The sequence below is a fragment of the Lethenteron reissneri genome, chromosome 7 (assembly GCF_015708825.2).
Source record: "Lethenteron reissneri isolate LAM-NWPU_2019-01 chromosome 7, ASM1570882v1, whole genome shotgun sequence".
Classification (NCBI taxonomy): Eukaryota; Metazoa; Chordata; class Hyperoartia; order Petromyzontiformes; family Petromyzontidae; genus Lethenteron; species Lethenteron reissneri.
Genome location: NC_083785.1, coordinates 1 through 63,946, shown reverse-complemented (window position 1 = coordinate 63,946; position 63,946 = coordinate 1). Strand labels below are relative to the sequence as shown.

The 63,946-nt window shown below is 46.0% G+C and overlaps 2 protein-coding genes across 4 annotated transcripts in view; one reads left to right on the top strand and one right to left on the bottom strand.

The window, feature by feature from the left end:
- LOC133358510 (receptor tyrosine-protein kinase erbB-4-like) overlaps window positions 1–13,634 on the top strand; it is a 14,505-nt gene extending 871 nt beyond the window's left edge. The window contains 7 exon segments of the mRNA XM_061576872.1: window positions 136–234; window positions 236–335; window positions 2,884–2,981; window positions 3,140–3,322; window positions 5,596–5,646; window positions 7,873–8,209; window positions 10,003–13,634. Of these exon segments, the coding sequence (XP_061432856.1) occupies window positions 136–234; window positions 236–335; window positions 2,884–2,981; window positions 3,140–3,322; window positions 5,596–5,646; window positions 7,873–8,209; window positions 10,003–10,562 (1,428 nt within the window). The 3' untranslated portion in view covers window positions 10,563–13,634.
- A 3,638-nt stretch (window positions 13,635–17,272) lies between these two features.
- Window positions 17,273–44,610, bottom strand: LOC133358533 (uncharacterized). 3 transcript variants are annotated; one of them, XM_061576914.1, is made up of 13 exons: window positions 44,405–44,610; window positions 38,663–38,684; window positions 38,448–38,519; window positions 33,251–33,381; window positions 30,443–30,545; window positions 28,279–28,397; window positions 27,537–27,615; window positions 25,626–25,784; window positions 22,837–22,899; window positions 21,143–21,373; window positions 20,373–20,474; window positions 19,206–19,293; window positions 17,273–17,691 (listed from the first exon to the last, which is right to left on the bottom strand). In XM_061576914.1, the coding sequence occupies exons 1-13, from the start codon at window positions 44,455–44,457 to the stop codon at window positions 17,603–17,605; spliced, it is 1,311 nt and encodes a 436-aa protein (XP_061432898.1). In that variant the 5' UTR covers window positions 44,458–44,610; the 3' UTR covers window positions 17,273–17,602. The 3 variants fall into 3 exon arrangements, with proteins under 3 accessions (XP_061432898.1, XP_061432883.1, XP_061432890.1); XM_061576899.1 differs by lacking the exon at window positions 38,663–38,684 and having other exon boundaries at window positions 33,251–33,418; XM_061576906.1 differs by lacking the exon at window positions 38,663–38,684 and having other exon boundaries at window positions 21,146–21,373; window positions 33,251–33,418.
- Between the last annotated feature and the right edge of the window lie 19,336 nt (window positions 44,611–63,946).

Here is a 63,946-nt window from a genome sequence, read left to right as displayed (position 1 = left end):
CATTAACGAATCCCTGCTTAGAACTGTGTTTCCATCATTGCTCGTAACTAGTTGTTGATAGATATTTTTGTTGTTGTAATATGATCGGTTTGGTCCTCCGTGCCCATCCTATTCTACGGTGGGCAACTGCATCAGAATCGAGTTGACGATGACGACGACAACAACGGCGGTGGTTCTCGTGTCACAGGCGTGACCGTGTGGGAGCTCATGACGTTCGGAGGCAAGCCGTACGATGGGAATCTCTGCGCGGGACATCCCCGGGCTCCTGGAGAAGGGGGAGCGGCTCCCCCAGCCCCCGGTGTGCACCATCGACGTCTACATGATCATGGTGAAATGTACGTCGCAGCCCGCGGCCCGCTCCGCCGCCCCCTTCCCCCTCCACGACGAGCAGCAGGGTACGGCGCAATGGAAGCCAACGTCTCCGCGCTGGCGATCGCCGTCATCGGAAACTGACTCGTGACGTCGACCCGTCGGTAACGCGCGACGCGGCCCAGGCTCATGGGCCCCCAGACCACGGATGTGCCGTAAGGTCAGCATGTCACCTGCAGCCCACCCTGAGTTGAGGGCTGACCGCGGCGGCTCCGTGTTCACGAGCGCTGGCACGATGAGCCTGGCTGTTCTAGGACTGATCCCACGAACGGCAACAACGAGGACCTGAGTTCCCATCCTCCATGGGCCGCTTGGCTTCATGAACCCAGCTGCTCACATATTCCTTCCCCCTCTTTACCCCTCATAAGATTAATAATTACTTTAATTTGGTATCTGCACCATTCTATAGCACAAGTCCTATCGCAAAGGCACTGTGTTTCACAGATGAGCACGTCAGCCAGTTGGGGACGATGTTGCTACATTGAAAACGAATGTTTTTGGAACTGCTGTTGTGTCTAGTTTGTTATCGTTCACCCACACCTCCAATAAGCACGGTTGGCTACGTACGTGCGAAAGAAGTTGAACATACAAACAGTATATATACTCTCCACCTCACGTGATTCATTCCTCAAGATTGGCTCTGGTACCCCAAAGGACGGAGCTGGTGATGGCGGATTGCACGCAAGAGAGGACACAGTGCTCATGGTTATAATGGTGGCCATATGAAAATAATATCAAGCGCATGTGCACAGAGCCATGGACAAATGGCTGTCAGAAAAGAAGAGATAAAGGCTGGCAGATGGTCACGTTTTAAATTGTGGCATTGAGTTAGGCATGGACGCCACGGTGGCGAGATGTTAACTACCTCGCCTGGTATGCAGGAAGTCGTGGGTATGCTCCCGACCCTGTCGCCTGCTGTATATTTGGAGTTCGTGTGTCTCTCTCCCCGTGGTCGTGTTGGATTTTCTCTGGGTTCTCCAGTTTTTCCCTTAACATTTGGAAGGGATAATAAATACCAAATGCATTTATTTAACTTTTTACAATCCTGATCCTCCGCTTCAGATAGCTTCTTGGTTGAGGGCGTGATCGCAATGCTGTCTGCTGGATATATCACTGCAACATGCGCACTTGCTGAGTATCCGTATGCTTATTTTATGCTGATCGGTCAATCATTCGATGTTTGTTATACATTTGTGTCATGCATTTGTTTGACATTCTTCAGCCCTTTGGAGTGCAAATATATGCATTTTATATTCATATGCATTGATTGGCTGGTGGTGGCAAGGTATGAACCAGTTTAATGTTGTTCACAACATGTTCATGTGAATGGATGGCAGGGTGACATCGTGGTAACACGTATGCCTCACTCAAAGAATGTCCTGGGTTTTGATTCCAAACTCTGCGTGGAGTTGCAATGTTCTCCCCCTGTTCTGCAGAGTGTGAGTGAATGTGAATGGGCGTGGTGCTGGCCTTCATAGGTGCTCACTGACAGCACTTTCCCCAAGAGCCTATTAAGGCTATACGGGGGGATCTTTTTTTCTTTGTGAGTGCATTTTGTATGCCCCCCCTCTTCTGCATGGGTTATATCAGGGTTTTCTGGTGTCCTGTCATAGCTAACATTAAAACGACAAAATGTATCTGGTATTGGCCAAAACATCCCAATGCTGAAATTGCTCATTTGGGATTACACCCAGCAGCAACATCGCCTCCCTACCACGGAAACTTGACAGGACCTGGCGAGACTCTTCTGGGTAAAGGAGCATAACTAATATTTATAGAAAAACTGTTGCCCGTATCAGAAATGATGAAAAACAAGAAGAAAGCGTGACTCTCTCTGGCAAGAAAACTTAGTTGTTATACGCAGCCACTTTTGGAGGCTTGCCCCTCTTTTCTCTCCACCTTGTGTTTGCGATCGTAACGGTCGTGGGCTTTTTGCTTTACATTTTTTTTCTATCTCCGTGACTTTACCGAAAGAACCAAGAATATTAGGATTTTCACATCCAAATAATACATTTTGCAAGGCATCAAGTCTGCATTAACACACATTCTCTGATAATATAGGCATTGGCTTGCACCAGAGACATCAGCCTTCTGTATGTCGTTGTCTCACCAATGTGAGACGAGAAAACGCACACGAGGCGCGTAGTAAACAAGACGATGCCACGTATCGGACGCTTCGAGCTCGGGTCGAGCAGTTATATCAAGCGGGATCTTTTGCCAGTCTTGGTGTGCTCTGAGACTGTTTCGCTGATGTTTGTCTGCCTTGCCCAAGCTTGGAAATTGATGTACTTATGCAATTCTTACTTATATACTTAATGTATTAGTAATTACAATTTTATTTTAGTGGATTAGCTTACCTTTTCTATACATTGCACTGTTATTGTTTTTTAATATTTTTATTGTAACTTTCTAACCTGCCCCTATTGGACATTTGTGAAAAATAGCTTCATAGCTCATCGGATTTCACCAGGATAAATACAAATTCAGAAATCTGGTCACGGTTTCTCCATTCAGGTTGGATGATCGATGCTGAGTCCCGGCCCCGGTTTAGCGAGCTGGCTACCGACTTTTCCAAGATGGCTCGTGATCCTTCCAGATACCTGGTCATTCAGGTGATTACACACACACACACATACACACACATACACACACACATACATACACACATACACATACAACACATATCTTGTGGTAAATCAGACTGTTGCTTCAAGCATTAATGTTCACATTCCTTAAAATGCCGTTATCGCTGCCTCTGCTGCTGCTATAGGGAGATGAGCCTATGGCTTTGCCAAGCCCCACGGACAGCAAATTCTACAAGAGCTTCCTGCAGGATAGCAACGAGGAGCTGGGAGTCGTCTCCATGCAGGAGGAGACCTTCCTGAACTCCTCCACGCGCCCGTTCCACCTCATGCCTCCGCCTTCGGGCCGACGGCATGGCACCGCCACACTGGTGAGCAGAATGGCTCCCAGCTTCACCTACGCTGATGGGGCCGGGGAAAGCTCTGATGTGGCAACGCCGGCTCTTCTCCGTTGACAAATGAATCACAGTCGTGATTGGTGGCTTTGTTTTTTACCGAGCATCTAATGCGGTAAATGCCTCGTTTCTATTAGTGTTGCAATATGCATTGAGGGGTATTGACGTTGTTGTTCATGTGCTCACACGCCACCTATCCTCCCTTTGTATAACAGCCTAGAGCTGTTATATGATACATAATATCGTATATTTCTTCCTGCCTCAGCAGTCCGCCTGCTGTACTTTTTCACCTGAAGACGATTGCTTGTGTTGCGATCGAAACGTCGTGATTTTTAATTACTTTATTATTTTTCTATCTACGTGACTTTACCGAAAGACCCAAACAGTATGAATTCCTGCAGTCACGATAGCTTTAAGTCATGCATAGAGCTGGCTAAATTGGACCATCCATGTAACGAATCAATTAATACTCAAAACTCAGGTAAATCTTACAGCTCTGTTTAATGCAAGACCTACAGCCCCAAAGTGACTTTGCGACTGTAGGGAGCTAACAACAGCCACTTAAATCATCAGAAAATCACGTTCAAATAACACACAAAAAACTAAACACGTTAATCAATTTATAACACTGCGGTCTTAAAATGAAAAATAGGCGATATTTCGGGAAATGGCCCTTCTGCAGAGAGGCCAGAGAGGAAGGTCATCGAGCCCCACTCTGGCCGATATACGAGGGCCAATTGGCTGAAATGTTTTCATATGATCTAAAATTACGTTCAAACTGTAGATATAGAATTTGAACTGGGAAGAGGCTGTCACAGCAGCCTGGTTATGAAATAATGACACGCAAATCGCGGGGTCTTGTTCACGAGATAGTGCAGCTGTCTTTTTTCTGCCTTGTGGTGTAAATACAAGAGTGTTTGAATAAATACAGCAGCAGAAACATTTCCCTGCCCACCCTAATGGTTTCCGCCCACACGTAAACACTCGTGAATTTTCCAATAACAATTTCGTATCTCATCCTGCCTAATGGCCATCCAAGCATTGATAACACGAAATTTCCTCTCCCTTAACCCATTTAGAACCACCGTGCTCTACTTCCCCACCTTCCGCTCTCCTCCACCTTCTCCTCCCCCCTCCATATCTTCCCCACGCTCAGTCTAACTTCGATCGCTTCAGTCCGAATTCTTGGCGTCACCTTTGAATCTTAATTTTCCTTCACTTCCGACATCGCCAACACCGCTCGCACATTGCCGCTTCCATCTTTTTAAATATCAGGAAATTCACCATCACCGCTGCCAAACGTCTTGTGCACTCCGTAGACTTCACTCCTCTGGATTATTGCAACTCGCTCCTGGTCAGTCTCCCTGCTACACCCTTGCCCCTCTACAATAAATAAAAAATTCGGCTGCATGCACAGTCCTTAACCTCCCATTCCACCACTCATTGCTCCCCACTCCTTCAACAACTTCACTGGCTTCCTATCTGTCACCGCTGCCTCTTTATATCGCTCACCTTCGTTTTCAAAGCTTTTGCATGGACTGCCCCCTCTCTTACCTATTCTTCTCTCATTTCCTTATATGTCCCATCACATCCGCTGCGGTTACAAGCTGCTTATCTTCTGGCTGTCCCTCCTCCACCCTGTGCCCATCCCGCTTTCACTCCTTATCTCAGCTTGCCCCCTTACACTGGAACAAACTCCCTCTCCACATCCGACTCTCACCCCCCACCCCTTGCTTTCCTCTCTTCGCAATGCCCTCAGCTCCTGTCTCTTTTCTCTTCTCGCCTCTTCCCGTCCTCTCCCGCCACCCCTACCAGCACCACCTAACACCCCTAACGCCCCACCGCCGCAGCCTCCACCTCGCTCCCTCCACTCTTTGTCACTACCCAATCCCCATCCCATATCTTGCCATTTTGTACCGTAGTCGGTAGGCATTGTGAAGCGCCTTGGTGAAGGGTGCTTTATAAATCCAAACAGAATAGCATATATAAAGGACCGGCAGAGCTTGGCGGGCGGGGGGGGGGGGATTTGGTACCTGCTTACCGCGTCCCCTCCTTTCCCACGTTTCTTCTCCTGGCGAGTCGGGGTATGGCTCTTTGACTCCCACAGGAAGAGAGTTTCACACCGTTGGTGTGATCCTCTAATGTTGTGCTGGATTCCGAGCCACGTGCGTAACCACCGCCGCCCGGCTATCACAGAACGTCTCGCGTTCATCCAAGGTGATGTTTTACAAACGGCTTGTTGTTTGCAGGGCAGCAAAGATGGGACTTCACCTCCGCCACCCTACACGCCAATGTCTGGGGTATGCGCTTTCACCGAACCCTTTTCCAAGTCCTCAAAACGCATCATTTTCCACTTTCGAGCGCGGCGCAGATTATTATCTGTGTCGCGTACCGCATGCAAATATTTGCGAAAGAATGGGGTTGTGATCGACAACACATGGACATTTTTCATAGAATCCGGAACACATTGTGCCCTTGATGCAAACCACATTGTGTTTTTTATTGAAACCTTTTAAACGAAATTGCGAAGCCGGACAATCGATGTTTTATTGGCTCGCGTCCTCTAGCAGGAGCCAAGAGATGCGACAGTGGAGATAATTGCACCGTTAAGGTATCACATCGTTATGTCAGAACACGGTTGAATGTATCGCGATTAAATTACAGCCTGTTCTCCTACAACGCGGTAGTGGTTGCGTTCCTGAAGAGCACCGTGTTATGGAAAAATCGCGTTAGAATAAATAATAGATAATGTGGGCTAAAGCACAGTCCGCGATAACACGTGAGATGCGTACGCAGGCTGAACAAAGACTGAGGCACGTGGGTAGCATCTAGAAGCATCCAGCAGTATCCCAATGCCACGTGCGATGCTTCGCCGAGGCAGCCGTACGACCGCTGATTCCTACTCGAGCGAAATTCACTCAATCGCGTTATATCCAATTTGCATCCGCATTGTAAAAAATGTGTTCCCTCATACATTCATCGCGTTATATCCAATTCACGTGATGAAAACAACACGTGGCGTTATCGGAGAACGGACTGTATTCAGGTTTAACACGTAGGCTTTCGCGACCAATATTATTCATAATAAAGCTTTTTGGTTAGATCGCGTTATTTATAAATGTGTCGTAACCCTCCACCACACGACAAGGCCAGTACGACGTTTCGCTGATAATTGCATCCAGCATCATCGGGCAATTCGCCAGAATTCTGGTGGGCTAAAGTAGTGAACTATTTGTCTTTTGTCAACGTGACACTTTTTTTTGCTGATTGGCCATGTCGGTGGTGGAGGGTTACACACATTTATAAATAACGCGATCTATCCCAAAAACGTTATTATGTATTCAGGTTACACTCAGTTAACACGTAGGCGTTTGCGACCAATATTATCCATTATTATCCAGGTTAAACTCTGCAGGATGGGGATATTCTGAGTTCGGCAGTAGGAACCATGGAGCATGCAGGTCTTGGAGTGGAAGAGTGCAGGTGTGCATTATTAATGCTCACATTAGTTCAGTGGAAACTTCTCAGAGGAAATGCAAGCATTGGCTGGTACACAACCTGTGGTGTTTTACAACACGAGAAAATGCCCGCGTTCGAACGACTAACATCAGCCTTTCCCCCGCGCGGCATTGCCCACGATGCACCGGCAGCGTTAGCGTCTGGCACCGCCAGCAGGTGGAGATTGTTTGCCAGACACGCGCACAAATACACGCGTGGAGACTCATATTGAAACCACCAAGTTGAACTCGGGGTATGGTGGAATGCGGGGCATGCTGGGAAGGCTCACAGAAATTATTAAATAATGTGAAAAATAGTTTGGCTGTAAGATGTTCATGCACCAATGGAGCGGTACGCAATGGGATGCGACATTCCGCTGTCAATCAACGTGCATCCAGCCCCACCACGTGGTCTGCTTATCGTTACTCTTATCAATTCATTTTGTGGTTAATATTCATTTCTTATATTTTTTTATACATTTTATTAATTTAAGTGTTATTTTATTTACTGGAAAATGAATGTGAAAGAACGAGGGTGCAAGATCGTCACTATAAGGACGGATCGGAAACGTGGGAGATGGACAAATAACTTTGCATAAACAGCTGAAAAGTATTGGAAAGAAGCACAGAAATGCATGCTGGGAATGATATTGAAAGATGGAAAGAGGAACAAGTGGGTCAGAGAATATGTGCACGTTAACATCACATTGACTGTTAAGAAAAGTATGGGGCGCCATGGTGGCGAGATGTTAACTACCTCGCCTGGTATGGGGGAGGTTGTAGGTCCGATCCCGACCTTCACGCCTGTATATTTGGAGCTTACATGTGCTCCCCGCGGTCGCATGGATTTTTCTCTGGGTCCTCTGGTTTTTCCCTCCGCTATGCTGAGCACGTGGATTTCCACATGCTGAGTATAGTTTAGCCACGTCGCTCCGCAGAGTGTTTTTGGAGCGTTTTGACTTTTTGCGAAACAACCTGGAGGGGGGGGGGGTTCTGACGAAGCGACCGTGACGTGGTGCAATCCCACAGAGCGTTGACTTCGAGCCGGATTGCGGGACGCCTGCGGCGTGCGACCGGAGCATCAGGCGCAGTCTGTCGCGCCGCTCGGAGACGTTGACGGCGCCGGGCCCCGCGGCGGCGGCGGCGGCCACGGGGGGCGCGGGACGCGCCGACCCCGCGGCGCTCGGCAAGTGGCCGGCTTCCCGCGGCCTCCTGGAGCGTGGCCGCCGGGACGGCGCGGAAGACGCGGAGGGCGGCAGCCTGCGCTACAGCCGGGACCCGACGGATGCCTTCGCTGAGGTGGAGTCCCCCGACTGCGATGGCTACGTGTCGCCCTTGCCGTGCGGCCAGACGCCCCGCGAGACAGGTCTGCACCCGCTGCACTCGGTCCTGCACCCCTTCACGTGTGTCCACGGCTCTATGCGTCAACCAACTGAAGCCCTCCCCTTACATCACCTGACTCTTGTGCGGCCACCCCTGTCATCTGTGTGAGAGGGGGAGGGATGCTGTTTGTTGTCCTTCACCCACACCTCCGATTAGTGCGGTTGACTACATGCGGTGCGAAAGAAGTTCAACATACTTATCTCTCTATCTAGATCTTCTCAAGCCTCCCGTACATCACGTGACTTCTATGTGACCACCCCCACCCTGGATCCCTCCCCTCTCATCTATATATCTCTCTATCGATCTAAATCTGCTCACGCCTCCCCGTACACCACATTACTTCTGTGTGGCCACCCCCACTCTGAATCCCTCCACTGCTCCCCGCCACCCCCTGTGAGGAGAGACGCTGCTCAATGCAACGACGCCGAGGGCCTCCTCCTCTCGCCTCTGCCTCCATATTTTCTTCTTTCCTGATCCTTTGTACACTTTTTATGTTACTTTTCCATCCCTTTCCTCTTATTTCCCGTTCTTTCTCTTCTCTCTTCCCTATTCCTTTAATGTTTTTTTTCCCGTTCATTATACCGCTGCCTCTACTCCCCTTCCCGTCGTGCCCCATGGGTACACGTTTAATGTTTATTTTATTTTGTTGAACGAGGTAAGAACTCATGAGACCAGGATAAGGTCTCGTTGTTTCATGAGGCTATCTGTTTTTGATATATGTTTAGTTTTATGAACAATAGCTATTTTAGTTAACAAAAATACATCAACAAAATAAGCTATTTTTGCAGATTGTTTCAAATTTTGATTTAAAGCTTTCGTGACTGCAGGGATTCATAGTCTTGGTTCTTTCGGTAAAGTCACGTAGAAGGGAAATACGAGACTTTACCGAAAGAACCAAGAATATGTTTCAACTTTGTTTCAAATTGATGGAATAACCATTCCCGGTAATTTTTGACGTTAATTGGATGAACCCCAAAGTCATCAGAGTTAATGTCTGTGAGCTCCTCACCGTTACCCTACGAGCACATCACCGTTTCTCTGCGTGCTTCTCCCATGTTGAACGGTCTGCGCTTTAATTGGCCGGGGCCACACCTGGGTATGGCTCACTGAAGGCAAACTGTGTCTGCGTCTCTCGCACTGTGGGCTGCCTTGATCCTCTTCTGGAAGGATGTTGGCCGAATGGTGAAGCTGCAGTTGTCAGCTGGAGGGAGCGAACTCGTCCTCATAACTGTCACACATGCGCCGTAACCTTTACGACGGGCTTTCGCAAGATGATTTTGATCGGCATCAGTAAATATGTCTGACATTTTAAAACTTTTAAGTTCACTGGTCATGACGTCGTGTTCTGGGGTAGGGTGCACTAATTGAACCGTGCAGCCACATTTCACATGCTCCACTTGCATCCACAGCCAACGTGAACATTCAAACAGCAGTTTCAATAAATCGGTATTTGATGCAATAGAGCTGCCTTGGTGTAAGAGTTAACGCACCGAACTTACCATCCAGAGGCCAATGGTTCACTGCTATCGCCCCCCCCCCCACGGCCTTTGTTCACCCAGCAGCGTAACGTCGAACACCACAGGCAGTAGAGTGGCAGGTCACGTGAGGTGAGGCAAATGGTCAACGTGGAAGAGTAGACCAAATACCCCCCGAGCGTTCGCTCTGGGCGAAGCCCCTTTTACCAGCAGCAGCAGCAGCGGCGGCGGCATGGGCTAGCACTTGCAGGTTTGCACCCTTCACGCCTCTCGTTGACCAATTTGTGCCTTTGTCCCCCAGAAACTTCCTGGCCTCTGCCGGCAGGGCCTCCGCCGGGCCAGCGATGGATGCTGGGAGACGGCCCGTCGGAGTACTCCGTGCCTCCGCTGCGTGAACCAGCTCTGCCGCCCTCCCGCGCCGTGCCCGGCAGCCCCGGGGGGGACGCCCGTTCGGACGTCGGCCCCGAGGGCCGGGGCGACGGAGAGGCGGAAGACGGCGCAAAGGGCGACGCTTCGCCGTTGGACGGCGCCGCCGGGGGAGTGGGTGGGCACCCGGATGAAGCGCGCGCGCTCAGGGGGGCGGAGTACATGGAAATGGACGGATCGCCGGACGAGAGCGCCGAGTACCTGTCGCCGCCCGTGCCGCAGCCCGCCTTCAGGGTGGCAGACGCCCCCGGCGCCAATGAGAATGGGCACGCGGTTAGCAGGAGCCACGACAGCCTTCCCACGGAGGCGAACAGGGACAGCTTGGGCACTCCAAGCTATCTGCAGACGGCGCTCGCCCTGCCGCTGTTCAAGCCCGGCCGACATGTCAAGTTTTCCGCCGCGGAGAACTTGGAGTACCTGTCGGATTTCGCGTGATCGCGACGGCTTCAGACGTTTGTGAAGGGGACGCGCAGGCTACCCTTTGCAGTTTACGTGGGGGCAGTCGTCGCGATTGGGAAGGGTTGGAAGAAAAAAAAATACGTACAGTTTTAATGCCGCTGTCATTGGCTCCGTTTCACACACAGATGTCGTACAGATGCCTTTTAACACAAACTTACTGCGGTATATGGTAATATTTGAATATAACAGCAGGAAAATGTTATATTCGCCACACCTGGTCACATAACAAAAGCCAATATTGTAACCTGAAACTGTGAAACCTTGTCACTTGGATTAACACAGACATTACATCACCGCTTGCATAAATATGCGAATGTCTATGTGTAAGTGGTAGCGATGCATACAAATGCATACGTAGTTCAGTCATGCTGTTTATTATTATCATTAGATTACTCACATAGACAACTGCTCTCATTAAAGAAAATGCAACCAGAGAGCCACGGGGTCATTAAGATTAACACCCCCCCACACACTCGAGGGTGAATTGCGAACAGCATAGCTGCATGGCTCGGAAGCAATATGAAGTGTTGTGTGTCATGTGCTGTGTGGCACTGCGATTTGAAGCACCCGAGCTTGCAACCAGTGGGGGTATTAACTCACCCTATCTTGCCTCCAGAGTGAGTACAATATGAACCATTTTACTGATGTAGGCAGCAATGGTCATCCGGTGGAGAGAATAGCCCCCTAAGTCAGGAATGGGGAAAGGCCGCCGCTGGCTCAGGACTGCCCCATGTCTCCTCGGACACGTGGAAATGCTTCTTCTGGTGTCTGCCTGGAATTATCTGTGAAAAGCTAAACTTGAATGTCAAGGTGCCATGAGCCACGCCACGGCTTCGGGTGGCGGTGCCGTTGATGAAATTGAGGTTTTATTGAAGTGTCGCTGTGGGCGACTGATGATGATGGGTTCCATTATTTTATTACCGTCTCCCCAGTGTTTGGGAGACAGCAGCACTAATTGTAAGAGGGGTCGCAACCACCGCCGTTGGGAAGATTGAGTCGGCGAGTGGATAGGTTGGGGCATCGCCTTGTGCTCGCTAATCACCACGATGAGAGGATTGCACTAGAATAGAAGTGATTACATTATATCGCAATCTGTTATGGACAACATTGCCCACACTCTAAAGCAGAGTTTTGTAAATCCCAGAGCTGAGTGATGCATGAGAACTTGTACCAGCCAAAATGAGAGGTTAGCCTTCCCCTCCAGTTCCGATGACGTCTTTTTGACCTCTCTGTTTGCCTACCAAGTTCTGCCCACCGTTGGCAGGGGTCGTGACGACTGTGTAGCGGACTCTGGGTTTCCGTGTACTGATTCACAGCCACTCGTTTAAATCAAAGTCCCCAATCGCCAACCGAGTTCTTGTCGAGCGGTGACCAGAATCGTAGGCCACGACCGAGTTCGGTGAGCAGTCAGTGTTTAAGAGCCATTCGGCTCTTAAATCGGGTGCAACCGCAACAAACAAAAACATGAACAAGAAAACATCTTAAAGTGACCACGCAAACAGAAGAATCCAGGAAAAAACAGCAAAGTCTTCCAGAAAAAGCACCGCATATCAACGCTATGTGCAAAAATCCCAGTGGGATGCAAGTCAAACAATAACAACCATAAGACAATTTAGATTCAAAGTCACGGAACGTGGTGGGGGAATTGTATTTGTTCGTCGCTGTTCGTGTGAGAGGGAGCTCGACCACGGCGATGACCCTGACTGGGCTTTGAAGGTCACCGGACCTGCAGCGACGAAGATCGGCAAAGTGATGCTCTGACGGCAATGCTGCGGTGTTTGATATCGACGAGTTGAACGGATCATCTGGTGACGCTGCTGCATTGGCGAGCGGTGCACGCGCACAAGCAACATATAGATACTGACAGTAGCCTTTAAGGCAGCGTTGTTGACGAGTGTGTTGAGCTATTTGATATTAACACGGGGGGGGGGGGGGCGGTTATATGTAGCATATTCTCCATCACAGTTGACTCGCGACGGCCTGGTTGTAAACTAAACGTAGCTGCTAAGCCACAAGCAATGTCTTGTCATTCTCCACCGAGTTCGTCGTTTTATTATTATGCTCTTATACAAAGTAAGCGAAGAAGGGAAAACACCTCGCCGTTTAAGTTATTTTCCAGGAAACATTGCAGTATTTAGTGTTTGTGTGTACAGCGTTTATGGGTATTATCAAGCATTAATTTTGCTCGCGTTCAGGCTTAGAGTTGGTGCACTTCTGATTTTGGCATATTTGATCAATGTGCTTGACTGAAGATATATGATCTAATCCCTGTTTAGCTCCTCCGTTGTAATTAATTATCATGATCATAAACTATGTGGAAATGCCTCTACGTTAAATAATAATAATGCAAAAAGCAAGTGGAGTATTGTGGTGACATTTAGTTCTGGAAAGTGCGTTACTTTTAAATAATATATCAGAGTGTGGGCAGATAATGTATGGTACGCCAAATAATATCGTTGTTTTAACACAAATATAATATAGCTGGATTATATTCTCGTTTCAGTTTTAATATGCTAGTGTCTAAACGTGAATGATTTTCGGATTGTAAAATGTTGTAGCATTGCTCATATGTGTTGTTTTGTATAGCGACTATTTAAAATTGACGCGTAGTAGAATTTTTACGATAACAGGTACAGTTGTATAAATTAATTATGTTTTTTTGTGTGTACAATTTTCTTTTTTCCCGTGATGTAGAATTAAGAATGTTTTTTAACTGCACCGGTGAATGGGGGACAGGGGTTGACTGAGGGGGGGGCCGTCTTCTCTTGAGAGAAATCCGCTTTTATCGTCACGGTACTTTACATCAACAATGGCAGCGCCGTGCGTCTGCGAGCACTATTGGGAAGGACGGGGAGTTATATACTCGTGAAAGTAATAATGACAGTGTTGAAATATCACCGGTGGATACTTTTTGGGAAAGAGCACTCCTCCCGCATTGCAATGTAGCAGCATCACGCTCGCGATCTTAAAATAGAGGCCATTAGAGTGACCCAAAACTGATGTATCATCTATTATTCAGAAACGTAATAAAACTTACACATGACTGTGTGAACTGTTGCGCTCTGCTTTTTTCCCCTCCCCGCGTTCGCTGTCACGAAGCACTCCTCTTTGTTGACGGGGCCAGCGCAAGGCTGCAGAGCAGAGAACATTGTTTTTCCTGAGTCCAAAGCAAAATCATCTCGAGCCAGGGTTTGCGACTCAAGTCAGTCGCCTGCACAACTCAAAGCTCTTAAACCCAAAATGACCACACGCACATCAATGAATGGCTGCTGTGGAATCTTTGACCCGTGGCACACTATGGAAAGGTGGAGTTAAGACCGATAAAGAAGTCGTTGCTTCTAGATTTGAAGCTTTCGTGACTGCAAGGATTCATATTCTTAGGTTTTTTCGGTAAAGTCACGTAGGTAAAACATTAAAATTAATAAAAAATAAAATAAAACTTCACGACGTTTCGGAGGCAACACAAGCTTCCGTCTTCAGGTGGAACCGTCACAGCCACGACAGCTGTATCAAGTAAATGAGAGATTGCAAGAGCTACCACTCCGTATATATATAATGGTAGGAGAGGGGGGAAGGGCCAAGTACGGCACACTTTTTATTCATATGGTAAGGTGAGGCTTAAGAGGGTGAGCCTTTGTTATGGAGAGGTACGGTTTGTGACTAAGCTTGGCCTACATAACAATAGTGTGAAAAAGAAACAACTTAACATGGTAAAACAAGCCTGGCTGTCTATCAATAACCTGTAATAGCTGTCTGTCAAATAAGATTGGCCAAATAAGTGTAGTTAAATATTTTTTGCATGGTTAATCACATCTTTCCAATGATTACTCAGTTTGTAACCATCATCACGGTTGAAATTATTTCTGTGTTTGTATATTTGTATGGCTTCGTGTACAAACCTTTGATGGTAGCCAGGAGGTTTGCAGATAACCTTGGTCTCGGAAAAGACAATTCCATGAGAGCCCACCGAGTTGTAGCAATGATCGGCAACAGCCGAAGAATCAGTTCTGCCGTGTTTCAGATCTGACTTGTGCTCGCAGACACGATCAGAAACATGACGTTTCGTTTCTCCAATGTAGCAATCACCACAACTGCAACTCAGTTTGTAGACTCCAGGATACTGTAAGTCAGGAACGACATCCTTCACAGATGGAATCAGATCACGGATTTTATGCACTGTACTGAATCGGACTTGGATCTTATGTTTGTTTAGAATTTTGGAGATCTTTCTGGTCACGCCTGCTATGTATGGCCACATGAAACTCCGACCAAAACTATCACGTTACCATACATAGCAGGCGTGACCAAAAAGATCTCCAAAATTCTAAACAAACATAAGATCCAAGTCCGATTCAGTACAGTGCATAAAATCCGTGATCTGATTCCATCTGTGAAGGATGTCGTTCCTGACTTACAGTATCCTGGAGTCTACAAATTGAGTTGCATTTGTGGTGATTGCTACATTGGAGAAACGAAACGTCATGTTTCTTATCGTGTCCGCGAGCACAAGTCAGATCTGAAACGCGGCAGAACTGATTCTTCGGCAGTTGCCGATCATTGCTACAACTCGGTGGGCTCTCATGAAATTGTCTTTTCCGAGACCAAGGTTATCTGCAAACCTCCTGGCTACCATCAAAGGTTTGTACACGAAGCCATACAAATATACAAACACAGACATAATTTCAACCGTGATGATGGTTACAAACTGAGTAATCATTGAAAAGATGTGATTAACCATGCAAAAAAGATTTCACTACACTTATTTGGCCAATCTTATTTGACAGACAACTATTACAGGTTATTGATAGACAGCCAGGCTTGTTTTACCATGTTTAGTTGTTTCTTTTTTCACACTATTGTTATGTAGGCCAGGCTTAGTCACAAACCGTACCTCTCCATAACAAAGGCTCACCCTCATAAGCTTCACCTTACCATATGAATAAAAAGTGTGCCGTACTTGGCCCTTCCCCCCTCTCCAACCATTATATATACGGAGTGGTAGCTCTTGCAATCTCTCATTTACTTGATACAGCTGTCGTGGCTGTGACGGTTCCACCTGAAGACGGAAGCTTGTGTTGCCTCCGAAACGTCGTGATTTTTATTTTATTTTACTTTATTAATTTTAATGTTTTACCTACGTGACTTTACCGAAAAAACCTAAGAATATGAAGTCCTTGCTTGTTGCAGAGCTTCGCCGTTCGAATCGAGTGGTCGCCCTGGTTAATACTGCAGGTTTATTAACCAAAAATATTCCACTCCATCTGCCTCAAAGCTGACGTTTAAAGATCCCATGACGTTATTCGGAAGAGTAGGCCATGGCCCAAATAAAAAAAAAAGGATTTGCAAATTGCTCAGTTTGTTTATGCGCAGAAAATCGTCGCTCCTTGCTGAGGAAACTCGCCAGGACCCTCCTGAGACTAAGTGAGGCTTCTACGTGGCACCATCCTCCCGAGTTGCTTACTACTCTTAGGACTGCATCGTCGAGGAGGGAAAGGTCTAATGGGGGGGGGGGGGGGGGGGGGAGAAAACATCACAAATACTGCATTGCAGTGCCATTACACCACGGCGCCACATTACTGAATATTCCCTGATGTGTAAGTGGTAGGAAACTGAATAAATGATGGGGCACTGTAATTGAGCTCATCGTCTGACAAGTGCGGGTCACACGTGGTGTGGCTACGCTGCTGTCACGGTGCGTGCTTCTTCATCTTAGTCCGGGATTCTTTACGGCGCTGATTAAGTGGACTATGGTCACGAGGAGTGTGCGTGAGTTATTGTGTTTCAGTTTAACACGAGGACGTTCGCGACCAGTATTATTCATAATGAAGGTTTTTGGGTTAGATCGCGTTATTATGAATGTGTCACAACCCTCCAACACTCAGTATAAAATGTGTCGCGCAAACACTGAGACGGGGGGGGGGGGAGGGGACACTGAGACGGGGGGGGCTGAGACAGGGGGGGGGACACTGAGACGGGGGGGGGGGCTGAGACGGGGAGGGGGACACTGAGACAGGGGGGGGGCTGAGACGGGGGGGGGGCAATGAGACGGGGGGGGGGACACTGAGACAGGGGGGGGGGGACACACTGAGACAGGGAGGGGGGGCACTGAGACAGGGGGGGGGGGCACTGTGTATCGTTGAAGTTGCAGACCCACAACCCACAAGTCACACAAAGTCTCGCGGAATCGTTAAATTTATTTATTTCTTCCACAATCCATTTGATGTCACTACTCATATTTCACCACTTTCCACAACCATTTAAGTAAAGTACAGTACCGGTGTTTATTACACACACAGCTCGCACGAACTGGGATTACATATCTCTCCACTGGCTGTCACACACAGTTAATTACAGCCTCGTTCACGAGCTTCGTTTAAATGCCATCGTTAACGCAACGTTGTGCTTTTACACTTAATTAGTGTCAGTGACCTCGTGTTTTTGCCTTGGGTAGGAATGGGCGATCGCATAAGGAGCGATCAGAGTCAAGATCTTTTGATTTAAAGCTTTCGTGACTGCAGGGATTCATATTCTTGGTTCTTTCAGTAAAGTCACATAGAAGGGAAATAATAAAATGATAATAAATATATTTATTCCCTTCTACGTGACTTGACCGAAAGAACCAAGAATAATAAGAAATGTTACTTTGGCATTTCCCTTGAAAATTATTGTTTATAACGATACCCCCCCCCCCCCCATGCATGTGTTAGCGTAAATATAAATGTGTCGTTAAACCCGCCACCGTCCGACACAGCCAATTTAGTGAGGTTTGTCACGTAAACAGAACACGCCAATTCGTTACTAGTACAGCACACCGGTGTGTTGGAGAGCAAATCCACAACGTTTACAATCTGAGTACCACGTTTCACCAGTAATTACAACTAGATTCATCAGGCGACATGTTCTGTTCACGTGACAAACCTTACTGAATTGGCTGCGTCGGGTGGTAGCGGGCTTAACGACACATTTATATTCACGCAATCTAACCCCAAGAAAAAACCTCTATTATAGATGACGACCTATTTACCGCTTGACATCAGCCGCTCCCAGGCGTCTGTGGTGCGATTCCCGGTGCTGACGCTTCGAACCCTGCGAGTCACTGCCGGGGCTGACAAGAATGCAAATGTGGAAGGTCAGCAGGGTGCTTCGATTCAAAAGGACACCCGTGCGAATCAGAGGCGCCAAGGAGCTTGCAATGACACGGACCGATGTTTTACTTGATCGTTGGTTGAAACGCATTGTTGCGTAATTGCTTAACACGTAAAAAGGGGCACAATGTGCGTGGTGGTTTAGGCTGTCGATCTGCCACCAACGGTTAGAAAACAGCATTTGTGGAAACATTATTTTGGCGATCCAACTCGTGGCATTAGCGGGGGCACACAAGGACAGAGAACAAAAAAAACGCAACACATTCGTCAATAACACTGTGTGGCCTTCAAAAGAAAAAATATATAATAGGCGACGTTTCGGGCAATGACCCTTCTGAATAGCGTCATTTAGCTGTAAAGGATTGTCCAGATGTCTTGTGACTCCCATTTAATTCTCTAAAACGTAATATTTTTGTAAGTGCATTTTATTTAAAACAGAAAATATATATGCGAATGAAAAAACAGTTAGAGGTCAATAAAGTTGGGGTCACACGACACCTGGACCACCCTGCAGACCAGGCTTCTTCACTCGTTTTCAGAGGGGGGGCCACTTTCACCAATGAGACATCGTCAGTGTGAGGGCCGCCACACATGTAAAACCATTGGGGCTTTGACAGCAGCACAATGATGATGATGATGGGGGGTGTTTTCACTTTTGTGTATTTTAGGGGGCCGCACGTCAGGGGCCGCACTAAAGGCCACCAGGGGAAGCCAGTGGCACCGCGGGTCTTGCTAATGAAGAACGCTGCTGAAGATTGCAAGGCAGTCGGTGCACGCATGTTCAGCTGTGCATCGTGAAGCATGTAGGGCGGTAAAGAGGTGGATATTATACAGTACGTGATGATCCTGCAGCACCGCAGCGTTCTGCATGTGGCAGCACGCACATGGGAAAGAGCACGGGCAGTGAGTGGCGAGCCAATTTGGCTGCTTTAAATGTCCACGTGATTATAATCTACTTCGTTGAGCTATCATTTGTGGCCAGACCGCCACAGAAAAAGAAGGGGACTTCACCTGGTAAAATCAAAATAGTTAAGTTGAATTTTTTCGTGTGATTGTTTAACTTTCCTATACTTTGCACTGCTATCGTATTTATGTCTTTTTTTCGTAACGTTCTGACCCGCCCCTACTGGAAATCTGTGAAAGAGAGCTTCAGAGTTCATCGGATTCCTCCAGGATAAATAAATATTCTGATTCTGAATTAGCACTATGCATGGAGTCTTTCTGCACACACACTCTGAAATTGATAACAATGTCTGCACTCGTGTTGCACACCGAGTTTACAACTTCTGTTGGCTCTTATCGTCCCTCTGGCGGAGAAGGCATCGCAACATCTCAAGACAATATTTATCAGTGGCAATTGGATCGGTTCAGTACCAAAAATCAGGCCCTGCTCTGGAACGCTGGCTAAAATATGCCCGAGTGCACAGAATGCTGTTGGAAAGATGAGGTTGTCAAATTCAATTGTCAGTGGCACCTGTGAGAGGCCTTGGGGCAGAATGGTCCCTGTATCCTGGAAATCGATGGCCCAGCGTCTTCTTCAGTGCCCATCTGCCCTTCTCTGGCTGAGACCAAACAAGATAAGAAATTCAACGAGCACATTAATACACGGGTGCATCCGCGAACAGTTTGGGGCATTGCTGAAATCGGCGTGCCCTCGCGTGCGATTGAGAATGCTTGGGTACAGTGGCTCGGAGCAGCAGTGAGTGGAAAGGTTTGTGCCACGTCTTAAGGGCGATCATATTTTTTTAATGTGGTGGCAGCATCCTCGGGTCCATGGGCTGAGTTCCCACTCCTGCATGGAAAAGTGGGTTTGGTGGTGGGGGTCTCATCTCCCCTGACCGACTAATCTAATCCTTTTTTTTTGTAATTATATCAGGAAAAACAACATTGAGGCAATCTACTCAGATATAATGTGATTGCTATAACACAGAAGATTGTATGTCTATTTTAAGTGGCTTCCGGTCTCTCTGTCTTTTCGTCTTTGCATCTCTAAATCTCTCTGGCTATCTATTTGGTTTGTCTCAGTGTATAGCGCTCTCTCCCTCTCTGTCACTCCCAATCTGCTAAGCCCCCGCTCAGTGGTAAGTTCTGAGCCTGGGGATTCACAAGCAATTCCAACATAATTACCATACTCACCATCGCCATGAAAACCATCGCCAATACCACCACCACCACAACTATAATCATTCCAACACCATTTTAATCACCACCATTGCCACCACAACAACTAAAACCACCATTATCATCCCCACCACCACCAGAACACAAAGATCTCCCGTATAGCCTTAACAGACGGTTGGGGCAAGTGCTGTTACCGAGCAACTATGAAGGCCAGCAAGGCACACGAGGTGGGTGGCCAGCACCACAAACGGACGCCTTTGTCTCCCGAGTGGCGATGTTTACAAACTGCTACAGGTACTCATTTGAGGTAGAGTCGACCGAGGGGAGGCCCAGAACCAATTCAGATTATCGTCAGTAGTGTTGGCCACGAGCGGGAATCGAACTCAGGTCCCTGAGTTCATAGCGCAATGCACGAACTGCTACACTACCGCTCCCCAGAACACAACCACCACCATCATGACCTCTAGGCTCAGCTCCACTGCACCACAGGCACGATTGCGCAATTCAATCAAGTGCTCACCTGGTCATGAGTGCCAGACAGCGTAGGTTCATCCGTGGAAGTCACGTGATCTTTAACAGCATCTGCAAATTTTAAATGCATTTTTTCTGTTGCTGGCGTCATCTGCAGAAAAATAATAAACAGAGGTCAGAGCATCTCGCTGTAGCCATGAGCAGAAATGCCAGAGATTGGTAAAATGCTGAAAAGGTTTATTTGATCGTTTATAATCAATATGTAATGTAAAAGCATGTAATTAAATCGATTTTGTTGGGTTAGGCCACAGAATGAACTGGCCATATTTGTGTCGTAAGATTCTCTACCACTCGACACAGCCATACAAATGAATTGTCACGTGGGTAAACCGTTAACACACCAATTATGATTGTTTCAGCTCACTGGTAAGTTGAATAACGATTCTGACAAATTTAGAAAGTTATTCTGACTTCTTGAATTCTGTCATGAAGATCCTTCGGCAAGCTTCAAGTAAAACGCCACGTGTCTAATTTTTAAATGAATTTGTGAGAATTTTGTTCTAACTCAGCGTTGATCAAGCTGAAATAATAACGATTGGTACATTGTTGAACGCCTGTGCACCACGTGACAATTTAACTAATCGCGCTATGTCGGGTCCTGGAGGGAGGGTTCTTACCAAAACACATCAGGCCAGATAATTAAGTGGCCTAACCCCCCCAGAAAAACCTCTATTGTGAATCGCTACCATTGGCTGCAAAAGCAAAAGTGTTGCACAAATGACAATGTTGCAAATGAGTCTGGCAGAGCAACGCAGAAACCACCTGCCGGGAGACCAGAGCGGTGGCGCCGTCGGAGGCTTCGGCGGAGGGTGTCGTGGGCGTCTCCTGGGCGGGCGTCGCGTGAACAGCGGCGGCGCTGCGAGGGCACGTCCGGCGGGCTGCCTGGGAGGACGCTCGCAAACTCCTGTGGCTCGTCGGGCGGCTCGGGAACATCGGAGCGGTCGTGGGCCTCGACGTCCGGAGCGAGTCGCGCGTGCGCGCCCCGCGCAGCTGGGGACAAGCGGCCAGCGGTTGGGTCAACCCAAGGGGGGTCGGCAACCCGAAATTACAAACAACTCAATATTTCAAGTGCCGCAATGCGCTATGGTAAATGCCAGACAGTGGTCCGTTAATAGATCGTGTCGCGAAGCAGCGGTCCTCCAAGAGCCGCCACACGCGAGCCCTGGGTGAACGGCTCGTGCCGGCCAAGGGGGCTCAGCTTTACGTGCGGACAAAGAATAATTAAACCCCATTGCCTTTGTAGGATGAATTATTGCTTTGAAGAGGTTAATGATTTTATTCAAAACTAAAAGAGGAATACATCTGTTTTTTACGTGGAGAGATGGATATATGAAGTAGATGTATTTACGTCTGGGATGTGACCTAATGGACTAATTTCTGTAATGATAACCTTTATCTTGATAATTGGTTCTTTACCCTTCTATCTGGCAACAAAACTGACACCTTTTTACAAGGAGTCATGTTTGCATAGACCGCAATACCTGCAGTCATAATACAAACAAAAGAACATAACTCTGATAATGTGCACTGTCCTTGAAGTTATCAGAGTTATGTTCTTTTATTTGTATTATGACTGCAGGTATTGCGGTCTATGCAAACATGACTCCTTGTAAAAAGGTGTCAGTTTTGTTGCCAGATAGAAGGGTAAAGAACCAATTATCATATTTTTACTGGCAAATGAGGTTCCCATAGTGTAGAAACTTTATCTTGTTTGTGCTTTTTTTTTGTGCTATTTCTTTATTTATGTTATTCATTTTAATTTTTCTTGCTAGTAGTAGTAGGGTTTTCATTTGTTTGGTAATGGCTGTATATGGGATTTGGTCCCCTTATACATAATTAATGTACAGCGTTATGGGATGCTATTCGCAGAAATTACGCTCCATGAAATGAAAGTGCTATTCTACTTCGGATTACTTATTTTGTAATTTGTACTGTCCAAAACGGCACGAATGATTATTATGCATTTTGATAGAAATTTGCGTCGAACTAAGGACCCCAAAGTGTCAAGCGAGGAGGGTCCTTGCCTGCACGATCGGCAGTTCTCTGCATCGATTCAAGTGCGGCTGGCTCTGCTGATGAAACACTGCATGTCGAGTTTGCTTGGATTGAATGAACGCCGCTGAAATTACGCATTCCCAGAAGGCTGTGCAGATGATGGGTTGTGTAGGATATACGTTTTATTAACGTGGAGAGAAGGGGCAATGTGAAGGAGATACATTGTCTGCTTATTTAGTTTGGTATTTAGATTTTCCACAACCATGCCAATGCTTAATTTGAGTTAATTAAAATAATGGCAATTATTTGGCTCAGTTTGTCAATAAACAAAATCCCTTAGGGTTATAATGAATAAACAGCAGGATAAATTAAGAACTGGATTAATTGTGGGTGCTAAAGAAGTGCAACGTACATACATATTGTATATAGTTGGTGGCTGGTAAAGCGTGACTAGCTACCTGAATAGCAGAGAGTTGCAGTTGTTGCTTCAGCATCTGGTGATGCGATTTCTCAGCCTCCATCTAGCGTTAAGTTTCACAGGAAACAAAAAAGTGACACCTTCAATAAATGACATAAACCAAAACGCGACCAAATCTGAAATAACATCGCTTACAAATGGTGCAGCCGTGGGATTACTTGCTTACGCCAGGCCTGGTGGAAGGGCCTTCGCCGAAGTATGTTGGCCTACTCTTCCATGCTGGCCAGACGTCTTGGAAAGCTGGGAGCGCAAGCACTTTACCTCAACCACAAGCCACCTGCCAATCGGCGACCTGTGATGCACCCACTTAGATTGTTGGGAGGACAGAAGATTCATGAAGCGTTGCGCCAAACTTGTGACCTCTTGCGGCAGCAGTTTGCATGAACTGCTCTCGCTGCCGTACACAGCACGGAGGGGGGCGGGGGGGGGGGACCACGGAGGGTGATCACGGGGTGATGGGCGACCACGGGGAGTGGCGCCGTTGCTTTAAGCGTCGTACTCCGCTTCGAACGTCGACCACCAGCTGAAGTTTCGCAAATCGCTGCTGGAGTTTGCGCATCAAGATGGAGAACCGTGTCCACAGAGTGACAGAGCCGACTCTCTCCAACTGAGCTCTCGATCGCTAGGGGACAGATGCTGGCGGTGACGTTTCTGACGAAGTCGAGCCATTGGATGCCACGGAGGCATCTTTGGCATCGCGTATGGAAGGACTGCAACCAATCCAAATCGGCTTGAAGCAATGTCCAGGCGTCCGCACCACCGTACAACGACAACACCGACACAGCACAGCACTGATAGACTCTCCATTTGACACCCAGAAGAAGGGGATGGGAAACCTAAGAAAGTTGCGCCATTTTTTTTATGATCTACGACTTCTGGATTGCAAGTCCACTGTGCTAAGCGTCACACCATGGCAGCATACCAAAGTATGGTTATTAAAAATGTACATGCCACCAGTAATTGTGCCATTCATGTCTGTGCTCGAGTAGACTGACCTCACTCAGATGTTAGGCTTCAAATTGTTATTTCAGTTGTCCGGTAGGTTCTGATTATTTTCACAAGCATATGGCATTATGAGCCAGAGGAATTTTTTTTTCAATATTATGTTGAGGCTATGCAGGCATGTGTTTTCCAAGAACTATTCCTATAATTTATTAACTGCCACAAAGTCTTGCTTTGTTTAAATACTCCATCATTTAGTGTGTATTCTTTGGGGCTTCTGTGTGTTGTTCTATGATTCATATTCATCATCATCAGGACTAGAATAGGCTTCAGTGCCGACTGAGGGTCCTCTGTTGTCACTCGTGATGGATGACTTCAAGATGATTGTCCATGCGACAATTTTCTATCTTGTGGGAGAGGAATGAAATATGATCATTGAAAAGTCAAAGCATTTTAAATGATGAATTTCATACTTAGACTTTCATGATTAATCTCATTATTCATAATTCATTAGGGTTAGATCGTCCTGTGGGCATAATTTAAATGTTTTGCTACAATCCTCCATCACCCGAAAGAGTCAATCAAATCAAGTTGTCACGTGGACAAATATGCCAATTGTTGAAAAGCAAAACTTTGAAAATGATATAGTTAAAATTGTCCACAGCACTTGCCCCGACAATCTGTTCAAGGCTATATGGGGGATCTTTGTATGCGTCTGTATTAATAAGTGGGACTTGACAGTCCGGGTTATCACAGTAAGCGCAGTAGTTAATAGGAAGCTTTGAGCTGGTGACAGCACCTGCTACTCACGTGAAGGCGATGTGACCTGAATAGCAGCAGCCTCATCAAATTAAGGAAAGTAGATGCGGTGAAATTCCACATTAAGGGTAGTTTGTAAATGTATTTTATATCTTCCTTCGTGATTATGGTTTTGCACTTTTTTCAATTTCGTATGTTGTGTTTTTTCTCTCCAATTTCTCTTTGATGGTTTGTACTCTTGATTTCTAATTGCTTCATATTCGTACTTCGTTTCATGCTGTTTGCTTGGCCCCGTCACTTTTGCAAAAGAGACGTCCCTTGACACTCTTGAGTTCTCAGCTGCGTTGCGCAAAATAAACTTGAAAACTCAACACATTGTTGATGCCTTTAACAGAAATAATAATGATTTACACTTCTATGCAACTGGGCCGAGACATATCTATGCCACCGTGGCAAGATGTTAACTATTTTGCCTGTTATACAGGAGGTCGTGGGCTCGATTCCAACCCTGATGCCTGGTGTATATTTGAAGTTGCATTTTCTCCCCGTGGTAGTGTGGATTTTTAATTCAGGTCCTCCGGTTTTCCTTCCACATTTAGAATCAACATGCGTTTAGAGTATTTGGCTGCTATAAAACGATTCTTTTTATTTTACTGGGTAAGGCCCACTGAGCGATTGAGCTCTCATTCAGAAGTGACCTGGCCACAATGATAGCTCCAAAAAGTGGCTTATCATGTGGTAATTCATATCAACCAAATATTTTCTAGCATGTTTCTAAATGCGTAGGGAAAACCCGGAGAACCCGGAGAAAAATCCACACGGCCACGGGGGGAAATTGCAAACTCCAAATATACAGCAGGCATCAGGGTCGGGATCGAACCTGCGACCTCATTCATACCAGGCGAGGTAGCTGACATCTCCCCTAAATTTCCACGTGATAAGCCACTTCAATGATCTCTAATTTGCGATAGCCAGATCTCTTTTGAAAAAGAGCTTTACAACTCAGTGGGGCATTACCTGATAAAATAAAAATAAAAGATATTGGTTTTTTTTTTCTTCTCGTCACACCTGCTGCTTCCATGGCTCGTCTGCCCCGCCGAAGGTCTTGACAGCGGCGCTTCCACCACGCTGCTCGCGCTGGGCTCGCTGCTCCTGCCGGTACAGCTTGTTCATGTGCTGCAGTCGCTTGGCGTCGAGGGTCATCAGCAGGGCCTTCATGTCGTCTAGCTGTACAGGGGACAACACAACCACGTAGACACGCGGCATGTGTTTCACGTTGATGTTCGTGCATAACGGAATGTTGAAATTTTAGTCCCAATTTTTGTATATTTTTAATTCACATGTAATAATAAAAATTCACTTTCAACACACCGTAGACACGCGGCACGTGTTTCACGTTGATGTTCGTGCATAACGAAATGTTGAAATTTTAGTCCCAATTTTTGTATTCACATGTAATAATAAAAAAAATCTATTTCAACACACCGTAGACACGTGCCACGAGTTTCACGTTACATCTTGTTGAGTTACGAAGTGTAGGAAGTTTAGCCCCTATTTTTTAATTCAACCATTAATAACTGCATCATACGCGTTTGAACATATAAAGTTCCAAGAGTGAAACAATAATTTTAATGTGAACATTGTTCGTGTTCTCATCATTTAAACGAAAGTGGCGTCTTTGTGACGGAACTTTTTGGTGGTAAAAGCACTGTCATGAAAGTGACATCACTTCCTGTTACATCTCAATTCGGATCAATCTGAAACATATATTCTTTGAAACATCCAAAATTTTAATCTGGGCCTGGTTTTTTGGGATTGTGTTGGATTCATCTGGAAATTGGAAGCTCATCTCTAGCATCCACTATCGCTGACTGCAGCCAGAATTATTAGCCTTTCGTAAGAATTGGCATTTTCCTATAACGCGGTAGTTTGAGTTCCTAAAGAACACCGCGCTATGGAAAAATCGCGTTATAATAAATAATATATAATAGAGGGTAAAGCCATGCCTGTAAAGCCACCCTTTACTTTTCATATCCAGTTTGTTATTTCTGCGAACGCCACTTCTCACCCGTAAAAAGACTAAACTGGCGAAGAGGAACACTTTTCTGTCAAACAATTTGTTTATGGCATCAGTTCTGCAAACTGTCGCATCGGCAGATCTTTGAGACGGCCAAATAAGCCCCACTCACCTGAGAGCCTGCTGGGCTGCATTGGAGCCATCTGTGAAAAGTGCACTTAGCACTCACAGCCTTTGGGAGTCGGTTGTTGGCTTTTAAAAACATTATACTAACAGCGTATAAAACCTGATTATATATATGCGTGTGTGTGAACTATTTTTGGGTAACAATATGAATGCAATGCACAACTCTTCTTTATGTTATACTTAACATAGTGGCAGGATTCCCTGACATGCATTGCCTTTAAACGTTGTGAGTCTAACATTGGAAATAAAACAGTTGTGTTAAGATGTTAAACCACAAAACAAAATCCTTACTCAAGGAATCCTGTCTGGATTAACCACACGTACTTGTGATGAACATGCTCTGATAATATATGCATTGTCTTTGAAACTGATTGGTCCACACCAGAGACAGCTTTTGAGCCAAGTATCAAAGTGTTAGACCAGAGAACGCCAAAAGCAATGTACACTTAGTTCGCCGAACCTCACAAAGGTCGTGAAATGAGATGGTTCTTGGTGAGAGGCGTTCAACTGCTCGTGAAATGAGATGGTTCTTGGTGAGAGGGGTTCAACTGTTCGTGAAATGAGATGGTTCTTGGTGAGAGGCGTTCAACTGCTTGTGAAATGAGATGGTTCTTGGTGAGAGGGGTTCAACTGCTCGTGAAATGAGATGGTTCTTGGTGAGAGGCGTTCAACTGCTTGTGAAATGAGATGGTTCTTGGTGAGAGGGGTTCAACTGCTCGTGAAAGCGCCCGTGGCGTATTGGCCACACGTTCGCTTTGCTCGACATCGATTCTCACCTCGTAAATCCCTCTGAAGCTTTTTTCCGTGGTTCCAACCCTCGCTTCGTGCAGGTGAATGGTGTCCAAAGCCACGCAGCTACGCACAAAGAGACACCCGTTGTGAGTGAGGCAGCACTGCCGGGCGTGATCCCGCAGGCAGACAGCAATTTGCTCCAGCCAGGGACAACTCCAAGACTGAGCAACACAACTAATGGGGCGCACGCGCTGACGATTATAACAGAGCAATTTCCTGCATAACCACGGCGCCTAGCATCGCTTGCTAATACCCCGTAGGTACAAATGTACATTTAGCAGTAGCACTGCAAAAACGTTTACCCAATGAACACTTCAATGTCGGCCAAATGTTGGCATGTGGTTGGAACCGTTGGGCAACACGTTTGACTAACGTTGGTTCAACGTTCCGTGTTTACTAGGTACACAGTTAAATTAGAATGATGCAATGACATAGAATCATTGTGTAAGACGTGCTATTTTCACTATACGTTCTTTGAAATATTCAACGACGCCACGCGTTGCTGTTATACCAACACGAACGTGAAGGAAGCAACATATTAAGCAAGATCCTAACTATACTCAAATGTTGAAAAAAAGTACTACTACCTTATAAGTAAAAAAAGAAAGCTATATAAAATATCTGACAATCTGGCCAGTAGCCCTTTATTCATAGCAAAACAACAAATAATTAATTGAAATGTGGGCGGTGTGACACCATGGTTATTCGCAATTGAAAATATCTCACAGAGGCAGGAGGTCCATGAATTCGTACATCTGGATTCTGCCGGGTTCCACGTATCCTTCGCTTTGCTTGCTGTGGATGTGCTGCATTAACCGCCGTGGCGCTGTGATCCGTCCGCACATCTGTAAGAGCAGCAGCAGCAGCGCACACAGCGCTGAGGATATGCAGCGGCACTTCCTGTAAACTTTTCTCAGTCGGTGTTAGCCACTGAGGCCATGACGGGTTCATGTTTTTATTCCTGTTGCTCTGTGCCCCCCCCCCCCCCCTGTACCATTCCCGTTTTGCTGTGATGTACACTGATGTCTGCTTCATTGAGGGAGATATTGGCACGTCAAATAACGATTGATTGATTCTTCTTTTTCTTGTCGTATGGCTGCAGGTGTAGATGCAGAGCGACATCTTACAGGTTCACATTGAGTTGGGTCAAGCCAGGTAAATGCATCAGGGCTGTGTCATCGCCGTGATGTCTCCTTCGTATTTGTGGATCGGGGCATTGTATCGTTATACGGTGTTACGGTCTGTTCTGGATGACCACAGTCACACACTACGTGGAGAGAGTTTTTAATTTACCATTTGTACATCAGGGTAATCCGCATCGACTGCCATGGTTTGTGCAGTGGATGCGGTTTAGGGTGGACCGTTGACTGATTGATTTTGTGGACATTTGAACCGGTGGTTGTAGATGCTGTTGCACCGGCAGCATCGCATGATGTCATTTTGTGCTCAACTGTGCGCAGAGTGCTCTTGATTGTCACTGATTTCCTGTTCAAAATACATCTTCCCTCAGGCATTTTGCATGTTCCTAGTATGCATCCAAGGGCTTGGTAAACGAGCCTCTAGTTTTGAGAGTGATGTTCTCATAGACAATACGAAACAAAGACAATAACAAGGGCACATTTCTCTGCGACTCTGAAATGAGCGTACGGACGTGCATCACAGAGCACACTGATACCTGGGACAATCTGGAACCGTCTCTGCCAACTGATGTCTGCTAAGCTCTGACAATCGCTACTTTTAAGACCGGACTGAATACATGAACTTTTTTTCTTTCTTCTGCTGAGTTTAATTTGAGTGAATATTTATCCTCAGCGCCATCTGCGTTTCCGTCTAAGCTCGTTGCTGAATATGGCCGCGCTTAACACATCTTTGATTTATTTATCGATACCACCTCCTCGTACTTTTTCAAACACTTCTGCAAACATGTCACATTTCCGCTACAAATCCTATTAAAGTTTTGTACTTATTGATGTTTGGATCTGTTCATACAAGGAGTTTGCAGGGGGGACACGGTGTGTTGTAGAGTGAATCCACAACATTTACAATTTTTGATTACGACGTTTCGCTTGCAATTACATCCAGCATCATCGGCAATTTGCCAGAATGTGTTAAGCAGCCAATGAGTAAGGAATGCCACGTGAACAAAACGTGTCAATTCATTACTAGTTCACCACACCGGTTGTGTGTTGGAGAGTAAACCCACAACATTTACAATTCGAGTAGGACATTTCGCCAGTAATTACAATGACCATCATCAGGCGACAGCCAGAGCTGTGGAGAAATCCTCCTGTTTTTATTCAGTTTAAATTCTTCAGTTATGTTTTTAGTTTTTTTTAAGTACTTTTCTGCCGCTGATTGACGTTTTTGGTGATTCAACTTTCTGTGGTTCCTTCCGATCGAACATCTTCCTGAAACAGTTCCTAATACGAGCGGAAAGATCCTTGAGCAGCCTGCTAGAGAACAGCAGGAGAGAATTTGGGCCCATTCAAGGAAAATTTCACAAAGTAAAAAATAACTGTTTACAGATTCGATTATTTCCAGAAGCAGATAGTAATAATAATTTGATGTTTCGAGCGTCATTCATGCAATTGCATCCCACACCGCTGCACATCAATAATTATCCAGTTCCGTACACAGATCAAAATAATCAAAAATACTTAACAAATAAAAAAGGTGGAGGGAGGAAATGAACGATACGACTAAAACAAGGGACAGGAAAAACACCTTATACTAATTATAATAATAGTATGACAACTTGTAACGTGCACAGTTTTGCCAATAAGCTGAAGTTATAGCGGGACGGGGAAGTGTGGAATGTTTTTTTTAAGTCCATTATTCAGACAAAGTATGACAGAGGATGACAGCGGAGATCGCTAGGAGATCGTGATACCTTGAGTGCCCGTATTAGGGTTCGTTCCTCCACCTCAATCCCTTTCTGGTCCAAGTGGTCGTACGCCGTGAAAGCCAGAGCAACGCTGCGTATTTCGGGAAAGCTGCCATGGATGATAACACGTAGTGGCGCACAGACACGGTTCGCGAAAACTGAATTCACTTATTTCAACATTTTAACGGTTGTGTAATAGAGCAGAGCCTTAAGTGATTTGGTTGCTAAGTGGGTAGAGTAAATACACGTTAAAGGCTTCATTCGTTCCGATGACATCGAAAGTTACCCATTTTCAGCCAAAAAAGATTTTACAATATTTAAACAATGGATATTCATGCATAAAGCTACAAACAACATTATAAACACGTAACATTAAAATAAACACGGTTAATCCATGCATTCATTAATATTCATTGGACCTACAAAAGCCTGCCATTAACAGGGGAATGGTCGGTAAGCGAACGCATTGGACTGGATGGAGGCACTCCACCACTATACACTATACACTACAATACACTATACACTACTCTACACTATACACTACTCTACACTATACACTACACTATACACTACTCTATATACTACACTACTCTACACTATACACTACACTACTCTACACTATATACTACTCTACACTACACACTACACATTGGGCTGTATGGAGGCACTCCATCATTATACACGACACTACTCTACACTATACACTACACTACTCTACAATATACACTACTCTACACTACACTATACACTACACATTGGGCTGTGTGGAGGCACTCAATCACTATACACTACACTACTCTACACTATACACTACACTACTCTACAATATACACTACACTATACACTACACATTGGGCTGTGTGGAGGCACTCAATCACTATACACTACACTACTCTACACTATACACTACACTACTCTACAATATACACTACACTATACACTACACATTGGGCTGTGTGGAGGCACTCAATCACTATACACTACACTACTCTACACTATACACTACACTACTCTACAATATACACTACACTATACACTACACATTGGGCTGTGTGGAGGCACTCAATCACTATACACTACACTACTCTACACTATACACTACACTACTCTACAATATACACTACACTATACACTACACATTGGGCTGTGTGGAGGCACTCAATCACTATACACTACACTACTCTACACTATACACTACACTACTCTACAATATACACTACACTATACACTACACATTGGGCTGTGTGGAGGCACTCAATCACTATACACTACACTACTCTACACTATACACTACACTACTCTACAATATACACTACACTATACACTACACATTGGGCTGTGTGGAGGCACTCAATCACTATACACTACACTACTCTACACTATACACTACACTACTCTACAATATACACTACACTATACACTACACATTGGGCTGTGTGGAGGCACTCAATCACTATACACTACACTACTCTACACTATACACTACACTACTCTACAATATACACTACACTATACACTACACATTGGGCTGTGTGGAGGCACTCAATCACTATACACTACACTACTCTACACTATACACTACACTACTCTACAATATACACTACACTATACACTACACATTGGGCTGTGTGGAGGCACTCAATCACTATACACTACACTACTCTACACTATACACTACACTACTCTACAATATACACTACACTATACACTACACATTGGGCTGTGTGGAGGCACTCAATCACTATACACTACACTACTCTACACTATACACTACACTACTCTACAATATACACTACACTATACACTACACATTGGGCTGTGTGGAGGCACTCAATCACTATACACTACACTACTCTACACTATACACTACACTACTCTACAATATACACTACACTATACACTACACATTGGGCTGTGTGGAGGCACTCAATCACTATACACTACACTACTCTACACTATACACTACACTACTCTACAATATACACTACACTATACACTACACATTGGGCTGTGTGGAGGCTTGTTGTTAAGCGATTAGTCGTGAACAGGAGTGGTCGTTAAGAGTAGTAATCGTTTCAACTTGTAAAACACCGCACGGTTTTCATTCGCTGCTGAAGACAGACAACGGCTCAGAGGCTGGAGGAGGAACCGCAGACAAGCGGGAAAGGCAGCCTCGCGGTGAGCCGGTGCCAATCCCCCCTCCCTCCCCAAAGCTCTGCGGTTCTCTAGATATTAAGGTGTTATCGGACAATTAATGAGAAAAAAAACCCGGAGGACCCGTTACAGGTGTGCGTAGCCACCACCACCCAGCTAAAATGACGGATGCTCTTTGTATTCAGAGGATTTTATTTGTCGTTTTCCCCAGGTCTGCATTTGGGCTGCAGGCCGAGTGCCGGAACGAGAGGAGAGTTGGGACAGCAGGGCTGGGGTCACTCATGAGGAGGTGACCGGGTGGCTCGCAGAATGTGTCCCCAATGCGGGAAACCGCCAAGAATAGCAGAGGCCCGGCCACACAGCGCTGCGCACGGGTGAGAGATTCGTATTTAAGCAGAATGTTCGGGTACCTCTGAGCGAGTAAATTGGCCCGTTTTATTTTCATGCAACGCAAAAAGAACCGCGACAAAGGGAGGGGAGATACAAAATCTCTGCGGACTACATCCCCAACTCAGCCCTCCTGGGTCCAGAGATAGGGGGGGGGAGAAATTGGGCTCGCTGCCCGCCTCAAGCGCGCTGGGACTGCGAGTAGGAGGACAAACCACACGGCCTCTTCCCAAACGGGCCACGTTGCCTGTTTGTGTACTGACGTGGTCCTACCTCAGTGCTCTGGCATCCAGCAGCTCGATGCATTTCCTGATGACGGCCGCATTGTGGTAGCCGGTCTTGAGGTTGTACGTGAAGTGAAGCGGTTCGTAGAGGTGGCCCAACGCGATGTGCTTCAACAGCTCCTGCGACACGGAGCACGCCGTGACGCCTGACGACCGGCTGCGAACCGATGTTTTACTTTAACTCGATGCTCGTACTGGCTGCATGTAAGTTGATTTTCAATGAGAGGAAGCCAAACATTTAGAATGAGTTACTTCCTTACCAATCACACAAAGCAGCGCGATGAGTGATGTGACAGTCCACGTATTTACTGTGGTGGATTTGGACTGAATATCAAACCATATCAACATGGAATGTCGCTAAACGCATTCTAAATTGAAAAACTAATTTCTATAGAACTGCCTGTTGTGTTTAGTTTGTTGTCCTTCCCCCGCGCCTCCGATTATCCACGGTTGGCTACGTAGGGTGGTGCGAAAGAAGTTCAACGTACATGCATACAATACACTCACCCACGTATTCACTCAACCACCCACTCACTCACCCAGTCACTCACTCACCCAGTCACTCACTAGCTCACTCACTCACTCACCCAGTCACTCACCCAGTCACTCACTCACTCACTCACCCAGTCACTCACTAGCTCACTCACTCACCCAGTCACTCACTCACTCACCCAGTCACTCACCCAGTCACTCACTCACCCAGTCACTCACTAGCTCACCCACTCACCCAGTCACTCACTCACTCACTCACCCACGTATTCACTCACTCACCCAGTCACTCACTAGCTCACTCACTCACCCAGTCACTCAATAGCTCACTCACTCACTCAGTCACTCACCCACTCACTCACTCAGTCACTCACCCAGTCACTCACTAGCTCACTCACTCACTCACTCACCTAGTCACTCACTCACCCAGTCACTCACTCACCCAGTCACTCACTAGCTCACTCACTCACCCAGTCACTCACTAGCTCACTCACTCACTCACCCAGTCACTCATTAGCTCACTCACTCACCCAGTCACTCACTCACTCACTCACTCACTAGCTCACTCACTCACTCAGTCACTCACCCAGTCACTCACTCACTCACTCACCCAGTCACTCACTCACTCACTCACTCACTCACTCACCCAGTCACTCACTCACTCACTCACCCAGTCACTCACTCACCCAGTCACTCACTCACCCAGTCACTCACTCACTAGCTCACTCACTCACTAGCTTACTCACTCACCCAGTCACACACTAGCTCACTCACTCACTCACTAGCTCACTCACTCACTCACCCAGTCACTCACTAGCTCACTCACTCACCCAGCCACTCACTCACCCAGTCACTCACTAGCTCACTCACTCACCCAGTCACTCACTCACTCACTCACCCAGTCACTCACTAGCTCACTCACTCACCCAGTCACTCACTAGCTCACTCACTCACCCAGTCACTCACTCACTCACCCAGTCACTCACTCACTCACCCAGTCAATCACTAGCTCACTCACTCACTCACCCAGTCACTCACTCACCCAGTCAAACACTAGCTCACTCACTCATCCAGTTACTCACTAGCTCACTCACTCACTCACCCAGTCACTCACTCACTCACCCAGTCAATCACTCACTCACCCAGTCACACACTAGCTCACTCACTCACTCACTCACTCATCCAGTTACTCACTAGCTCATTCACTCACCCAGTCACTCACTCACTCACCCAGTCACTCACTAGCTCACTCACTCACTCACCCAGTCACTCACTCACTCACCCAGTCACTCACTAGCTCACTCACTCACTCACTCACCCAGTCACTCACTAGCTCACTCACTCACCGAGTCACTCACTCACTCACCCAGTCACTCACTAGCTCACTCACTCCCTCACCCAGTCACACACTCACTCACCCAGTCACTCACTAACTCACTCACTCACCCAGTCAATCACTAGCTCACTCACTCATCCAGTCACTCACTAGCTCACTCACTCACCCAGTCACTCACCCAGTCACTCACTCACTCACTCAGTCACTCACTAGCTCACTCACTCAACCAGTCACTCACTAGCTCACTCACTCACTCAGTCACTCACCCAGTCACCCAGTCACTCACTAGCTCACTCACTCACCTAGTCACTCACTCACTCACCCAGTCACTCACTAGCTCACTCAACCAGTCACTCACTCGCTCACTCACTCACTCACCCAGTCACTCACTCACTCACCCAGTCACTCACTAGCTCACTCACTCACTCACCCAGTCACTCACTCACCCAGTCACTCACTAGCTCACTCACTCACTCACCCAGTCACTCACTCACCCAGTCACTCACTAGCTCACTCACTCACCCAGTCACTCACTAGCTCACTCACTCACCCAGTCACTCATTAGCCAGCTCACTCAACCACGGACGCTTGTGTTGCGCCCAAAACGTCGTGATTTATTTTATTTTATACCTACGTGACTTTACCGAAAGAACCAAAGAGTACAGGTCCCATTCATTCACTTGATTTGACGGCAGTGCATATTTAAAATAAAAAAAACGTGAATCATTCACGGATAATTTGATGTATTTGCGACTTCTCTTATCCGCAAATATATCGCAAATAGGATTTCGTTACGCAAAGACTTAGGGGAAAAAATTACAGGAAGAATAGGATCGCAGATAATAGGAGTTTCTGTCACCCTACAGCTGCTGCGAATAATAGGGCCACGGATGAGCGGAGTTCTCCTGCCCAGGGTGTTCCCTATCTGCTCCGCGTCCACACACCCCACCACCACAATTTAGCATCAATGAATATGAATAAAGTTTGAAGCTTACTTACTTTTGTGTGAATACAGTCATTATTTGTGTTGATACAGCGCCCTGATACCCGGTGGCGTCTCGGAGCACGTTACATGCGAGAACCAACTCTAAATTAAACTATCTTTTATTTGACCAGGTAAGGCTCACTGAGCCATATCACTCTTTTTCCGAAGCATCCTGACCATGGATGATAGCTCAACGAAGTGGCGTACCACGTGGGCATTTATAGACGCAGAATTCTCTAAACGCGTGACGTTGATTCTAAATGTGGAGGGGAAAACCAGAGGACACGGAGAAAATCCTTGCGACTACAAGGAGAGAGAGACGCAAACTCCAAATATACAGCAGCAGGCGTCAAGGTCGGGATCAAACCCACGACGTCCTGTACACCAGGCGAGGTAGTTAACATCTCCTAGCCACGATGATGATGAGAGAGAGAGACGCAAACTCCAAATATACAGCAGCAAGCGTCAGGGTCGGGATCAAACTCACGACCTCCTGTAGACCAGGCGAGGTAGTTAACATCTCCTAGCCACCATGATGATGAGAGAGAGAGAGACGCAAACTCCAAATACACAGCAGCAAGCGTCAGGGTCGGGATCAAACCCACGACGTCCTGTACACCAGGCGAGGTAGTTAACATCTCCTAGCCACTGTGGCGCCCCCACACATCTCACGGCCTTTAAAAACAAATTTGAAAGGGCAACCCCGAGTAGCAGCTGTTTCTTTCTGCACAGAGTGACTCAGCAGCAGTCCGGATAAGCATGAGTCTGTCAGCATGGGAGTGATGATTGCTGTTACGTGTACTCTCTATTGAGCACTTTGGGGGGTAATTTTTTCTTAATTTGTCAAATCTGGAACATAAACCAACGCTGCTGAAATTATGAACTCCCGGAAGGCTGCGTGGCTGATAGGATGTGTAAAACAAGGTTGTTTTATGTTGAGGGACAGACACATTGTGTGGAGGGACAGACACATTGTGTGGAGGAGGCAGTCTTGTATGCGCATTTATTTTGTTACTTTGAAGCCGTTCATCTCCCAGACTGCTATGATGAGCATGACACGAGTTAATTTAAAGTCCCACAAGAAACAAACTAAACGTACCACGCTATAATGATTAGCACGGTTGGCTGCGTACGGCGCAAACGAAGTTTAACATGCATACAGTACTGTACAAACAAATGCTTCACAACTGCCTCTGGCCAATGATTGCGGAATCGCACGGTGTACAATGTATTTATTTGCTACACGTGAAACATTGACAGCCTCCGTGTAGATATCCGCTCTGCTGCACCGTGTAACTACGTGCTGGGTGCACTGCCCTTCTGGGCATCGGTACGATAACAGTCCATCTAAAAAGCGTTCTATCAAAGGATAGAGGTTTAAGTATTCATTACGCTCTCGAAAGATATGTCATCAAGCCCAAGAGTGTCCTTAAAAAGTGTTTAATGCACGTGCATGCTGATAATAAACCGATAGAAGCTCTAAAAAGAGAGGGCATAGCATGTAATAAACAAGACATGATTGACAGGGCTAGTCTTCTGACTTGTAGTGGCACGCACAGTAATTAAAACACATGTACTATTGGCACAGCCGAGGTTCACGCATTCACAATCACCATCAGGGAAGGCGTTTTTACCTATTAACCTGATACAGATTTATAGTAGCCAAATATTTAAACAGTGTCGCCATGGTGGCGAGACGTTAACTGCCTCGCCTGGTATACAGGAGGTTGTGGGCTCAATCCCGACCCTGACGCCTGCTGCTGCTGTATATTTGGAGTTGGCGTGTCTCTCTCCCCGGGGGGTGTGGATTTTAATCCGGGTCCTCCGGTTTTTCCCTGAGTTTAAGAGTATTTGGTTGCAATAAATGTCCACGTGATGAGCCACTTCGCAGAGCTCCCATTTGTGGGCAGGTCGCTTCTGAAAGAGACCGATATCTTCGTGGGGCCTTACACGGTAAAATAGAAATGTGTTTAAATAGCTTAGTTGAAACAACTTGGCCAAGTACTTACATTGGGTGACAGACATGACGTTACGGAAAACAAGCCTGCACGAATATATATATTTTTTTAAACAGATATTTTGTTAGATCATCTGCAAAGTGTGTGGGGAAATTACACTGTGCAGCAACAGGAACACATGGGCAAACGTCGTGAGAATTATTTTATTATGTTTTATTTGTATTATTTTATTACTTCCCTTCTACGTGACTTTACCGAAAGAACCAAGAAGATGATTTTAGCGTTTCTTTAAATAATACATGATACATTTGAGCAGGCCAACAACTTATATATAGTGCCGGTGAACATTGACTTTCGTATTTATTCAAAGGATTTCGAAGTACACTGTAATGTGTACTCAAGAGTATCCATTCGTTACCTTTGAGCTGAGGCCCAGTTCGCCGCTGTAGCCAACGCTGTGCAAACAGTTGACAATTGTATTCCTTGGGTACTGATGGAAAGAGAAAACAACAATATGTATGAATGTAATGAATCTGTGTGTTTATACAGGACTGTGATACAGATACAATTAGAACGAAAGGTGTGCGGTCATTTGTCCTGTTCAAAAACAAAATGTGTCGGTGGACTACTCACTCCCAATGCTGTTGCAAGGATCCTGGGAAGGGAGGAGAAACCACGGTTATGCATGTGTAGTATCGTGTATTTAAGTCTCAAAACACGGACGGTGGCAATTCACCCGCGGTAATCGCCGTCGGGTTCTCTCCGACACAGCCGGCAAGATTCGTTTAGGTAAACTTCCACATGGCCCCAATCAGCGAAAACCCAATCAGGGTACAAGAAAGTGAGATGATTTGATGACACTGAAGGAGTTACCGTGCTACACCACGCACGTGTTGCGGAGCCATCAGGAAGGAGATCGTTCATCGTGAGGGAAATCATTGCCATGGAGTTGGAGGCCGAGCAGAGGGGGGTGGAATATTCAGTTTGAAATGACAAGCTCATGCATAGGGGACGTCCATAAATGATGTCACGCGATTTTTGACGATTTTTGACCCCCCCCCCCCCACCCCTGGTCACACGGCGTCACAAAAAGTCAGACACCCCCTCAAATATGACGTCACAAAGCTCTGCCCCCCCCCCCCCAAATGAAACATGCTTCAAATCGCTTTAAACTATTGTCATTGTAGTGCGTATTTAATGTGGCGCTGCACTCTGATGTTGTAGGAGAAAACATTTATTAATAAGTCTATTTAATTAAGTAGAACGTGTTGTCTATATTTATTTAAAGTTGCGCATTTTGATGTGACGTCACATTTCTCAACCCCCCCCCCCTCGTCACCCATCGTCACAAATGTCTGACCCCCCCCTCCTAGGTGCGTGACGTCATTTATGAACGGCCCCATACTGCGTTACCCACGACAAATTACTCACAAATTGCTCAATAAGTACGTGCCCATCGCGAACAGTCAGAGTAACACGATCGGGAAGGCGGTGGGTGGAAGAAGACGCTGTTCGGAGCGCATTGGGAGCTCCGTGCAAAGACGTTTGCAAAACGTCGTCACAGGCCGGAAAGCCAAAATGGTGACCAAAATAAAGGTTTTTGGGTTAGATCGCGTAAAAATAAATGTGTCGCTAAACCCGCCACCACCCGACACAGCCAATTATTAAGGTTTGTCACGTAAACAGAACGTGCCTATTCGTTTCTAGTCGAGCACACCGCTTGTGTGTTGGAGAGTGAACCCACAACATTTACAATTCGAGTCCCGTGGCGTTTCGCCGGTAATTACCCAACAGCAGCAGATACACCGCAGATGACGAACACATTCTGGCTGAAACAAAATAGGTGATGGAATAAACTTGCATCTATTTAGTCCCCCCCCCCCCCCCCCGAGTTATTCTTTAACAATCGTTCGACTGCTGCACGTTTTGTCTCCAAGACATTCAATAGTGACCCATTCCCTGCCCTATTTAATCAATTGTCTTTTCGTTAAATTACGTTCAAGATTTCAGTTTTTCTTTTTTTAAACGGCTGCCCGCATGCAATGGGGGCAGCCATGGAGCCACGCGTGGCGAGTTGCCGACCCCTGCCCAAGCCGGAAGGGTTCCAGGGGGACACGGCACATGGGCTGAACACCGCTGGTTTAAGAGTGATAGTCACAATTTATAAACGAAAGCCTTCATACTCTTTGGTTCTTTCGGTAAAGTCACGTAGGTATCAAATAAAATAAATCACGTTTCGGACGCAACACAAGCGTCCGTCATCAGGTGGGAAAGCTGATGACGGACGTGATTTATTTTATTTTCTACCTACGTGACTCTACCGAAAGAACCAAAGAGTATGGATTCCTGCAGTCACGAGAGCTTCAAATCAAGATTGAAAGCAACAGCCAGTACCAAACCTTTTGCGACTTGGAGCATATCTCATCTTATTGTCATTCATATAGCGCCTTGATGCAAGGCGCCTTGATGCAAGGCGCTGGACGATACATTTACTATTTGTACGGCGGAAGAGTGATGAGATGATGAGTTGACGAGGATGGCCGTGCACGATGAATATGATGATGCGTGAAATGAACGACGATGAAAGTGACAATGAGTGGGTTAATGATGAGTGCGTGTAATGATGAATGGGTCGGCGAAAGTTGGGAAGAAGAGGGCATGGCGGTGTTGATGATGGGGAAGGGAAGGGGGAAGAGGCGTTTGGGTTATTGAGAGCGATGATCGGTGTTTTACGGGAAGAGCGAATAAGAAACAGTGAGGGTGATTCTGATATCTTTAAGTGGATTTGTTTAAAATGTGGATGGAACGACGGAGAGGTGTAGCCTGGTGGGTGGCTGGGTGGCTGGGTGGGTGAATGTTGACACTGGTGGTGAGACTAGGCCATACAGAAGGCTGTCTGCTGTAGGCCAATCAGTTTCAAAGACAATGCGAATATAATAATTATCAGAGCGTGTTTGCATGTTTTGCCACAGGTACATGTGGTCGATGCAGACTTGATTCCTTGCACAAGGGATCAATTTGGTGTTTGAACATTTTAACATCTGTTTTATTGTCAGACACGATCAAACATATTATTATTGTTCATACTGGGGGTGATTATTATTCTTAGGTTTTTTCGGTTAAGTCACGTAAGTAAAAATATCAAAATAAAAATAAAATAAAAATAAAAATCACGACGTTTCGGAGGCAACACAAGTCTCCGTCATCAGGTGAGACGGAGACTTGTGTTGCCTCCGAAACGTCGTGATTTTTATTTTTATTTTATTTTTATTTTGATGTTTTTACTTACGTGACTTAACCGAAAAAAAACCTAAGAATATGAATCTTTGCAGTCACGAAAGCTTCAAATCTAGAACTGGGGGTGATTGTTTGACGTGTACGGGGCAGGTTGTTCCAGTTTAAGGGGACCACAAGCGAGAAAGAAGGGAATGGTGATTGGGCACAAGGAGAGGGGGAACAGAGACAGCTGGGATTGTGGACTGAAATGAGGGAAGCGAGATGCCACGTTGGGCAATCTTCCACCTGTTCAAGAGACGGAGCTGCGTTGCGCCGACTGGAATATCAATGCAGTCCAGTATAGAGCATTTGAAACGTATTGCCTGCAGACTGCAGTGCAATGACAACTGCTGATGTAACGTGTGTGCGTTAAAGGCGAATGGAACACGAGATGTGGACGTATACAGTTACAATGCTGCTTAGCGTTTCTATGCAACTGCTTCTCACGACGCGATACAACAGGGGTGTGTGTGTGTATTCTTAATTTGAGGCGGAATCGAAATATTTTTTCGGTTGAAGACAGTAGCTGGCCATCGAACAAAGACGGTCACTGCATCGCGCGCTTTCAGATGTGCTTCCTTCTGATATTAGCAAGTCACTGGAGCTATGCTCTTTGAATCTAGATTGAAAAAAACTAATTTCTTTCGAACTGCTTTTTTGTTTAGTTTTTTGCCCTTCCCCCGCGCCTCTGATTAGCACGGTTGGCTACGTACGGTGCGAAAGAAGTTCTACTTTCAGTTCAGTTCAACTTTCATACAGAGAGGAGAAAAGGAATGTCTTGAGCCTGGACTTGGAACAGGGGCAGGTGAGTGAGGTGAGTGATTTGAGTCGACAGCACGGATGGCCAGGGAAGCGAGTTCCAGACAGTGTGGACAACAGCGGAGAAGGAAAGACATCCCGACATTGAAACTAAACACGTTACACTCCCTTCAAGGGAAGTGCAGTATAAAAAAATTAACCCGTAAAAACAAAGTTTTTCACTATAAATCCTTTATATGCGTGGCGGCTAGAGTCCTCTCGTCCTCTGGCTTGAGATGGCTGCCACCTATGGGTCAGATGATTGTCTGCCACCATTAAGCAATTGGTAATTAAATATTTAAAAACGTTTCCCTAAACAGTGTAAAATTTTGGAAAAAAATTTTCACGAAAATCAATTGTCACGCACAACGAGTCTGTGCAAAATGTCAGCTCGATTGGATCACGGGAAGTGGGTTAAAAAACGACCGAAAGATTTGCACGGTCGTAAGCAAGCAAGCACGCAAGCACGCAAGCAAGCAAGTGAACTTAATATAAAGGATTTAAAAATGAAAAGGTTTGGGACAAAGGCCCTTCTTCATGGCGCACAGAGAGGCCACCGAGGTAAAGTGAATAAGCCTTGGAGACTGCTCTTTACACCACGGGCCTGATGAGAATTGGATTAAAACATTGTTTTCCGATGAGCAGTTTGAATTTGACATTTGAATAGTTACGCAATTCAGTGTGCGAGATTCTCCGTCAGCTATCGCGCTGCTCTTGTTCAACAGTCTCGGTGCTGTCGATACATTTCATACAATAATCCCATGTTATCTTCTATGTAAATGAAGACCTTAATCTGTATGTACGTCTCAAAAACCTCGAGGGTACTTTCCGACAAGGTAAAAAGCTGACATGTGGTACATATTGTAGGCAGCTTTTAGGAGACAAAAACATGCAGAGAAATCTGAAAATCCCCAATGGTTTCAAATGTATGGCGGCCCTCGCACTAATTATGTCTTTCGGCGAAAGTGCCCTCCTCCCCTCGGAAAATTTGTGAAGAACACTGGCGTGGATTGTGTGTGACCCTTTATAGCACGCGTTTTCTCTTCGTGTTTAATTAGCGGCACAGAAGCTGACGCGTAGCCAGCCGTCAGGACAAAATGCGTTGTCATATTTGAAACACTTTGCTATGGATTGTGTCTATTTTTGGCAACCGTTTGGAAAATGTTGCCAATTTTCTTTTGGGCAAGTCCCTCGTAGCAACGCCACTTTAAATGAAAGTTTTGCCCGTTTTGGATCATATTTACGAGAGTTATTGTGACCTTAGGCCCCCAAATCTAGATTTTAAGTGCCCCACAAAATGTTTGTGCCTGGTGTCATTCAGAAACCGTTCAAAATATAACATTGCGCTTTTTTTCATTTGATAGAGCGTTAAACAACAAACACAATTAAAGCGAGAACCACTGTTCTATCTTTGATTGTTTTTGAGATATTTCAGATTTACGTAGTTTTGAATGAAAAAATACGCATTTGATAATGTTCAAATCTGAATACTTCCAAAACGGTAAAAGATATGAGAGCTTCCCTTCATAGAGAATAACGTTAATTCATTTTGTTCTTTCTAATTAAAAAAAAAACGGAATCTTGAAAATGAGTGGTTTCCGATGAGGACGTCTTTAAATCTAAGAAGTTGAATCAAGTCATCAACAAACATTTTTTTGCGGAAAAATAAAAATTTTTGTAGTAGTTGTTAGTTTCTTATCGTCGATCATAATTGTAAAAAATCATGAGGTCCATTATTATATTTCTTTTAAACGTTTGCCTGGCGAAGATAGGCTTTATGAACTAGTAATAAATACATCAGCAAGGTACAATAATATAGTATCAATGTAAAAAAACATCGTTCCACGGATAGTATATTTATCAGGCCATCTCCACGAGTGCATTTGGTACCATGGCAGGAAAAGGGCATTCCTGACACTGCTGTGACTGCAAAATGGGCAATACAAACTGACCACAGTGAATCAGTAGCAGTGCGTGGGAAAACACACATTTGTGTCAGCTTTGTGCAAATCAAGATTTAAAGTTATCACATAAATACCGATCAAATCAAAGCAAATGACGGCTGCTCATGTATTCACTTCGGTGAAGGGGTCTACCTTTGTAATTCTCCGTAACATTTTGTAAGAATGTAAAAAACAACCCTCCATGATCAATTATTAAAATAATCCACTTAAACGCATCAATAAAACAAATGAATTGTACTACCTGTCAAACATAGTGTTCACACAACTACACAGCTCATGTCACCTCTAATCAAGCCAGTCAGGACCGACCATGCACACAAGGGTATTTACGTCTTACCTTAACTCAGCCCAGCTGTAGTAATGTGCCGTGTCGGGAAATGCCACTCCCATTATGAATGTTTAACCGTTGCACCTAAAACGTCCAAATGGTCTGCATTTTTACATCTACTTTAAAGCAGCTCAAACTATTCGCATAGCATCTGTAAAACCAAAGCCACAGGCAAGGCCCCATGCGTGCCTTCCTTGTTGTCGGATTGTTGTTGTGCTGACCTGCCGCTGAGTCTTTATGACATAGACATGTTTCCATGGACTCCAGTATCCAACAACAAACCGTAAAGCTGCGAGTCATGTGGGGGCAGAAGCGAGGGCCATTGTCCCCCCTTGCGTGGACTCGTGCGGTGTTATCTTTACGCCTCATTGTTGTGGCAGAACGACGACGTCAGCTCGCCGTTCAGTCACGTTTGGCGTCGTGTCCATACCGCCTGGTGTGGAGCTGGCCCGAGCTGGAGGCTGTGTGCGCCACGCACACCCCCCAGTTGCAAGTGAAGGCGAATTAAAACATCGACCAGTTCTCGTCGCCGAAGCACACAACGTCGTCCTCGAGTGTCTCCTTGAGGCTCGACTTGACAACAAAGCCACACACGCGAGCGCCGCTCAAGCGGGGGGTTGGTTGCACGCGGCGGGTGGACAATTGGCGACTGCGCGTACGAGCGTGGCTGGTTGTGTGGCCTCCGACTCCCTTGTTTGTTGAGCCCTTGCACGTGCTGCGACGCCTGTTAACTGCATTAGCCGGCATTTTTGTCGTCTTTTGAAGCCGACTAAATGTTCACGAATACTCTTTGGTTCTTTCGGTGAAGTCACGTAGGTATAAAATCAAATAAATCACGACGTTTCGGGCGCAACACAAGTGTCCATCATCACAAGCGTCCATCAGGTGGGAAATCACGCTTTCTCACCTGATGATGGACGCTTGTGTTGCGCCAGAAACGTCGTGATTTATTTTATTTTATACCCACGTGACTTTACCGAAAGACCCAAAGAGTATGGATTCCTGCAGCCACGAAAGTTTCAAATCAAGAATGTTCACGAATGTTTTGCTTCTTGTTGTTGTTGTGCCGACTGACCTCTACCCCAACGTTTCATCATCCAGAGCATAGCTTTAAAACTGGTGGAGCTAATCAGAATTGGAATGATGGGGGTGGGGGGATAGGTAAGGTAGTGGATGCCCTCAACTCTCATTATTCCCAGCAGCAATCACAATTCACCAGACTGGCTGTTTCACTACTGGACATCTGTGACGACTGGACATGTGGGAAAAGAGCTTTAAAGCTCATCAGATTCCTCCAATATAAATATATAATTCTGATTTTGATCCCATCCACACTCTGGCCAAACACCACAATGCAGGTCAAATCACGGATGACATCAGTGGCAGTAATTCCTCCGCACCTCCGATTAGCACGGTTGGCTGCGTATGGTGCAAAAGAAGTTCAACATGCATATGTAACGGGTTCCGGAGACACTTGTAGAGGTAACTTCTTTATTACAATCCAACAGGCCAACAGTCCAACAGTCCTGATACTCTGTAACAACTCCCAGGTACACAGCCTAGATACACTACTCTGGCTACGCTCTGGAACTCGGCCTCACAAGGTCGTAGAGTCGGGAGTTCCAGAGTCCCACCACTGGCTCTCACAGCGTCCCAGGGTCCTCAGATGGCTGGTCTTGGGTCTTGAGCTACGACTGGCCCTGATCGTCCAGGAAGCTCCCCTTTTATGCCTAGTCCCCAACGAGGGGTGGGGCCGTGTGCGCCCCCAGATATCCCACAGAGCACACACAGCCCCCCCCCCCCCCCCCCTTTGGGGGCGCCAAGGGGCTTAAGCGCCTGGGAACCCAATGCCTGGCGCCAAGAGGCTTAAGCGTCTGACTCGCCTGGGAACCCACGCCTGGCGCCAAGGGGCCCAAGCGCCTGGCCCGCCCAGGGTCCCAGAGCCCCCAGCAGCCCCTCCCTTCTTATGTCACTACACATACGTGCATACAATACACTTACACTCACTCAACCACTCACCACACTGCAGGTCACATTACACACCCATCCACTCACTCACCACACTGCAGGCCACATTACACACCCATCCACTCACTCACCACACTTCAGGTCACATTACACACCCATCCACTCACTCACCACACTGCAGGCCACATTACACCCAGTCACTCACTTACCACACTGCAGGCCACATTACACACCCATCCACTCACCACACTACAGGTCACATTACACACCCATCCACTCACTCACCACACTACAGGTCACATTACACACCAATCCACTCACTCACCACACTGCAGGCCACATTACAAACTCATCCACTCACTCAGCACACTGCAGGCCACAGTACACACCCATCCACTCACTCACCACATAGCAGGCCACATTACACACCCATTCACTCACTTACCACACTGCAGGCCACATTACACACCCATCCACTCACCACACTGCAGGTCACATTACACACCCATCCACTCACTCACCACACTGCAGGTCACAGTACACACCCATCCACTCACTCACCACACTGCAGATCACATTACACACCCATCCACTCACTCACCACACTGCAAGTCACATTACACACCCATCCACTCACTCACCACACTGCAGATCGCATTACACACCCATCCACTCACTCACCACACTGCAGATCACATTATACACCCGTCCACTCACTCACCACACTGCAAGTCACATTACACACCCATCCACTCACCACACTGCAGGTCACATTACACACCCATCCACTCACTCACCACACTGCAGGTCACAGTACACACCCATCCACTCACTCACCACACTGCAGATCACATTACACACCCATCCACTCACTCACCACACTGCAAGTCACATTACACACCCATCCACTCACTCACCACACTGCAGATCACATTACACACCCATCCACTCACTCACCACACTGCAGATCACATTATACACCCGTCCACTCACTCACCACACTGCAAGTCACATTACACACCCATCCACTCACCACACTGCAGGTCACATTACACACCCATCCACTCACTCACCACACTGCAGGTCACAGTACACACCCATCCACTCACTCACCACACTGCAGATCACATTACACACCCATCCACTCACTCACCACACTGCAAGTCACATTACACACCCATCCACTCACTCACCACACTGCAGATCACATTACACACCCATCCACTCACTCACCACACTGCAGATCACATTATACACCCGTCCACTCACTCACCACACTGCAAGTCACATTACACACCCATCCACTCACCACACTGCAGGTCACATTACACACCCGTCCACTCACCACACTGCAGTGTAAATCCCTCCCCCCGTCATCTCTCTTCCCAAGTTCTTAGAATAAATTTGCTCAATCCAAGAATCTTGTTCACTCAATTAATTCAGGATTTGTAACGCTCTTGTCTGTTACGTTGCTAGTGCTGTTCGTTCCCGGTCGCTTGACGTTTTGGACGTTTGGCCACTGTGATCAGCAAAGATGAGAATAAAAACATTCAGTGACATCGAATTGTCACGGTCTATCATCAGTTAACGTCACGGATTTCATCGAGGGGTTCATTAAGCCAGTTTGGCAACATCACGGCTGACATCGGTGGCGTTTGGGCCAGGCCCCAGGAGTAATACAAAAATAAACATCTGAAACAGTAGCGTACTTACCTGCTCATTATAAAGACAATACATTGCACACGCTTGTTACCATAGCGCCACTCAATGGATCTGCCACCGAGCAGGTGAGATTTCCCAGGAGCACTTCACCGGTGAGGTCGCTAAGCAGTCGAGCAAGCGGCTCACAGTCGGCAGGTTGAGGGTTCAAAACCTGGTTGCAGGTTGACTCGGCCCATCAGCCCTCCGAGGGCCTTTAAATAGGTACCACTCGGCTCTGCCATAGGGTTTGTAGACAGGGGATGAGCACCGTCTCAACGTTCATTTGAGAAAGGCATCATGGACTTTGATTTATTTAACACGATCATAGTAGCATCCCGAGGCAAGTTAGATCAGTCAATGTCCACTGTGAAAAAGATGGTGCGTATTTGTATTGGTATTACCCACGCGCACTATTAATCAGGGCAGCTGCTGCATTCGAACTGTGAACCTCTGTAACAAGCAGCAGACGCGCTACTACCAGGCCTCGCCTGCGTTTCAACGTGCCAGCGATAATTCTCGTGGTGTGATTACGCTGCGCGTCTGCCGGTCGATGAGAATAGCCGAACATGCCGACACGGGTGCACCGGTCTGTGGTGATGCTCCTCCTCGGGTCGTCCCGCGTTGTCTCACGAGCGTCGGCTGGAGCTGCCGCACGTCATCTGACGTCGCCCCACAATCCTTCTCATCGACGCAATGCCGAGCAACCGAACTCTCAACGTGCGCCCTGGCATTTCAAAGGGCCACGCAGGGAGGTTGAACAATGGGGGGCTCCCACTCGGGTCCACCCTGGCTCCGGCTTTATTTAAACTCAGTGGCATGTTGTTGACAAAGTCTTGCGAATATCAAATTCATGTGTGGACGACATTGTGACCGGAAATCCAAGCCTCTCTACATTCGAGGCAACAGAGAGAACGACTGTGGCACGTGAAGCCCGATGCAGGGAAGGTGTCTGTGGTCCCCTTCTATTCGAACAACGTCGAAAGCTCCGCCACACAAGGTCAAATTCCGTGACCCCCCCCCCCCACCTTCCCATGACCAAAAACCCCAATACCTTGGAATCACCCTTGACCAGACTCACACCTATGAAATCCAGGGTTAATGTCACCCAAAAAGTTGGCAGGCACTTCCTGGGGATGCGACACTGGGACCCTTCATACATTAACATAGGCCCGACGGCAGAATATTGTGCTATGTCTTGTCTGGTGCAACAGCTGTAGAAGCGGGTTCGTTGACAATAAAATCAACACTGTGGCTGCATGTGGCAAATGGCTTCCTGTAATCTATGCCACCGCAGTGGCTGCCAACATCCCATCATCGAACATCCGAAGGGATGTTGCAACAATTAGGATGTATACGATCTTGGAAAATCGAAATCTCCCTCTGTATATGAACATCAAATCTCCACCGTCCTCTTGTCCGAAATCGAGACATTCAAGTTGGATACATTCCTGGACTCAGTAAATATCCCCGCCACCCAATGGCAGGAGACGTGAGAAGCAATGCAGTCCCAAACAAGAACCTTGTTGAAGACCCGAGCAAGGGACAGCCCTGGTTTCTGTCTGCCCAAGGAATGGGGGGGGGGGGGGGGCGCTCTAAACAGTGTCCCAATACCACGTCGAACAGTGTTGACATTTCCTCCATAAATGCAAGATCAAGGACTCACCAAACAGCGAGCACCAGGCATTTCACCGACGACTGTTCAACACACGCGTATTCCGGCGGGGCAAACGGTCTCTGTTCAGCTACCCTAAATGGCTTAGATAAAAAATACAAATTTAGCCTGTTGCTTTTTTTAAAATGCCATATGTAGAAAAAATAAGAATACACATAAATTATCATGCCATGATGGCAATGGTATAATTGATACTTTTTGACAATAATAAAAAAAAAATTGTATCATTAGGTGAGCTGAGCTCTTAAAATTAGGGGAGACGCATGAAGAACAAAGAGCCGGAACTACCAGACGGCCACCATTTAGAGTCATTCTTGATATCCATGGCTGTGTTTAAGATCTCTTTGATCTTTTTGAAGAAGTCTCAGTCTCTTGAGGCCAAATAGTTCTCACGAGCATGTAATTAAACCGCCTGGAGACTGGTGTTTTGCCAGGTCAAGGGTTAAAACGTTCAACAAAGCTGGTGCCAGCACCGAGCCTTGCTCGAGTCCATCTTTCTGGAATCACCAGGTGCTGGGTTTGTGACTCAGACTCACCTGAAACACCGCTGCCTCAGAGCATCAACTCAGCTATCGTTACAACCCATGTAGGAAGACATGCCGCACGCTGGAATTAGTTCAACTTAATGCTTTTGCCTCTTGCGTCCAGGGTGGTTTGTTTAATGATGGGGCCTAAGGGTGGAGTGGTAAGATGAGATGGCTTGTTTACCCTCCCATGTGGGTGCAATGGGACACTTCCTGGCTCCTTGACTGGTGTACCCCCTTTGAATGAAAGGGAGTGGCCCCTAAGGAGTCCTCTGCCGCTGCTGCTGCTGCTGCTGTTCCACGGGGGATGTGGCACGCGGGGGGCTTGGCCACACGATGTCAAGTTCGTCGCTCCCAACCCCGACGCGCTCCCTCACTTCACCGCGGACAGCAGGAGTTCTAGACGGTGACAAACCAAGGGGTTAAACGCACCGTAAAAGGATGAATGTTATATCCCTGTAGATGATCATGAATGAATAAATGACGCGTGCACATTCTAATGTATTAGAAGAGCTATAAAGCTGGAATTCGAAATGAATAGTCAAATCTATGATTTTAACAAAAACTTTTTAAACCAATATGTTTACATTTCCCCCATAATATCTACACCGTTTTTATGATTAATTTAATTTTGAGTTGGAACTAGTTGTCATCACAGCACTGTTTCCAATTGATTTTGTTAACTTGTAGTTTGCCGTATGTGTAGCATAAAAGGTTGCTACTCTCATAAAATATGGAACTCTTAACCTTTGTGAATGAGATGCTCCATCTTAAGGGATTTTCCAGTTAAATATTTTTTAATCACACTTCCAAAAAGTACCCAAAAATGTCCTCATTGAAAAACTTAAAGGAACTCACTTTCGTTGGCCTTGGTTAAACAATTTAAAGGTTCATAAATATTACCTCTCAAAACTGAAATGTGGCCAAAATGTAAAATTTGGCATGTTTAATCCAATATCATGTTTGGAGATTCAGCACCATCAGAAAGCTCCAGATACAGCTTCAAAACCAACAACCTCAAAAGTTTTAATGTTTAACTGTTTTGAATTGTGCAAAATTATGCCCAATATTAACCATGGCACCAACATTTTTCATGGAACAAACCTTAGAGGTGAAGCTAACATTAAAATATGTGTTAATGATTAGGCACAGCCAAATATTATAAGCAATTTCTATAAACTGTATATATAACAATTGTGTTTAAGGAGTATTCAAGCATTGCCACTTACCTGCTATTTTGTCCCATTGAGATTTTCACCACAAACAAAACGAGGATGATGCACATGCAGCCACAGAAGCTGGCAAGGATGAACTCCGTCATCCCTGTGATTGCACTGGGGGACAAATATCCCCTCTTGCAACCAGCGTCTGCATGCACAGACACGCAACCATCACTGAAATGAGTATCTGCACTGGCCGTTACCGCGACTAATTGTTAAGATCCTTGTGTAGTGGAAGGTTGCGTTACCCGCAGCATGTACCCATTGTTATAACCAGTATATTAATCTTCACCTAGCAGTCTTATTACATCTATGCGTGTGAAGACGGTCTTACTGATATAGTGCTGTATCACACGGCCAACAACTAAATGCGCAGTTGGCAGCGTGTAACTAATGATCATGCATCGTGACAACAAAGTTTGTATCCAAGAGATAGCGAAAACATGATTGCTTCCTGCTTTTGTCCAAACAGTTATACTATATAGGCCAATACATCGTCAATTACATACAAATAAACCAACAATCAAAATACCGTGGGATTTCTCCTATGGGAGAACTACGTGTTCATGCTCTTATCCGTGATAAAAACAGGACAAAAACTCTTCTCGACTAAATATGTATCCACAATATTGTACACAACAGAACTAATTTATCATTCACCTACTCTTCATTTGTAAGTAAAAAATGCAGATAACAGGAAGACCTCCCTGGTTATTCGCGTTTTTTCTCCAAAATTCTCCCTACAGAAAATTTAAAATGCTACGCATACATGTACAGCACATTATCGTGGCATTCGTGGCCATTGCCAAACATTTCATTTTTAAATAACAATTAAATTAGCATTATGTTTGCTTTAACACTACGGTAATATGACACTAAAACTGGACACAAATGTATTGTGTGCACTAAAGTTTACGATTGCTCAATAGTTTTTACCCACAACACTCCTGACAGCTCTACCAAGCACTCCGAGGGCAAGGCCCTGTTCCTGAGATGATCGGGATTTTGCGACTGTGCAGCTCCCAAGCTTTGCAACCCTTTGCCTTTTCTAATAAGACAGTCGTTACATATATTTAAGTGCGGTCCTGAAAACTCCCCTCTGTAAACTGACCTTAACCCCCTAGATCTGGCCGTTTGCCCTGCAGGTTCTGTTAATTTCCTGCTTCCCATACGTGGTGCGTTGGGATCTATGGATAAAATTACCTTTACAAATGTTAATTAATATTATTGTCTTCTCGGTAACCATTGAGCAGGTTGTTCATACGATTAGTGTCATTCACAAGCGTAGCCAATTGTCTACGCCTATTTCACTCAATGAAAACTATTTAAATTAAAACTATTTTTTTTATCTTAGCAGATAGGCCCCCTGAGCTATATAGCTCTTTTTCAGAAGCGACCTGGCCACAAATGATTGCTTAACGAAGTGGCTTATCACATGCAAATTTATAGCAGCTGAATAAATGTGGAAAGAAACACCGCAGGACCTGGAGAAAATTCCACGCGACCATGGGGAGAACATGCAAACTCCCAATATACAGGCGTTGGGGTCGGGATCGAACACACGACCTCCTGTATACCAGGTGAGGGAGTTAACATCTCGACACCATGAGCTAGCCCCACCTGCAAGCAAACTGGACTTGTTCATTGAATCAGTTTGTGTGAAGTCCAGTCAGTGCGTGTGATCGTGGCATTACATAACGCACGGCACATAAACTTCCCAAGATGTGTTCACAAGGACCTGTAACACTCAATGAAAACGCACCTTAATCTGAACACCCGTTATCGTCAGAATCTGGTGAATGAATACGATTCATTACCCGTGGAGAAGCAATAGACAAGAAAGATGTGTTTCATATTTTATTTGAGGGCTCCAATTGGGAACTTACTGTTCGACAGACCACAAACACTTTACCTTCATTGATTGGCGAACCAGAATGGGTTTTATTTCTCATTGCCATTTTCAACATTCCCTTCTGAATTCCTGCAAATGGAAATAAAAATATCCGTGATTGCGTTAACGTCGTTATTGTATTCTTTGAATGGGGGTTTTTTTTTTCTTGGAGTTATAGTGCTTCCAGACACGATGACTTAAATTGTTATAACATTGAATAACATTATGTAAACGGTTGATTGTATGAGTTAAACCATGATTTTACTCAATTCTATATACAGAGCAATCATCCCCCCCCCCCTTTCGAAAACTTGACAGGACCGTCCTGAAAAGTCATGATACTTAGTAAGGCATTTCTGGATAAACCAGCACGGTAGTAATAATAAAGGAAATAAATAAAGTTGAGATATATCACCGAGGGGTTTACTTTAGTGAGTTTCCTTGAGCACTCAGAGGAAGAAATCAGTGGATTTCCGCGTGAGTTATACATCCAGTTTTTACTTATTTCTGAGACCAATGTATTCTCTGCGCCCACTGTCACTGCTATAAACTTGTATAGGCCTAGAAGGAGAACTTCTGGAACCCCACGCACGTAGACCTTGCGACTCCTGTAGGTTCAAGGGCTAGTGATGTCGGAGTTCCTGTGGACTCTGTGGGCTCGCTAGACCTCATGCTTCATGTGGACCACATCTGCTACGAACTCAGTAGTTCCTGTGGGCCTCATGGTCCATATGCCGTTTAGCCACTTATCCAGAACATTCTCCTTCCCCTGCACCTTCGATTAGCACGGTTGGCTACGTACGGTGTGAAAGAAGTTCAACATGCATATGTAGAACGCAAACAGTGTTCACTGCCTGTTAATCAAGCTAGGATAAGTTGAAGTAAAAAAAACCTCAATGTTTTCGTACACATTTGCAATAAGACTGAGACCATCAACTGATTACACTTGAGAACTGGTTGTATCATTGGTTTAATACGTAGACTTTCGCGACCAATCAATATATATAAAATCGCAAATCTGTCTGTCTGTGTGTGTGTCTGTGTATCGGACCATACGCAGTTTCATTGGACGAAATGTCAGGGATTTGCGAGACACGATTGGTCCGGCGGTTGCCCCTGGCAACGGGTAGCGACGCATTCGCCGCGGGGTGGACGCCATTTTTAATTCCCGTTAAAAATAGGCGCACGCATTAACACGCGACTCTGAGGTAAATTCATCAAAGTTTCACGTCCTCTTCACTCCCCCCCCCCCCCCCCACCACAATGTGTGCAATTACTATTATAGGCTCGGTAGATTATACAATTATAGCGATTAGACAGTATTATTGTAGCGCGGGGGGGGGGGGGAACGGCACCCGTACCCAGCCTCAGCCGGGTGGGCAATTTAGGCGAGGCCGGAGGCTCTGCACGGTACTAGGCCTCGACACCCACCACGCGACTCTGAGGTAAATTCATCAAAGTTTCACGTCCTCTTCACTCCCCCGCCACCCCAATGTGTGCAATTACTATTATAGGGTCGGTAGATAATAAAATTATAGCGATTACACAGTATTATTGTAGCGCTGCGGGGGGGGGGGGGGGGGGGGGAACGGCCCCGGTACCCAGCCTCAGCCGGGTGGGCTATTTAGGCGAGGCCGGAGGCTCTGCACGCTACTAGGCCTCGACACCCCACCACACTATAGGCCGTACATACTACTGCACAGCGGCCGAGGAGATCGTGGCTGGGGGGGGGGGCAGGGGTAGCAGCCCATCTGTGTATATATGTAAGGTTATTAAGAAACATATTTTTTCACCCGGGCAACGCCGGGTACTTATGCTAGTATTATTAATAATAATAAAGGTATTTGGGTTAGATCGCGTAAGTATAAATGTGTCGTAACCCTCCACCACCCGAGACAGCCAGTCAGGTTTGTCACGCGAACAACGCGCCAATTAGATACTGCTTCAGCCCACCGGTGTGTTGGAGAGTAAATCCACAACATTTACAATGTAAGTACGATGTTTCGCTGGTAATTACGTTCAGCATCATCGGGCGATTTGCCAGAATAGTGAAGCCATCCACCTGCTTCCTGTCTTAAACAGAGCAGCAGCAGGACGACGTCATCACTGGACCCATCAGGTGCAGAGATCAGAAGCGGAGTAGGGGGGGTATTGTAATTATATGATAGATTAGTAATCAGTTACTTGGCACGTGTTTCCTCTATAAGGAATGCAGTTGTAAGATGTATTACTTCATAATACGCTTCTCGACACATTTATACTTACGTGATCTAACCCAAAAACCTTATTGTGCATCATTGGTATTGGGAACCTGGACGTGAACCCAACGTCTCAGCATTCATTTTCTCATCGCCGATGAAGTGGCATTACCCCCCTAAGCCATCCAGACACCTTGGTAACAATTAGATCCTTAACGACTCATTTCACAAATATTGTGGTTGATTTCATATATTTTATATAAATTCTATATTACCATCCGAATTAATAATTGTACAGAAATATCGACAAATAAGTTCCAGAGTTAAGAGCTATACTGTTACGTGTGTCATTAACTTCCATCGCATTACATAGACCAGTGCTTTTTTGATTCACTATTTCTCAAAGATTCTAGACTGACAATTAATCTCTTAAGAATATTTTCGCACGGTACGCGCAATTGGCTACGTACCGTGCGAAAATACGTTCAACATACTGTACTTAATCTTGATTTGAAGCTTTCGTGACTGCAGTAATCCATACTCTAGAGTATACTGTACTTACTGTTGTATATGTTGGTTATCAAAATTTGTTATGTTGTATGCGTGCGTGGGTGAAATTATGATGTTGTATATGTGGGTTATGAATATTCAGTGAAAATAATAATAATTAAATGAAATTTGGCCAAATGTGTAATTATCCGGAAATATGTTAATTTATGTAATTATGCACATTTTAATTATGCCAATTCGAGAGGTAATCGTATTAATTATGCGAGTGGGTGTAATTATGATAATGCCAGTCGTTATGATAACCAGACCCCGCCTCGGTGATGAGGGTGGGTTATCGATCGGAATAAGGCAATTAATCGTATGCAGTTATGCAGGTGCGGTGTAAGTATGCAAGATTGACTTAGATTAACTCGGCATCGTTGTCTAGGTTCGTCTCATTCTCGCTTTAACATTCCCAGAGTATGTGTTAGTGTGTTTATTAAGGTCACCAAGTTCAGATCTCAACGCAGAAGCAGATCTTATGCATAGATTTCAGGAAAGAATCACACAACCACTTCTGTATTGATCAATTTATTACTAATTCAACCTTAACTATGATATAGTATGCGAACTCTCAATCCCGGAACGTCAACACGGCATCAATACAGTATCATCAACGATTGTCTGATTTCACTTTGACAACGGCACATGGATCCCGCATAACGAGATGGTTGTTAGTGAGAGAGAGAGTCGTTAAAATATGCAAATACTATGCTAAGAAAACCTTAACGTTAATGAATGATTATACTCAATATTGTTCACGCAGTACCGCACTCCTTATTGATCATACGCAACCCTTATCACGTTGTTAGCACCTTGGGTCACGGGACAGTTGAATATTCTGTAGAGGATGCGAGTACGTGCGGCGATTATGACTGAAAGATACTTGAAAGATTATACGGCGATAAAAAAAACACAATCAAAAACAGTTATTATTCTTAAAGGCACCAATCTCAACAGATACATCGGCAGGTTATCTGACAACAGAACGGCTCGGAGTAAGGGCCTGCGACGGTGCTCCTTTTCCGAAGATCGTTATCTTATACCAAGTTTACTAATTGGGGACCAGATCACCTGATAAGGATCCGGTGGGCCACCACTCCCCACGTGAGCGTGGCTCGGCGGAAGGAGGTGCCAAGAATCAGTTCGTATTGATGGATCTGTTGGGAATTTATGCGATTAAGAGTACAGCCCACTAAATATTAAAGATAAAAATTACGAATACTTTTATAAACGACGGATGGCCATCACTCGGTCTCGTTGTGATGCCTTCCCAGCCACAGATGGCTTATGGGTTCGAGTGTGTTTGAGTGGTAAGAGTTGTCTTGAATAGTCAGTGTTCGGAGTCGATTCTTTAGGTCAAACAGACGCCTGGTGGTCGTGTGGTGAGGGGGCGGTGCGCGTCATACGTATCAGTCGCTCCCCTGTCACCGTGGTGAACTGGTTCGGATGCCCGTTGATACGCTGTCGCAGTTCGGAACCCGGTCGGTAGGTGGCGCCCACAACTCGCTCGCAGCGTGCAGTGTTGTCGTCGACTAGGGTGTGCACGGAGCCTCGTCGCCAAACCGCGACCCTCACCACTCCGGCGGCAGCAGAGACCTCCGACTCGGCAGAGGTTGACCCACGCAGGCCGAGTTGAGCTGTCAAGCGGGTCTTGCCCGCCTGCAGAGGAGATGGGGAGCCGCTTGAGTCGAGCCCCGAGAGCCGGCTTTGGTAAGCCGATCGAACTCGGCTGAGTCCCAGACGAGCTGAAGATGAGTCGAGCCGACCCGCTGGTCGCACTCGCTCCTGAGCCGACCCTCCCGGTCGGGCTCGCTCCTGAGTCGACCCGCTGGTCGCACTCCTGAGTCGACCCGCTGGTCGCACCCCCCCACGTGAGCCGACCCGCTGGTCGCACTAATTTCCAATGCTCAGGATCCTTTCCTTTATGCCGAAAAATCCCCCTGGATCCCGCCCACAAGGCGGGGCTTCTTTCGATTTTTGCTGTGTCAGGATCTGTCCGTAGGCAGGTGTGTCCATGTGTGTGTCCGTACGTCCGTATGTCCTTGTGTGCATCACTCACGGTATATTCCGTTGTCACCCTCCCTCCATAAAACCCACGAGCAAACAATCAGATGTTACAAATTGCCTCGAAGTCGTCTCTCTGTCTGGCCTTCTTCATGAACCCAAAACACAGACGTTACAAATCGTCTCATAGGCGTCTTTGTTCGTGTTGCACAACCTGGAGGGAGGGGCAACACTCTCTCCGACCCGGCGCACAAAGAAATGGTTAAGAAGTTTTAAGTTAACATTTGTCCCTTACTATTTCACAGTTATGATTCTGTATGTAACCTAAGGTCTGTCGTTTCCCATCGTGGTGCTTGACTCAAGTGGAGGTGTTTCCCCGAGCGTATACACACTCCTATCCCGCGCTGCGGGGATACAAAGACGGCCGGGATCTCCCTTTCTCTCCGACCCTGGGTTTAACATCGTTTTTTTTATTATGTATTTATATTCGACCTGGTGGTGATTCATCCCGTTATCCTGGCTTTTCCATAAGTTTTACTTTTGTCTTTTCATGCATATGCTTATTACTATTAATTTATTTCCGATATCTTAGGTTAAGGGGTAAGTTTCTTGATCCTAAGAATTCGTATTCCTTGGTGTCTGCATGGTTATATAAGCGAAATATAGTTTACGGTGAATAGCGTTAACATTGATGTTATGTACGATATTATGTATTGTGATGTCTTTAACTTAACTTGTTTGTCAGGGCTTTACTGACACGAAGTTGCATTCCATAGCCCCGCAGTCTTTGCCCCACCCTATCTCTGCTCGCCGTGGTTGTTGCTGTCCAGCTGACGCCGTTAACTCAAGGCCTCATTAATTTCCGTCACTCCTTGTGTGTGAGGGCGGTTGAACCTTGGAGTCAGTTCTGGTTTTTGTCTGCCTGCTTCTTCTTGTGTCCCCTGACCCCGGGAGTTATTATTTCTACTTTTATGGCCTGTCGAAGCCCGACTCGCTGTTGCTGGGCTGGTCGTTCCCGGCTTTTTGCTTACGTTTGCAGTTCGCCGTGCTCTTAATTTCCTTCCCTCTTCAACCTTATATCGACTATTCGCTCCTGTCTGGGTGTGATTCAATTTTAACTTAGGAAGGTTCTGATTGTCATATGCTTCGGGTTGAGTTGTATAGAAAGTATTAAAGTATGGAAATAACATTTCATATTGACTTAATGATGGTGATGGTTCAGTAGGCGTAACTTGTGGCCTGGTTTAATTGGAGTGGGTGTGAATATCAATAACTTTAGCCTACCCTGTTGTTAAATTCCGACTTTAACGTTACTTTAATAGCAATACAGAATAATTGAGCTTTTTGTCTTAACTAGGCGAACGCGAACTTCTGGTGACCCCCGCAGCCTTGTTGTTCAGCTGGGTCTGCCTCCTTGAGAGATATACAACACTCTTATTCTCCTCACTGTGGCCATCCAACCTTCTGCTCTGGGAGTGTTATTCTTAATTTCAGGTCAAAGGCCCCCTCACGTTCAGACGTGCAGGGTTGTTTAAATCAGCTCCCTCCCCTGTGCACACAGCCTTGAGCTGACCCACTTATTTTCGTTCCCTCAGCTGCAGGAAGACAAGGCGTACTTCTACCTCCCCCCTGTGTGCACGTGTTCTAACTAGCTCGGAATCCCTAAACACACAATCAGTGATGATTCCTGGCTTTCTGTGGTTGTGATTTAGACAAAGGCGCCTCTGCTTTCTTCCATTGCCTTTGAGTCGACACTGCCCTATTATTTGCCCATGTGCTGAGGTCATAGAATTCGTTTTGACTTCAGTAATATTAACATTCAGTATTGGATTAGCAAATGGCAATGGTTCATTGATGTAGCTCGCAGCCTGGTCTCCAATTTGAGCGAGCGCGAGGATCGATACTTTAGCCTACTCTGTTGTTGAATTTCGAATTTTGACGTTACTTTAAAACCATGCAGGATGGTTGGGCTTTTTGCCTTAACTATGTCTGGCTGACACTCCCACTGTCTCTGCCGCCTGCACGGGTGACATGTGCCCGTTCATCAGGCCTTATCTTTCCTTGAAGCAAGGTTGCAAATTCTGCCATCCTAGCCCTCCTCCAGTTCATTACTTAACAACACCTGGTGTTTTGCAGTTTGCTGCGCTTTGGTGTGTTTAAAAAAAAAACAAGTAAAAAGATAATATATAAAAATCATCAAATATTATTAATCTCAATTTGGAAGAAGGGTTAGTATACAACATTACATACATACAAATAAATGTATGTAAATTGAGAATGCATGCCACATTAAGATATAATTACTGTACTGGTGCAGTAAATTCATTTTTTTCGTAATGAATCATACTTTCATTATTGAGTTTGATGAGCGCTTCTTGTATGGCCTTCAGTCGCCTGTTCATGACTTCCTCCTCTTTTCCGAGATGTTCCGGTGGTTCTGTATCAACATCAAGAATTGTTAGCTCGTTTTGTATGTATATAATCAGCTTTATTTGTAACATTAACCGGCGTGCATAGGCCCAAGGTCAAGGTGACCAAGGTCACTGTTGTGAGTGGAACTACTCCAGCATTATTTTTCTCGACAAGATGTCATAATTGTTGCCAAGGCTACACCCGACCTTCGTGGTCCACTCATTCTGCATTCCACCTCCTGACTTGCTCAGTGATCTCTGGGGGACTACTTCAATGCCAGCCTCAGCAATCTTCCCTCCTCGAGGGCGGTGGCAAGGTCCGGTCGCAGGAATTTCGCCGCTTGTAGCAGAGCTTCACGGTTCCAATGCAGCGGCCGCCCTGGTTATTATGACGATGGATGTAATGATCGTATAAATTCACAGTGGACGTTAAATATCCCCTCCACGCCATTCACACCAGGAGGTTATTGTGAGCTGGCATCAGGGTATCCAACTTTTAAAGTTACCCGTAAATTACTCAATTGGAATTGTACGCAGCAACCATTCATTGCCCCGTACTGGCAGACGAATTCCCATCGTCAATCCTGCAAATGTGATTATCCTGGTCTCTTGAGTATTCAACTTGTAAAATCAATAAACGTGAAACTCCTCCATCCTGCATGTGTCGTATATCGCCCCTCTTCCGGATGATATCCTCAATACTTAGAACTATACCATTTTGTATTGAACTTAAAAGATGATTACACACTTCTGCCCTGTAATGTACGTATATGTTCTTCTGTATGAGCATTTATTAAAAAAAAGTATAACATGCCTCGGTAACTGTACTTATTTTTTAAACAGCTACAAGTCGTAATAACAAGACACTCACAAATGAGGCATGTAAAAAATGAACGTAAGCAAACACGGCCGAACCTGATGAGGCGTTGGGCATCTGAAGCAAATAAAAAATATTTCGTCGATCTAAAAAAGCCAGACATATAGCAACTGTCTGCTCACATCAGTGGCCAGCAATACCAACTCGCGCTGATCGAATCGGAGTGAATCGCGGTCAAAAACAGCCACAACAACGGCGGCCAGAGTGCCGGCATGGGTGGGGGGGAGGGTGGATAAGGCATTCACCTGTCGTGTGAATTGGCAACGCGCTGGGTCCCTCACCCTGAGGGAGCGGCAGGGCGAGGGCGCAGGGGGAGAGAACGAGAAGGAGGAGAGCGACGCCCACCAGCAGCAGCAGCAGCTGCGGCGGGGGGGTCATTGTGCCGCGGGGTGGAGCACGGGGCCACAGGGCGGCACGCGGTGCTGCTGCTGCTGCTGTAAGAGAGCGGCGATTACATCGGGCACCCGACAAAATCACCGAGCAGAAATTTGCCCCCCCCCCCATATATGGTGATCGTGGATCGTTAATCGAGATAAATTGTATCGATTTCGCATCAGTCTATCCATAATAAACAAACTTCAAAACTACAGGGTCTCCTCTACTTACGAACAGTCGACTTACGAACTTTCAGAGATACGAACAAACCTGTCCGTATGTCGAGTTGCCTATTCGGACCGAGCGTCGTAAGCTCAGCCGCCGCGCAATAGATGGCAGTGGTGGCATCTACATCTGCAAAACGTGAAGAACCAGTGGCATCTACAGGAGAATATACAACTTTTAAGGCCATTTTCCGTGTTTAGTGTACATGCCGTACAACGTGTTTGAAATCGACAGGAGTAAAGTTGTACTCACCAACAAATCGACTTACGAACAGATCTTCTGGAACCTAACTCGTTCGTAAGTAGAGGAGTCTCCGTACCGGGTTAATGATAATTTGCGAGTTAATCACTGTGTCGATTCATTGCCAATCGGTGCATGGATCGAGTAATGACGTGACACGCGCCCATTCAATATCAGCACCATATCGGTTATGCCGTCGCAGTCCGCGTTCATTGTTACCGCAGCGCTGTGGCGGTGCCACAGAATGAGTCCGTGAAATGCGGTGGGATTAAGCAGGATCCTGATGAATGTAGCCAATGGGGACGAGTGCCACGCAATTGACAATGGGAAGCGTTGATTGCAGCATGGGGTCGAGCATGGGATGAGTTGTGAGTTTGAGAATGGGAGGACAGGTATGGGTGCCGAGGTTTCTTGGCCGCTTATTTATATTGAAAATTGAGTTGCGTTTACGCTTTGAAACACACCGCGACCACACGAAACGTCGATCGTAGCGGCCTCTTGCGTCTGCAGGGGATGACGAGCAGTCAACGACACGACACGCGAATCCCCACACAACGAGGCATGGCGAGTCGTGAGCTTAGTGATTGGTGATTAGGGGAGTGTCGGGATACGGCGGCCAGTGCAGTCCGATCCGCAAAAAATCGTAATATCTTGATGATTATCGTTGTTCATTCTATGTATGTCTTAATGTGAGAATTCCCGAACAATACCTAATAGAGGATGTTGGGTTAGATCGGGTAAACATGAATGTGTCGTTAAACCCGCCACCACCCGACAAAGCCAATTAGTAAGGTTTGTCACGTAAAAAGAACACGCAAATGAGTTACTAGTTCAGCACACCGGTGTGTGTTGGAGAGTGAACAAATCTCTGGCTGTCACCTGATGATGCTGGGTGTTGTAATTACTGGAGAAACGCCACGGTACAGTACTCGCATTGCGAATGTCGTAGTGGATTTACTCTCCTACACACAAACACTTTGCTCAACTAGTGACGAATTGGCCACGTTCTGTTTGCGTGACAAACCTTACTAATTGGCTGTGTCGGGTGGTGGCGGGTTTAACGACACATTTATATATTTACGCGATCTAACCCGAAAGCCTCTACTATTAATAATATTGATCGCAAAAGCCTCCAACGCGTTAAATTGCCGAGCAATTTTTACGTAGCGTGAAGACCGTCGGTCATGTCGAACTCGATATGAATACGCTTCATGCAATAAATACATAAATGGTGTCAACGAAATTATTATTTTTTGGTACTGGCAAAGGAGGTCCAATGATGATGTTGTGTAAACGAGTCACAAAGTAAAACCTGAAGGTGTGCAACTGAGGCTTCTAATTGCCTCGCAGAATTACTAAGAGATGATTTGATGCTGCTGCTTGGTTGGCAGTGGGACACAAGAATAATGAACAACAGTCATGTGCTACGAAGATGGGCCATAGCCCGAAACGTCGGCGATTATATATATTTATATTATGGCAGTTTTGTTTACGAGAATGAATACGATTATTTAAGAAATAACTTAAAATTGTATAACATCATTCTTGAATACTGCACACGCTACGAACAGTAATAGTTGAGCACTGTATACTACTTTGTATTGCTCTACAGTCCAGGGATGGCCAACCTGTAACAAACCGAGAGCCTAAAAGTCGCCGTGAGTACAGCGCAGAGCGAGGTGTATATTATGTA

What these genes read in the sequence shown, in the direction of transcription:
- LOC133358533 (XM_061576899.1), bottom strand. Translation starts at nt 44,457, where the DNA reads ATGGGAGTGGCATTTCCCGACACGGCACATTACTACAGCTGGGCTGAG. An exon ending in GCTTCAGAGGGATTTACGAG is followed by an intron (nt 25,785 to 27,536) that starts GTGAGAATCGAT and finishes TCCCCTGTACAG; the next exon opens with CTAGACGACATGAAGGCCCT. An exon ending in CTCTGGTCTCCCGGCAGGTG is followed by an intron (nt 20,475 to 21,142) that starts GTTTCTGCGTTG and finishes ATTTTTCTGCAG; the next exon opens with ATGACGCCAGCAACAGAAAA.